The sequence below is a fragment of the Schistocerca americana genome, chromosome 5 (assembly GCF_021461395.2).
Source record: "Schistocerca americana isolate TAMUIC-IGC-003095 chromosome 5, iqSchAmer2.1, whole genome shotgun sequence".
Classification (NCBI taxonomy): Eukaryota; Metazoa; Arthropoda; class Insecta; order Orthoptera; family Acrididae; genus Schistocerca; species Schistocerca americana.
Window position 1 is genome coordinate 282,370,355 of NC_060123.1, and position 72,089 is coordinate 282,442,443.

Here is a 72,089-nt window from a genome sequence, read left to right on the forward strand (position 1 = left end):
TCGAATGTGGTTATGGCCGTATGACAAGAATTATCAGACTTCGAACACAAATTGGTAGTTGTAGATAGATGCATGGGACGTTCCATTTCAGAAATGGAATATTCTGAGATCTACAGTGTCAAGACTGTGCGGAGAATACCAAATTTCAGGCATTACTTCTCACCACAGAGAACATAGTGGCCAATGGCCTTCACTTATTGACTGAGAGCTTTGGCATTTGCGTAGAGCTGTCAGTGCTAACAGACAAGCAACATTCTGTGAAGTAACTGCAGGAATCAATGTGGGAGTGTGAAAAACATATGCATTAGGGGAGCGTGGCAGAATTTTGCGTTAATGGACTATAGCAGCAGACAACTGACACAAGTGCCTTTGCTAACAGCACAGCAACACTTGCAGTGCCTCTCCTGGGCCTGTTACCATATCAGCTGGACCCTAGTCAACTGGAAGATCATGACCTGGTCAGATGAGTCCTGATTTCAGTTGATAAGAACTGATGGTAGATTTCGATTATGGCACAGACCCCCTGAAGCCATGGACCCAAGTTGTCAGCAAGGCACTGTACGAACTGGTGGTGGCTCCACAACGGTGTGGGCTGTGTTTACATGGAATGGTCGAGTGCTTTGGTCCAACTGAACTGATCATTGACTAGGAAATGGTTATGTTTGGCTACTTCATTACCATTTGCTCACAACCTAAAATGGAATTTTTATGAATAACAGTGCATCATGTCACCAGCTCACACTTTTTCATGACTGGTTTGAAGAACATTGTGGACAATTCGAGCAAATGATTTGGCCACCCAGATTGCTCAGTATGCATTCCATCAAAATTTCAGTGAACTAACTGAGATGTCAGTTTGTGCACAAAATCCTGCACAGGCAACACATTTGCAATTATGGACTGTTATAGAGGCAACATGGTGCGATATTTTTGGAGGGGCTCCCAACGACTTTTTGAGCCCATGCCACATCAAGCTGCTGCACCACACCTGGCAAAAGGAGGTCTGATACAATATTACGATGCATCCCATGACTCTTATCACCTCAGTATACATTCTTCATTGTGCTAACAGAGGTAGAATCTACACATTCTTTTCCAAGGACTGTTATTACAAGTATTGCTGAAACTGAGTGAAAAGCTGTCACAAAATTTCTGTATACAAACCAGAGTGCTGATAGTGTTAATTACATTCTATAAAGCTATTCATGTCTTACAAATGGTGCATTTTACTTTAACGACTTTTAAGAATACCTTATTTTTTATCTCTTTAAAATCAAGCACTTTTCCCATGTGATTTGTAATGTATTTAGTGAAAATCTTTACAGTATGAAGAAAATGTTTTTGCTGTTTGCTTTCTTGTGAACAAGAACAATTATATCATTGATCCAGTTTTGAAGGACTGTTTTTTTTTCCTTTCTCCATACCTCAGGCACCTTCATACAAAACAGTTAGTATTACTTATGGAAAGTCATTATTTTAATTATTGACTGATCTGCATTTCAAGCTCTTGATCTATACAAACATTTATAGAAATGTTTCAAATTTTATATAATTTACTACCTGTTGTTCATTAGATTCATGTGATATCTTGCAATTTAATGTCAGCCCAACATCAGTTTCTGTTTTATTTTGTACATACTCTTATTGTTTGTAGTTATTTCTCTTAAGAAATTTTCATTGTACCTCCCCAAATTTTCTGAAATATATCCCCAAGTACAGTCATGTAATTTGACAAAAGCTCCAAGTACTTCTAGTGGTGAAATGAATGCCCTGGTCCTTATGTTATGTTCCACAGCACTTCATCATTATAATCAACAGTTTAATAATATTCCTATCTCAAGTGATGTCAGTAAGGATGGGATGTTAAACCCTAATAGTCTTTTCTTTAATAATATTCATCAGTGTAAATGCTGAACTAAACTTACACTTCAGTTAATATGTCATATGTGAGCTCTGACATGTCATTACACTATTGATTACGTATATTTTGTCAGTAAATGATACCAGAAGAGTTCATAGGACAGGTTTTACAATGAGGCAGTTCAGTGGGTTTGAGAGGTGTTTTATTGCCTAATAGGAGAAACAGAAGGGGAAAAAAGTGTAGGGGTTGACAAGAACTAAAATATCCAAAACAGATTATAGAGGATGTCGAATGTAGAGATGAAGAGATTACCACAAGACAGGAAAAGATGGAAGACTGTATAAAAACACTCAGGAAAGTAGTAGCTTTAAAAACTTTAATCACCCTTTTGTGCATGGGAGCTGCTATTTGAGGTGGGGAAGGATTTTTGGCAGCACTAATCTCAATGTCGCAGTTGACGAAATACATGGTTTTCTATAATAAATAAAATATTTTCCATGTTTGTGTGCAATTAGTTGCACTTGGTGAACCAAAGTGAGCTCAAAGATTTAGCTTTGGACTGCAGGACTGCTAGGATATGTACTGTGTCAGTCTAGACCAGAACATATTTATTTCACACCCAGCCCAAACCTTTACTGGGGTGGCAACTGTCTGTATGTTTTGCTATCTTTAGTCTGTTCCCTGTATTATCTTTCTTTGATGATGAACCTCCTAAGACCTAAAAAGCTAGAATATAATGGAATGTTTAAGTTTTGTGTCTTCATTTTTTCTCCACTTGCCTACTTATCAAAGACACATAAGCAGTTGTTCCTTTTGTGTTCCAATTATAGCATATGATACTAATTTACTAATTATTTTCTCCAAAGAAGGTGAAAACTAATGAAATAGTAATCTTTGCAGCTGTGTAGAAGTCATATAACATAGCATGAAACTATGTTTTATGTGCCCATGTGCTTTTTGTCACCCTGCAGTTGGTCCACAGAAGTTATTGATGGCTTGATCCAATTTTGCAGTACATCCATTCCTCCAGTGAAGCCTATGACAGTGACCAGCCATAGCAAGATATGTTTGCTGAGTTGTCTCTATTGAAGTCAAAGTTGAATGTGACAGTGGAGTTATCTGCAAAATTATTTAATAGGATAGATAAAAAATCTACTCACTAAGTGGCAGCAGAACACACATATAAAAGATGATTGTAACTGGTAAGCTTTTGGAGCCAGTGGCTCCTTCTTCAGGCCAATGGGTTGAAGGGAAAAGAAGATGTTTGAAGGAAAATAACTGGAGAGGTCTAGGAAAAGGGGTTGTTTTTAGGAAAGTCATCCAGAACCACAGATCAGGGGAGACTTACCATATGGGATGAGAAGGAAAGACTAATTGTTGGGGACTGCATCAGATGAGATTTGAAAACATGAAAGTGTAAAGGTGGAAGACAGGGTGATATGCAGACAGAGCTTACTGCATAAACATCATGTGTGAGTTAATAAGAGTGAAAAACTAAGTGCATTGTATGTAATGAGGCAGGAGGGGGATGGTGAAAAATAGATGGGAAAGACAATGAGATATGTAGAAAGCTAAAATGGAGTGAAGCAAAAAGTAGTTACAGTGAAGAAATGTCAAGATGGAAGATCACATATAATATGTCTATGTGAAACCAAGGTAATTGTTGGATGTTTTTAACGGCCACCTGATTCCACTGTGACAATTCTGGATTCATTAAAAGAAAGTCTGCAGTCAGTAGCATATAATCATGCAGATCATGCATTACTAACTGGAGGTGACTTTAACCTACGAAGTATAGACTAGGCTGTCTATGAATTCCTTGCAAAGTGTACAGACAGATGGTTGTGCAAAGTACTTTTGAAATTACTTTCTCAAAACAGCCTTGAGCGGCTAGTTTAGCAGCCCATACACAATTGAAATAGCTTAGACACTGTAGCTACAAATAGGCAGACCTTATTGACAGTGTCAGATTAGAGATGAGGATTAGTGATGATGATGCCATTGTAGCAACTATGGTTATGAAAGTTCATAAATCAGTCAAGAAGGCTAGGAGAGTGTTTCTGCTAGAAAGAGCAGATAAGCAGTTATTAGCATCTCACTTACACAGAGAGATGGACACAGAGAAATTATGGAAAAAGTTTAAGCTGAGCGAAATTGTGGTCAGGAGAATTAAGTGCCTAGAAAGTGTATTAAGGATGGAAAAGACCCATCGTGTTTTAACAGTGAAATTCAGAAAATTATGAGAAAGCAGAGAGTGTTTCACCCTGGGCTCAAAAGGGAATGTGCAAATGATGATTCCAGATGAAATCTCAGTTCAATTTTACAGAGACTTCTCAATGGAATTGGCCCCTTACCTAGCTTGAAATTATCGTGAATCTCTCACCCAGTGTACTGGCCCAAGTGACTAGGAAAAAGTACAGGAGACTCTGTACAAGAAGGGCAAAAGAATGGCCATGAAAAATTATAGACCAATATCCCTAACATGGATTGGCTGCAGAGTCCTTGAACACATTCTCAGTTCAAATATAAGAAATTTTCGTGAGACCGAGAAGCCTATGTCCACAGATCAGAAAGCACCAGTTGTACAAAACTTAGCTTGCCCTTTTCTCATATGATATACTGTGAATTGTGGATGAAGGTCAACAGACAGATTCTATATTTCTAGAAAGTATTTGACAGGGTGCTCCAATGCAGGATGCTAACAAAGGTACAACCATATGCAATAGGTTCCCAGATATGTGAGAGGCTCAAAGACTTCTTAAGTAATAGGAGACAGCATATTGCCCTTGACAATGAGTGTGCATTAGAGACAAGGTTATCATCAGGAGTGTTGCTTGGAAGTGTGATAGGACCACTTTAATTTACTATAAACATAAATGATCTGGCAGATAGGGTGGAAAGCAGTTGTTTGCTGATGATGCTGTTATGTATGGGAAGGTGTCAAAGTTGAGTGACTGCAGGAGGATATAAGATGACTTAGACAAAATTTCTAGCTAGTGTGATGAATGGCAGCTAGCTCTAAATTTAGAAGTAGGGAAGGCAAATGGTTAACTTCGGTTTATTGTGAGAATTTTGGGAAAATGTGGTTCATCTGCAAAGGAGACCACTTGTAGGATGCTAGTGCATCCTGTTCTTGAGTACTGCTCAGGTGTTTGGGATCTGTAGCAGGTCAGATTAAAGTAAGACATCAGAGCAATTCAAAGGCAGGCTGCTAGATTTATTACCAGCAGATTTGAACAACACGCAAGTGTTATGGAGATGCTTCAGTAACTCAAATGGAAATCCCTGGAGGGAAGGTGAAGTTCTGTTCAAGGAACACTGTTGAGAAAGTGTAGAGAACCGGCATTTGAAGCTGACAGCAGAGCTAATTTACTACCACCAACATAATTTTCACATAAGATCTACAAAGATAAGATACAAGAAAGTTGGACTTATATGGAGGTATATAGACAGTTGTTTTTCCCTCCCTCTATTAGCAAGTGGGACAGAAAAGGAAATGACCAGTAGTGGTACAGTGTACCCTCCACTATGCAGCATACAGTGGCTTGTGGAGTATGTGTGTAGATGTGGAACATATCTGGCATATTAAAAATATTTGTTGCTCTGGGGTCTGGATGTAGCCTCTAACTTTTGATGGGCAGTTGTCTGCAGCAAGGTCTGCAGAGATCTCCTGCAGAATCTGGAAAGCAGGAGAGATGTACTGGCAGATGGAAATGTGGGGACACAAGTTCTATGGACTTATGTCCCCAAGAATATGGCTGAAAAAACAATATCTCTGGACGTTGGGCAGTTTTTTCTGAGATGCCATGTGTTTAAGTTGTATGTATCCATATAATGTGTATAAATAAATATTTTGTTTGGAATTGGTAATGTTGACAGTCATTACACATAATGAATATTGTGTTTGTTACCCAAATCATACAGAATCATTGATCTCTGCAGTTGATAAGAGCATTATCCCCACACCCACAAAAAAAAAAAAAAAAAAAAAGAGGAAGAAGAAGAAGAAGTAGTAGTTTCATGGTAAATCGTAAAAATTTGTAATGAAGATTCAGTGAAATTATTCCTTTGCCTGTTGGGTAAAAGAGCTAGTGCATTTCAGAATAATTAACAGTTTTGAATGTTAAAGTAAACCTTATGTTGAAGTATAAATGAGATAATCTGTTATTGTCTATAACAGAACTGATAATGTTCATGGAATTGTGATATTGAGTTGCATAATTCAAGATAAGTGCTAACCTGCTACTCCAGTAAACAGTTTGGGGTGACTGAATTTGGCATTTTATGATAATATGATTATTCAAACTGCTAATAAATTTTTACTTTTAATGAAACAGTGCAGATGAACTTACTATCTAAACTAATCATCAACAACAAAATAATTACATATAAAGTCAAGTTTTTATTTGCATTTTAGGATCAGAAATTATCAGGTGACTATTTGTTTTGACATTTTAATACCAAATTATGAACATAGTTCACAATTCAAACCATAAAATACATATAGCTTTGCTGATACACTCTTGTTTTTTTAGGTGGTCGGAATTGGCTTCATGGTGAAAGTTTATATCCATACTTAGATTTTGTCATTTTTAAAACCAGAGGCAGAGGCGTTATAAAGAAAAGTAACTCTCTGTATATTGAAGTGTAATTAGTTATCCTCTATGGTATCTTTATTCTATGTTACTTCATTCTGTGCGGCAGTCAAGTACTTTTCACACTTAAGATTCCTCACCAGATTTGTTTGTGCCCTGGATGATGTCCTGCTTCCAGAGCATTGCTGTCCTTACATAAAGCAATGCACATGATGCAGGATTCCACCCACGGCAGTTTATGCCCATACTGATGAAGCTCATTCAGCATGTCGTGTATATTGTGTGTTGTATGTCACACTCATACTTTTCTACCTGGCACTAGTGTACAGTTAGATAGAGTTAGCAATGGAAGATTAAAATAAATTAATATGTTTCATAGAAGTTTTATTTAAAAATGTATGTATGGTACTATAAACTGAGCAGCACTAAAATTCTATCAGTCACAAAAATATTTACTAACTATTATCATAAATATATTTGGCAAATTATTGCAGTCTTCACATTGCTAAATATGTGATAGCTTCCTCATTTCAGTTCATTTGATTTGGATTTGAAACCAAAAGTCCTTTAAAAATTAATGATGATGGTTGTGGTGGTGATGGCTAGACCACTGTTCTTGGCCATAGTCGAGGCCAGTTTTCTGAAACAGTCCAAAAATCAAGATAACATCACTAAAATTTATGAAGGATAATTTTTTTCTTATTTTTTCCTGATGAGAAAGAGTGTGAGGAAATGAGAAACAATTTATAAAACAAACCAGTTAAATTCACTTTCCTCAAGAAAATGAATATCTATAAAGTATGAATACTGACAAACAAATGGCAGCTTTCTGTTCGTGGGTACCATTGTTGTAGGAGTTAACTTATAGTTATTTGTTAAAAATATATATTCTCTGAAAAGGGACATGGAAATGATTAATTTTCTTTACAGGCAAAATAAACAAATCTTTTGTAATGAATTTTCATTATATATGATTGTAGGATTATGCTACATAGATGTGTTTTATTTGCAATTCAACATTATTGTGAAATCTGTTATTATTTAATATTTTCTCCATAATTATAACGGAAGGATGCTTCCATTTAACATTAATGTATAAACTCTTTCTGCAACTGTTGAAGAGTTTGATTTCATCTTTCAACCATCTTTTGCTTTCAATGAGTTTTGCTTCTTATAAGTAGTTTATCTTAATGACAACTATCCCACAGGTGAAGAACTCCAGAATATCTATGCTGGCACTTTAATCTGTAAGAAAGAGTTGTCATATAATAATATTCATCAGTGTGCTTTAAGCAACAGAGAGTTATATTTCAGTTCAAATACAAATTTGCTCTAGTCACATAAAAAACAGTATCATTGACATCAATCCTTACTAAACTATGATAGGTTTTTATAAATTTCAAGTGTATCAGATGCACTGAAGAATCACCAAAATATTATCTTATAGAAACTACTAATATTTCTATTCTTCCAATTTAACACTTGCTGTTCTAAAACAAGAAAAATTTTAATATTTTCTAATTACTGTGGACAAAGTGCTGTGATTATATAAAGATGATGTTTCTGTGTTTGTATGTTATCTTTTATTTTGTGAACACTGATTCATAGGCAAATTGTAAATGTTGGTTACAAGTGTACAGACGACCAACAACAATACAATGATTTTAGAAAATGTTACATTAAGTTTTCATGCAAATATAACTCTACTTTTGGAGACTTCTGGTGGTAATTTTCATGTGTTTTAATTTTGTGATGAAGAGGAGTTGCACACATTATGGAAATTACATGTAAAAGGCTAATGCAAAAACTAAAAACAAGTACTGGTAAATATAATCAGAATTGGAATTACGTTTAAAAATATTCACAGGCTTTTTATTTTTTTAAATTGTACCATTCTGTTTGTGATTTTCTGCCTAGTTTTGCAATGAAGGAATGACACTGATTGTAGCTGGTAGTAGTTCCTCTTTGCTTTTACTGATTGTGACAGCTGTGTAGTTAATGTAGTGACAGTGGCAGCAGCATCCTGTACAAAATTGCTACTTACATTTATGAATGTAAGTGTAAAAAAAAGTTCTTTAAGTAGTTATATTGTTTTTGAATGTTGTTAAATGAATAATATTTAATCTAGAGGAAATTTATTACTTTTGTGCTGAAATGAGTTGAAGAAAGCTCAATGGCTCATACAGTTATTTAACTCATTTAACTAATCTGATTTATAGATCACTGAGATGGTGCATTGTATGTGTTGATGAGATAATGTGTAAATAACTCCTGTTAAGTTGGTGCTATATAAATTAGCAAATATAGTTATTCAATAATACTTGGGTAATTATATAACAGTTTGATTCTGTTGAGAGAAGAGGTTCTCAGCCCAATTACAAGTATTTTTATTAAGTTTTCTGTGAATCCTGTAGGTCACTCACATGAAGTTCCAGGATGCCAGCTTTTACTTTGAACCTTGCCTATCACTTCCTAGTCCTTTAAGAAGATGTCTGTTTTGAAAGGTAACAACTCACCAAAGAGTTGAGGTGCTGAGTCGTTGATAGGCGCATAAACTTTTATTTTTGTGCTAATCAGCAACTCAGCACCTCAAATATTCAGTAAGTTGTTGTCTTTACTCCTGAAATTACGTGTATTCTACCAAGAACTTTCCATTGCCATATTTGTAAAGTGTTAAGGCATTTATATTCTCTCTCTGGGAATAAATAACTCCTCCAATCATTTCATTTTTCAAAAATAGGAATCAGCAGCCAATAGACTCCCAAAACCAACTCTGGCCTAGAACTTGAGCCATCGTTATGGCTGATGCAACAAGTGGGAAGATTGGAACGGTAACAATTAATTATTACCATATCAACAAAAAATAAAAAAATTAAAAATACTCTAGTCAGTATTATTTTATAATTCTTTCTTTTAATTAAAAATGAACAGTCAGTGCTTGCGTCCCTCTCATAGTGAAAAATGAAATGTAAATTCTTTGATTTAAGTATTATAGCATAGGAGAAAATACCTGTCTTGTGTAATGAATTGGATGTACAAGAAATCCTAAAATAGTGTTCTGTCATAACAACATAGCCTTTTCATTATTACACTTTTAATTGCAATTGTCAGCATATTTTTATACTTTTATGTTATTGTAATTTATGGAGTTTTTAATTTATTGTACATACCTGCAGTAAAGAATTCAAAAATACTATTATGAGAGAAGTGATTCCCACCTGCAACTTCAGGCCACCTCCTTCCTGGTTCTGTGTCTCACCGCCTCCACCTCCTCCTGCTTGCAATAACTCCTCTGTTCCAGGGGGCAGACTCTGATAACCTTGATGAACTGCCATTTTGATGCTTCGTGCTACTGGCTCAGTAGATGGGACACCATTTCCTTTTTGTTTCCCTGCTCCTGCTTTTGCTAGCAAATGACAAAACAATTTCTTGCTTTTATTTAGAAGATTGTCACTTGTCAAAGTATCAGCAGTCGCAGGTTCATTTGTTAGAGAAGTTAATTCAGTTAGTGGAAGTTCACCATTTGCACCACAAAGTTGTAATGCTGCCAAGTCACTATTTGTGACACCACCACTTAAACCTCTCCTATTGTTTGATATTACTTCATTGTCAGTGCTCTTTTGAGCTCCTAAAGCAGCCTCCTGCTCAATTGCTGATGTCATATTCTTCTCAAGTTGTGTCAGTGTATCGAAAAGATGGCTGAGGTATGTCATTTTTGTTACAAATGGCTGTAAAGGATCAGCAGTTGGCATTCCTGCAGCAGCTTTTCCCCACATCTTGTATGGTGACCCATATGTGGTTCCAGGTTTCTTCCCTGAAGCTGGAGATGTGCTTACTAATTTCTGCTGTTGTACTACTTCACTGGCAGCTTGTAACATACTATTCTTGATGTTTGCTAGCTCACCAAGAATGTTATTCACAAACATGTCTTTTGCATTTTGGATATTGACAGGGTCAGCCATGGTAACACTTCTTTCACTGAAAAGATCCGTTGTTGAGCTTCCTTCACTATCAGAGTTGTCACTGATGATTCTCAGGAATTTCTCTAAATCACTCACTCTAATTTTCTCAGAGTCTGGAGAGTGACGTTTGGGAGATGAGTATGCACTGTCTTTACCAGTATTAGAATAATTGAGGTAATCGAAGAGCTGAGCCAAGAAGTATGGATATGCAGTTGTATCTACACCACTGCCAGAGTATCCTGTTGCACTAGGGTTTGTTGTATTAAGGGTCTGGAAAAGCTTTGCTAGAAACTCATTCTTTTTAGTGATGAAATAGGTTGGACTGAAAACTGGTGCACCATTGACAAGGGGTGCAAAGGGAAATGGCAAAACAGCATCGCTTTCTTTAATAACTGAACTTGTTGGATTGTTAACGGCAACATCATTTTCAGCAGTGGGACTACTTTTCTTATATGCTGGTAACCAAAAGCTTGGTGGTACTATTGTTGGTTTTATAGTAGGGTTTATTGTATCAAAAGCACTACCCATTTGTGGTGATGCCTCTGGTGAAGGTACTACATTGGCAAAAAGTTTGTTTAGAAAATCTGTTTTCTTATCTGAATAAGCTTTTGCCATTGGTGATATTAATGGATTCCATGACAGTGGTGGCTGAGGAGCGATACTTTGCTGTACTGAACCAGGCATTGCTCTTGTTTGCATTGTTCCAGGTTTCTTGTACTGTGGAATCCAGAAGTCAGGTGGCACTATCGTTGGTTTCACTGTTGTGCTGGTTTCGTCTAGGACATTTGCACTGTCTGTTTCTGGCTGTGGTGTAACACTAATACTTGTGAAAAGCTTATCCAGGAATTGTGTTTTCTTGTCTGTGAAGAGCTTTATCTTCTCTGTTGGACTAAGGATGGGCCCCCAAAATGGTGACGGGCCCGGAACTACACGGCGTTGTATAGAAGGAGTGTCATCATATGCTCTGATTAAATCTCTCTGTACTGTAGAGGGAAGTCCATCATTTGATGATAACTGATCAAAAAGATTACTTAGAAATTCAGTTTTTGAGTTAATGAAGTCTTTAGGATTAACTTCTGATGTCTGAGGCATTGGAGAATCATTTGCAGTCATATCTGCTGAATTAGAAACTCCAGCATTAGGAACAAAGTCGGTAATAGCAGAAGATGAAAATAAACTGTCAAGCATCTGAGCTTTCTTGTTGATAAAAATGTTTGGGTCTACCACTGGGGGAAAGAATGTGGGCTTCACTGGAAGAAAGGGTCTGAGACTTAGGAAAGGATTCATTGGGTTTGAAGAACTTGATGGTTTTGCAGCATAGCCTGAAGATCCACCTTCATTAGCAACTTTCATTAGCCCAGGGGGTCCATAGATGCCTCTTCTTTGCCCTGCAATTTAAAAAGAGAATGTATAATGATAATATGAATATTTATATCTTCAATATATGAAAAAAATTGAAATGCGAGTTTGAGAAGTGTCTGAACACAAAATTGTTTTCAAGCCAGTGTTTATCAGTTTATATAATAATGAGGTGGAATAATATAAAAACAGAACGAAATTATTATAATTAATGATGCAGAAGATATTATCTAAGTTGGAAATGAATCTTTTTTTTCACTGCTTCCATTTCTAAAATTATTTGATGTGGCAGTACAGGTTCATATAGACTTATCCATTCAGATTAATTAATTAGGTTAGTAGCCACACAAGTGTGTATGTGACACCTTAAATTATTTACATTCACAAAGGAAGTCATTCACCACACAGTTGAGGAACTGAGCAGTTGACAGGCACAGAAACAAGACTGAAATCATTGCTAAGCTTTCAGACAAAGTCGTTCCTCAGAAATAACTGATCTGTATAAACATATGCACACACATGGTTACATTGTCCTGTAAGGATACATAATTGTAGTGCTGCAGCCCAAAAAGTGTGGATAGGATTTCAGTCTTCTTTCTGTGCCCATTGACTGCTCACTGCATCATCTTTGTGTGAGTGAGTTATTTATATTCCACAGAAGATTTTCCAGTGTAAAATTATAACTTGTTTTCTCCATAATAAAGAGGAGCTACTATAAATATCTCATATATGCAAGAGCCATATCTGTCTGACAGAAATGGATAAATACAAAATCTTAACTAATCATGTCATATTTATTGTTCTTCTGTAGAATATTAAGTATAAAAAACAAAAGGACATTTCAAAAGACTTGTTTAGAATTGTTCCTGGGGTGCACCACTAGAAAGTGCTAAATTTTGTACACCTCACGGACCTAAGACAGCAACAATGGGTTCAGATTTGGCAAATTTGGGGTTCCAGATCTGCAGGCAGATCAGCATTGCTCAGCTCCATATCAATATATGGTCTGATGTGCAAACTTTCATCAGTAGTGGTGAAGAAACAATGCGTTCTTCAGAGAAAAAATACCATGACTGATGTGAACTGGGTAAAAATCAAGTGAAACAATGTTAAGTGTATCACATGTTAGCAGTTACCCTCTGGGGAATGTGGCACACACTTTTTGTAACAGACTTACTTGTTCATATGTGGATTTGTATGAGATGACTTGTTTCCATAGCTTCTATAGAATTCAATTGGAGTTTATAGAATCTTCAGAAAATTACTCCTGGGAGTTTCAGTAGGCTGGTAGGTAGTTAAAATGATCATTACATAAAGAAAGAACACATAGTCTGCCATAATACATCTGGTATCTGGATCTGTAGAAGTCGAATGCCCACTGGAAGGAATGGACCTAGATGACAATTAGAGGGCACAGTCCTGTCACAGCACTGGACTCGTACCACCTCTCAGTACATGAATACGCCAGCCAATACTGTTCCTTATGGCTGATACAAATACAGCCACCCAGTGAATGGTCAGTCAGTTCTGTATTCACATCTGATATTGTCAGTTACTATCATTACTGTATTATGGATTATTCAATAAAAACTTCACTTGACACTTAGTCTTTCTCTATGGTCACACTTTAGATTATGTCTTTTTTTTCTCTTAGCCTGCTGACACCATTATTGTGAAAGTGCCCACTTTGCACTCCATTGTTTAAACAGATTGCTGTGGTATTGTCCTTGTCTATGTCTAGTCCACTGTCATCTACCCTGGTTTAGCTCAGCTTCTGCTTAGTGTCGTGTTCTCTTCTCGAGATGGCCCTTCCACCTTACGGCTTCAGGTGTTTCTCTCCTGGATTCTGATGCATGCATTGATATTCAGCTACTTGTGGATATAGCAATATTCATCACAACATATCCAGTTTTAGCAGTAGTGCTTTTTCACCTGGGTAATGGGAACTAATACAGTATCTGAAGTAATAGAGCCCACCACAAATGATGAAAAAGTGTGGAATTTCATGAAGAAGATGAATGGTGAGCTAGATGAGACATCTGTATATATTAACATCCAACTCAATAATGTTTCCAGAACCCTGTAACTCCTAGTTTCATTGGACTTAAAATTGTACTCTATGTTCCCTATGGTGTGGCCTGTGCAGAGGTACATCAGATGTCAGTGTTAATAAGAATGCCATTAAGTTATGAGAACAAGGAAAAAATTCCACAGCTTGACAATAAGAGACTATATGATTTACATAAAAAAGTTATTATCAGTTATTTTGTATTGGGCTACTGTGTTTCACTCAATGATTTGATAACAGTTTCATTTTTGTGGTGAAGCCATGGGCCCATATATCAACTCCAAAACAGATGGATTATTTTTGAAATGATCCAAATATTTCTGTATAACCTGTTTCTGCATTTGTAATTGGTCAGCATTCAATTAATGCAGTTCCTATCCCATAGTTCCTCCTCATTCATCATGTAAAATGTACTGTACACTTTCCTCTGATATGCCTGTGGCATCAATTATTTCATAAAGTGTAATGAAGTATCTCAAACAGAATGATCTCCTCCATGCTACCCACCATGGATTCTCAAAACATCAGTCTTATGAAACCCACCTTGCAGTTTTCTCACATGACATCCTAAAAGCGATGGATTGAGACAATCAGATACATGCAGTGTGTCTTCATTTCCCAAAAAAAAAAAAACAAAAAAAAAAAAAACATTTGATTCAGTATAACATCTACACTTATTATCAAAAGTACAATGATTTGGGGTAGCAAGCCAAACTGTGACTGGAATGAGGATATTTTGGTAGGGAGGAAGCAGCAAGTTATTTTGGATGGAGAGTGACTGACAGATGTAGAAGTAACTCAGGTGTGCCTCAGGGAAGTGTGTTGTCATGTTGTATATTAATGACCTCACAGACAACATTAATAGTAACCTTAGACTTTTTTTTGCAAATGATGCAGTTATCTATAATGAAGTACTGTCTGAAAAATCTGCACAAATATCCTGTCAAATCTTGATAAGTGGTGCAAGGATTAGAAACTTTATTTAAATGTTCAAAATTGTGAAGCTGTGCACTTCACACACACACACACACACACACACACACACACACACACACACACAATTTACCAAGGGCACGCAGTGGATGAAAGTTTAGTTCTTTTCTGAAATAACAGGAATCCAATTTTCCTTTACAACTGGTCAAAGACAATTACAGTGGAAGCCAAGGGAATCAAAGTAGCTTGCACCTAGAAGAGAGAGTATTATCTAATGTAGCAGATTATCTCTAATCAAGACTTAAAGGTAAACCACAAAAATAATCAACTTGTCATCAAAAAGGCAAAATTTGTGCACTATGCACAAAACATCCAGAGAACAAAGCAAAGACAATTTAAAATATTATTTATGAAAGACAGTTGAATTTAGAATTACATTATCAATTGTTGTTGCTCAATGCCCTTCTGAAGTCTTGTATGAGAACATTATTGTGGGGAAAACGCCAAAGCTGAACATCATTAGCTCTCTGTGCCCTTTATCACTTGTATCTACGATAAAAATCAGTATTTAGATTTATCAAAGCAGTTCACTTAGGAAAGCTACAAAATTATGAGGAGACAGCATGTGTAGCCAGTACTTATAAGGGGTAGTCATATAAAAGTGATATGGAAGGGAAAAAGTAAATAAACTGTTTATTATTTCAAAATTAATTGCCATAACTGTTAATACATTTGCTCCACTGTGAGACTAGATGGTCAGTGCCTTCATGGAAAAATGTGTGCAGTTGCCTATGGAACCATGAATTAAAAGTTATATTAAAAGTTATGGTATATATGGCTGTAAACTGTATATTTAAAGTGTATTTTTGACTCCTACTTCTATTGAGGAATCCGTCCGTGCTACACAGAAGCGGTAATCAAAATTAAATGAATGGACATTTTCAGTCTCTTTTAACTAAATAAGTGTTCTGTGTCTGACAGTTTACAATCTTGGATAAATTACCAATGAATTTTGTGCCTGCACACTCCACTCTTTCCTCATTTGAAGCTAGTGTAAGCAAAGAACAGTGAAGTTAATTTTTTCTGCAAGTGTATTACACTTGTGAGTGACTTTGTTATTAACAAGCTGGGATAGCTTGTTTATAAGAGGTCAGAGAATAAATGTATCAAGTAATAAGTATTCCTAATTGTGTAAATATTAATTCTATATTGGAAAAGACTGAATGGTTCAGAATGGTTCAAATGGCTCTGAGCACTACGGGACTTAACATCTTAGGTCATCAGTCCCCTAGAACTTATAACTACTTAAACCTAACTAACCTAAGGACATCACACACAGCCATGCCCAAGGCAGGATTCGAACCTGCGACCGTAGCAGTCCTGCGGTTCTGGACTGCAGTGCCTAGAACCGCACGGCCACCGCGGCCGGCTGACTGAATGAAATACAAACAAAAATGAGTAGTATCCTAGTCCCACAGTATTTTTTCCAAATACTAAGTCATGTGTGTACCAAATTTTGTTGAAATTGGACCAAGTGTTCCAGATTTGTGTAGTGATGGCAGTAGTATTACACTTGCATATATGATATGTCACCCCTTCCTACTGTTACCCACAGCCATAAGTATGAAACATCACAAGAACTGTTATCAGTCTACCTAGTCACCTCAGAAACTATGGATTCAACACTAATATAGTTTGGTTTTAGTGACTTTTACTCATCATCCTCTTCATGTCCTCACTCCCATCCCTAAGGGTGCTAGGGATGTCTTACCCCCATTGCATATATGTTCCACAGTTATGCTTGCATGTAATCACTTTCCCAGTCCCAGCCTCAAAAACAGGGATGTTGGGGGTGTTGTATGATATTTTTTATTCAAATTCATGAGGACTATCTGAAGAAAAACAGTTGATGTCCATCTTAGAAATAGTAAAAGTAGAAATATATAGTGGAAGACACAGAATTTCACTCAAGCAGGTGGATGGGAAGTGAATTTGGAGAACATGGTATGGAAATAATATAATAATGTTGCAGAAAATGTATTTAACAAATGTAGTGCTTCATACAGTAACATAAAGAGGTTGAGCTTGAATCATTTTGGAATAACAGAGTAGATGGTGACAACTAGGAATTGTGTGTGTACATGAAAATGGTAACCTTTATCAAAGCAGGTTAAACAATTATATTTCCAATCAGACCACATTAAACAGCCAGCTCAAACTTATAGACAGATTCCAAGTGATCTTTTCTCCCATTAAAATAGTCCATATTTATTATGTGGAAATATTTATGGATGCTTTGTATATCTTCCACATTGACTGAAAACAGGACTGTGGTTTACTTTTGAATCACAATGTGAATCCATTAATTTCATCAATTGTGTTTCCTTGGCCATTATAAATTTTCTGAATGACAGCATCATTACACAACTGGCTGAATTTGTCACCTATATTTGTGTCACATCTTTGGGTACTAGCTCATTTTTGACACTTGAACAGTAGCAAGTTTTGTGAACATGTAGTTTTGTACGTACTACACACTACGTAGTGGTATGAGTCACAGCTAAGCATTGTGTTATGTTGCATCCACAACTGTCTATAAAGCCAAATAATAAATTTGGTTCTTGGTTATTCCTCTGAGTAGTCATACACAGTTTTTATTTTTGCCACTGTGTAATTTGCACCAACATACACTTTGATGGAACATGTTTAAAAACAGCCTGACAACCAAAACTGAAGTAACATTAATTGACAGTACAAATTAAATTGGCTGTGGAACCATGTCATCATTCATGTAATGAGAATCTCTTAGAAACAACAAAATTTTACACTAAAGATGGCTACTAGTTAGAAAAACAAATTATTTTTGATACTATATGCACCTGCACATAGGTCAGTTGAGAAAAATGTAGATGCCTGCACTTTTACTCACAGTGCTAACTGTGGGATATTTGCTACTTTCTATAAATTTTTTAAATTCATTTAAGATTTGATAAGGAATCTTTCTGCCCAGTTCTGTGTAAACTAAAGAATTTCCTCTTGTAATTAAGCAATTACTGCTGTCAAAAATTCTCAAAAGAACATGTGGCAGAAAATGTGGCTATACTGAAGAAAAAATCAATCAGAGGTCATTTCACAAGTATATGTCTTAAGACTAAAGCAAGCTCTGGTTCCATAATGTACTTTTAGTGAAATGAGACTGCTGCATTACTGCTTGTTTATGTTGTAAACTGTTTCCACGGCATTCACTGAAGCAAGGTATCATAACTATAAATATATTTATTTATAAGAAAAAAATGTGTACCACATTTAATTTGACATAAATTTCATGAAGCTTCCATTCTCAGACAACTTCTCCAATGAAGAGGCATGAAGTTTAATTGAAATAATGTTCAAAAAAATCAGTAAATATCAATTCTGTTTACCTTTATACTCATACATATAACTGTTTCCAAAAAACACAGAAGTATTAGAAAAGGTGCAGTACTGACAGTTATTCTAATAGGGTTTCATTATAACTACTGATAACAAAGACATAACAACTGTCACTCATAGGATCTATAATTTGTGAAATGATTGTTACTGAGAAGACAATCCAGAAATTGATGTATAGATTCTTAACTACAGTGTATGAACAATGATATTAATTGATGGTTTTTGTATTGTACTGTTCTGCTTTTGGAATGAAGAGGCAAGGATATCTTTGGTATTTCATTGCCCTTTTTTGTTTTGTTTTTTAATGTCTCCAATGAGAATAACACAATTACATCAATGCATACAATTTTTTTGCTACTGCCACTGTTTTTCATCTTTTTGGCATATGAATTGGCCTTCAGCTATTCAGTATGCCAATAGTAACCTAAAAAGTGTTGTTATCAACTTTTTCCAAAATGCATTACTTGAATCAGTTTATCTGAACCTCCAAAACTGTAAAGGCCATATAGCTATTCCTGTTGTCAATTGGTACTATTCTATCACAGAACTGAAATGACAGTCTTCTTTGGAATGCAGAACAGTAAATTATCCAGATACTTTTTCTTACACAAATCCAAATTCCTACAATGTTAATGCCTCTACTCAGTCTGATTATGTAGGAGCCACTTAAGTAAATACCAACAGTGTTCTAGATCAGTCAAATAATAAGAAAGCAGTGTGTCCGATTTATTGTCTACATACCTGTATTACTTGGTGCGAAACTTCTTTCTGCTGGGGAAACTGAGAAACAGGTTCCATCGTGTAAAAGAGATACCACTGTTAGAAACAGAACTGTTACAAACAGCACCATTGCTGCTTCTTGTCCAAATAACTTCTGAAATGAAATGCAGAGCGAAGGAGGCTTTTATATAACTCATTACAGTAGCCAGAAGTCACATGCTGCTACCAATGTGACAAGCATGGGGAAGTCTGTAAGAGGATTAGACATCTGCTTTTTAAGCTTCTTATGAGATCAAGCAGGCCAGTACACTCTGCAGCTGTTGATGTGTGCTGCCTCTGCTACACCTTACTTGAAAGTACCATAAAACTGAGGCAGCACTCTTTTTATCACAACCCCTTATTAGTAACCAGGAAGAGCTTTCCTGCTGGTTATTATTTTAAATTCAGTCATATGTTGCACAATACTTTAAAATTTGTTGTACATAAATGCAAACAAAAGATGAGACATCAAAAAAGATAGCATACAATACATATTTCTCTTTTGGAAATGCATGCTTCTCCAAACTTATAATTAAAAAAAAAAATCAGTTGACAAAAATTATCAAATCAATATAATGGAAGGAAACATTCCACGTGGGAAAAATTATATATAAAAACAAAGATGAGGTGACTTACCGAACAAAAGCGTTGGCAGGTCGATAGACACACAAACAAACACAAACATACACACAAAATTCAAGCTTTCGCAACAAACTGTTGCCTCATCAGGAAAGAGGGAAGGAGAGGGGAAGACGAAAGGAAGTGGGTTTTAAGGGAGAGGGTCAGGAGTCATTCCAATCCCGGGATTTTGTACGTACATCTATTACTTAATTTGGTGGCTATCCCTCATCCTTGACTATCTGCAAACAGATCAATTTTAGCTGTGCTTGTTAAGGGAAGTTTACATGTTTCAAAAATACTATTGTGGACTGCTACGCTTTCTGTTGAACTAATGCTCCTGGTCATTTTTCCTATGGGAGACAGCGATTCCCCAGTTTGTTTGCTTGAGTTTGCTGATTTTCTACTGTTCACAGTCACTTTTTGTTCATTTTTTTCCGTGGTGCAATACTTTCTTGTTTCAGGCCTATCTCTTTTGTACAGTCCTGTTTATCTCCACATGGTTCACTGTTAGCTTCACCATTACAGTCCTCATCTGACTAATTCGTATGAATTTTCATGCACTAAATTTAAACTGTTCACACAGTTTATTGCTTTCTGACAGTTGTTTTTCTTTGAAACTTTAATTCATTATTTGCTTCCTACTTCCTTTTTCTGCACATTCGAAAGAGCAAGCCAGTGTGACATAACTGTAATGCATAAACTTCCTTAAGCAACAGTGTTTTAACTAGACAATGGGAAGTCCAGGTAGGAATAGCAACAATATTATGAAAAGGATAGATTGCTAATCACCATAAAGATGACACATTGAGTTGCAGAAAGGCACCATGAGAAGACTGTTACATATTTAACCCTTCCAGAAAGCTAAATACGAGGGTTGGAACTTTAATAGTGGCAACTATTTATTTACAGCTCATACAAAGTAGATACATGTTTCAAAGTTTTACTGACCTTCGCCCGCATCTCGTGGTCGTGCGGTAGCGTTCTCGCTTCCCACGCCCGGGTTCCCGGGTTCGATTCCCGGCGGGGTCAGGGATTTTCTCTGCCTCGTGATGGCTGGGTGTTGTGTGCTGTCCTTAGGTTCGTTAGGTTTACGTAGTTCTAAGTTCTAGGGGACTGATGACCATAGATGTTAAGTCCCATAGTGCTCAGAGCCATTTGAACCATTACTGACCTTCAAAGTAGTCACCAGAATTGTGTATAACCCATTGCCAGCGATGTGGAAGTCATAGGATACTCTTAGTAGTGTCAATTGTGTTGGTAGTTCGAGCGACGTGAAGCAAATGCCATGAAGTGTTTCCTTCAGTTTAGAAATCGAGTTGAACTCATGAGGGCTTAAGTCAGGAGAGTGCAATAGGGGGTATAACACTTACCAACCCTATCAGTCAAACATATCAGTAACAGCTTGCACTGTACGTGCTTGAGTATTGTCCTGCACAGTGATGGTCAGGTCCTGCAGAAAGTATCATCACTTCTGTCTCTAAGCTGATCGTAGGTTGTGTTCCAAAAATGAACAGCACAGAGACAGAAGTGATGACACTTTCTGCAGGCCCTGACCATCATTTTGCAGAACAATACTCAAGCATGTACAGTGCAAGCTGTTACTGATTTGTTTGACTGATGGGGCTGCCAAGTGCTATACTACCTACTGCACTCCCCTGACTTAAGCCCTCTTGAGTACAACTCGATTTCTAAACTGAAAGAAACACGCCATGGCATTCACTTCAGAATTGCTACAAATTCGTCGGGCAATAGACTGTGCCGCTCGAACTGTCAAGACAAGTGCCACTGCTAAGAGTATCCTACGACTTCCACATCACTGGCAACAGGTTATACACAATGCTGGTGATTACTTTGAAACATGTATCTATTTTGTACAAGCTGTAAATAAATAGTTGCGACTACTAAAGTTCCAACCCTTGTACATAACAGTCTTTTCATTGTGCCTGTCTGCAACTCAGTGTATCAACTTCGTAGTGAGTAGCTTCTTCATCATCATCATCATCATCATCACCATCATCATCATCTTTGGCAGTTTCCAGCCTCTGGCCAGGTCTGTATGGAACATAGGACTCTCCATCATCTTCTTTCTTGCCATCATCTCTCCGTATTCACTTTGGTCCAGTCCTTTCCTTTCTTCTGGATGCATTCCTCTACTCCTTTCAGCCATCTGTCTCTTGGTCCTAATCTTGGTCTTTTTCCTTCCAGTTTCATCTCGTGTATCCTCCTGGGTGTCCTCTTCTCCTCAATTCTCTTAACGTGTCCATACCATCTCAGCCTTGATTTCTCTATCTCCTTCTGTAATGGTTCCAACTCTCTGTTCCCTCATTTCTTAACCTGTCTATTTTTGTCAATCCAACATTGTTTCTCAAGAACTTCATCTTACCAGCTTGTACTTTGCTTTTCTCTCTTCCTTTCATAACCAAGGTTTCTGTTCCAGATGTTAGGATCAGGACATAGTATGACTGCTATATAACCTTTTTACTGATTTGGGGTACATCCTTGCTCCATATCAGGCTTCTGACACTCTTCCGAAATGCTTCTGCTTTCGTCCCCCACTCATTTATTTCTCTGTCGTTTTCACCATCATCCTGTATCAGGCTTCCTAGATACCTGAAACTCTCCACTCTCCTCAATCATTACCCATCAATTGTTATTCCAGTTGTTCCTCTCTCCTTCTTTCTTGTTGTGATAATCAGCACACTGTTACTTATACTACATTTCAACCCATATTCTTGTACTGTTCATTCCCATACATCCAACTGTTCTTGTACTTCCTCCTCCTTATTCCCCCAAATCATGAGATCATCTGCAAACACCATAGGTTTCATCTTTCTTTCACCAATACTTGTGCTACTGTACTCATTATAGCATCCATCACTACAATGAAGAGTAATGGTGAAACTGCACTTCCATGCCTCAAGCTATTCTTCCGTTCAATCCAAGATAATCTCTCTCCTCCCAATTTCACACAGCTCACCCTTCCATGGTACATTTCCCTTATCCTCCAACTAATCTGTTTTGCTACTCCTCTGTTCTCCAGGGTTTTCCACACTTTGCTTCTAAGTACATTATCATATGCTTTTTCAATGTCTCTTCCTGCAGTTGTTTTACAGCAAAAATTAGATCCACCATGGACCTTCCTGTTCTGAAGCCATGTTGCTCTTCTCTCATTTTTCCTTCTAATTTTGCCCGAATTCTTGCTTTCAAAAATTTCTCAAAAATCTTTGCACAATGACTCATCAGTGTTATCCCCCAGTAGTTCTTGCACTCTTTTCTATTTCCCTTCTTAAAGATTGGGACAATTATCCCCTTCTTCCTGTCTTCTGGGATCATCTTCTGTCTCCACACAATTTTCATTACTTGATATAGCCATTGTATCCCCACCTCTCCTGCAGCTCTCACCATCTCTACACTTAGCTCATCCAGACCTGGTGACTTCTCCCCCTGGTGACTTCTTGCCCCATGCCTCTTCCACTCCCCCCTCCATGTAAGGTCTTTTTCCATTTGCTGTTCCTCCACATCCAGGTCTCCGTTCGGGTTCAGGAGTTCTTCAAAATATTCCTTCCACATATTCTTGAGTTCCTCATTATTCTCTACATCTTGTCCACTTTTGTTCACCATTCGAGAATAATCTTTTGTACTGTTTTTCCTCTTACTTTTAATCATCCCATATAACACCTTTTTGAACCTTCACTACCCTCCTCCATCATTCTGGTCCACTGTTCCATCCACTTTCTTCTTTCCTCTGCCACCACTCTTTTTGCTTCTTCATTTCTTGCCTGATACTTTTCTCTTGTCTCTACTGTCCTCTTCTGAAAGCATACCCTAAAGGCTCTATTCTTCTTCTGTACTATATCCTTTGGTTTCTCATTCTACCAGGGTGTTTCTTTCCAGCTCTTTTCATTGCTTGTCCTCCCACATATTGCTTCCGCCACACTTATTACTGTTCTCTTGAATTGACCCCATTCATCTTCTATTGTTTTTGGTTCAGCATTTGGGATGCATTCCTTTACTACTTATAGGTAATGTAGCCTGATTTCTTCCTCCTTCAACTTCCATACCCTTATACGTCTTTCCTTGTTTTCTGTCCCTTTATTTTATCCTTAGTCCCTCTCAAGTTCATTACCAGCAAACGGTGGTCACTACCCAAGGCCTATGATGGTATTACCTCAATGTCAATTATGTTCCTATTATTCTCACTGTCATATAGGAAGTAGTCAACTATTGACTTCCCCTTTAAGTCTTGACTGTACTAGGTAATCTCTCTCTTCCTGAGCCAAGTAGCTTCTTAATCTTATTAATTCCACCATTTTAGAAACAATTACCACTACCTACCCAATCACACACTTGAAATGCCTGGGCTAGCAGGACAGAGCAGATTAGGTTGTGGAAAGGCGTCAAAATAAGTTGCTGTCAGTTGCACTCAACATACAAACTTTATTTATTAACACACAATATTACAACAAGGATGCAAAACACTGAAATCTTTAATTGATGTCCTTTGATTAACTTTAGATCGGCTGAAGTTCAGACTCAAAATCCAAGACACAAGGCCTAAGCAATAAATTGAAATATGAGGTTCTTCTGGAGGTTTCAACCAAAACTATTTTCTAAATCTTCAATATGAACAGGCTGAATGCCTTAGCAATTTAATTTTAACGGAACTTATCTGGAGGCTGCATGTTAAGCAATAAGAGGAGTTTCAATCAAAAGGCACAAGGCCTTATCTTAAAACATTTCATGCAAAATTTGGCTGAAGGCCCCATACAAAAGCATAACAGTCTTGTGCCAGAATGGCAGAACAAGAACATTAATTTAAGAGATATTGAAACTCAGCTGAAGACCGCACATCAGCAAATAATTTAATGACTTAATCTTTAGAAAGAAGAGTTTCAATTTTAAAAGGCAGAAGGCCATATCTTAAAACATTTCATATCAAATTCATCTGAAGGCCCCTATAAAGAATGACAATCTCATGCCTTAAGGGAAGAACATTAATTTAAGAGATATGCGATCTGAAGTTTTCCCGGCGTATTTCCAATTTGAGCAGTTCTCAGGTATCCGAGCGGGTAGCGTCGTAATTTCTCCACAATATTTTGGCAGACGTATACGCTGCCATCTTCAGGTGCTTCCTGACGAATGCTGTGCTCTTTTATAAATAGAGATGGAGCCCCTCCATGCCTGCACCAACGTGGTGACCAAACCAAAAGTTCTACTGTCACCTCCGTCAACATGTTAGTTATCTAATAGGTGGATCACAGGATACTGGGTTGTGATGTTATCCATGTTTCTGGGTAAGACTATGCATTAATACGGTCCATCAGGTGATAGATAGTGGACAAAACACGAATGAGGGTAGCAATTTGAAGAGCAGAGGGAAAAAAGTTCCAAGGTTCATGCCGTGGGGGAAAAACCTCTGCTACAGTGGAATGGGTAGTAAGAGCAGTAGTGGCTTACTAGTTGCGATAGTTCATGCAAGGTTGGGTTTGATAGTATGGGTATCATGTATCATTACCGTGGCAGGTGATGGCGATGTATACGAGTTTGCTGCAGCCGCTACATTCCTGTAACAATCAGGATCATTATATATTAGTGGGAGATCGGCCATAGAAAATCTCACTGTGTGGGGGGGGGGGGGGGGGTGGAGCTTGTCTGCATGTAGTGTACATTACAGCTTGCCTGTGTGGTGCCAGTCATTTGGCAAGTGTGTTCCAACTGGATATCCAGTAATGGTGGCTGATTAACAGGGGCTCACCTGTACCATTGTGTGTGCGTGTACTTGGCCATCGATGTTATGTCCTTACAAGTATGTCGTTTGGTCTTTTATGTTTCCATCTATGGTTGTGGTTGTAGTTCCCCAGATTCAGAATAAGCGGGTTCTGCGAATGTCTGGAGTTACTGTATAGTCTTGTGGTGAGTTTGAGGGTTACCTCTGTGAGAGTCTCAAGTCGGTATTCCTGGTGAAGGTCTGCGATGCATGTGTATCGTGGAGCATTGCTTATGATTTTGAGTACTTTGTTTTGTATGATCTGCAGACGGTGCAGGCGTGTGGGCACAGGGTATCCCCATACAGGGCTGCGTACGTCATCAGGGGTCGAATAAGTGTCATGTACATGGACCTCAACACCCTTCTGTCCAGTGTGCTATGCCTGCTGAGCATAGGGTAGAGCTGTTTGAGCCTCATGCTTGCTTGGTTGGTCATATGTTGTATGTGGTCCCCCCAGAGTAATTTCCGGTTCAGCCAGACACCGAGCTTTTTGACTTTCTCGTGGAAATGTATTGGGCGTGCATGTAGAGTTATTGGTCTGCAGTATCGATGTTTGCGCAGTTGCTTCGGTCTTCTAGTGAACAGAGCGGCTTCACACTTGTCGGTTTACTCTAACACACCATTTATCTAACCAAGGCTCAGCCACTCTGAGTGCGGTTTGTAAGCGTGACATAATGTTTGATGGTTTCCAACCTTGCATGAGTGTCATCCACGTAGATTGCCATCGTTGTGTTGTGTGTGGTTGGGAGATCGTTCATATAGAGATTAAACAGTAGGGGCCCTAGGATGCTTTCCTGGGGTACTCCCGGGTGTATACCGTGTCGTGTTGATTGTTTTCCCTGCACATCAGTGTTGAAACTCATGTCTGTGAGGTATGAGTGTATGAGATGCACCAGCCCGTCGGGGAACCCCGTGTTGCTGAGTTTGCGAATGAGGCCATTGTGCTATAGATGGTGAAAAGCCTTTTCGATGTCCAGGAACACTGCCCGTGTGGCTTTGTTTGTGTTGAAGCCATGTGTTATATGTTCAACGACCCGTAAGAGTTGTTGTGTTGTGAAGTGGTGATCCTGAAGCCGAACTGCTCCAGTCTCACGATGTCATTTGCTATGCAGTGCCTAGTGAGGCGTTTGAGAATCACCTTCTCAACAATCTTGCTGAGCGAGCTCAGAAGACTGATGGGTCGGTAATTTTGTGGGAGGCTGTGGTCTTTCCCTGGCTTCCTGAATATCAGGACCTTGGCCATCTTCCAAAAGGCGGGGAAATGTTGGTGTTTTAGTATGGCATTCGTTATGTGTGTTAGGTATTCAGTGGCTTTATCCATGAACTTCTGGGGGACACGGTTTTGAATGCCATCATGACCAGGGGCTTTCCTAGCAGCGGAATGTAGTATAGCCCAGGAGACTTTGGCTATACTAGTATGTTGAATGTCGTCGCACAATGGTTGGGCTAAAATGCATGAAATCTACTGGTCAGTAGCAAGTGTGAACACTCGATCTGATGGTACCAGGTTTGGTGTGAATGACGCTGCGAGTGTGCGGGCCATTAGTTCTGCTTTCTCCTCCGCTGAGAATGCAGGTCCGTCAGGTCCTTGGAGCGTTGGGGTGTACATTTTCTCCCTGGTAAAGTGTTGGACTAGTTGCCACACGCCAGGTCGTGCAGTGTCCAGCCCTTCGAGTTTTTGGTTCCACTGTTATGTTCTATGTGTTTGTATTTTTTCGTGTATGATGCCCTGTAGCCTGTTAAAGTGCCGTTTGAAGTACTGATGCCTGGTACGCTGCCATTGACTCCTGAGGCGATTCCTCATTGAGATTAGGCGCAGAATTTCCTGGGACAGGGCCGCACTCTGTTGTGAGGTGCGATCAGGTATGGTGCCCGCCATTGAGCCGTTACCCCCTCCACCGTTCCTCTCCTGGTGTCTTTGGTGCGGCGGATACTGGAGGTGGTGGGGGAAGCGGCGCCTGGATCTGAACTGGGGTCTGCAGTCTCCCTACTGCCGCCGTTGGGGGCAGTCCTCGATCTCTGGGACTGCATCTTTCTCTCCAGGCACAGTCCAGGATTCCAAGCCTGACTAAGTTGAAGGCCACTGTCTTTATTAATTAGATCGTCCTGTAGTCAGAATTAGATGGCCTCTTTAGTAACGCAGTCCCAGAAGTAGGAGGATTGACAGAGTATTTTTGTTTTTTCATAGTCCATAGTATGGCCAGTCTTTATGCAATGGTCAGCCACGGCTGATCTAGTGGCCTGGCGTAATTCAGTACGGCACTTGTGTTCGCGGCACCTCTCTTCTACAGTGCGGATTGTCTCCCCAATGTATGATTTTCCGCACTGACAGAAAATTTGATAAACGCTTGGTTTTTGAAGGCCTAGGTCATCTTTCACTGAACCCAGTGGAGTCAAGGTTTTTGCAGGGGTCAGAATACACATTTCACATTGTGTTTCCCCAGGATTCTACCGATTTTTCTTGAGGTGTTTGCAACAAACGGAAAGAACGCCAATGACTTGTGCTCTTCTTTTTCTTCTTCTTGTTCTCTTGGCGCAGTCTGTCTGAGTGTGTGTCTTATTTGCTTCCGGTTGTACCCATTTTTCCGAAATGTTGTCTCGAGGTGGTGCAGTTCTGCTGGAAGGCTCTCCTGATCGCAGATCGATCGTGCCCTGTGAACAAGTGTGCGCAAAATGCCTTCACGTTGGGAGTTGTAGTGGCAACTGAAGGCATTTAGGTACAAATCGGTGTGTGTAGGTTTTCTGTATAAACTGTGTCCCAGCTTGCCGTCAGGTTTCCGTTTCACCAGGACGTCAAGAAACGGTAGGGCACCATCCTGCTCCACCTCCATCATCAACTGTATGTTGGGGTGCAGCGAGTTGAGGTCTTCGAGAAATTCATTTAAGCTTTTCCGTCCATGTGGCCAAACAACGAACGTGTCATCCATGTAGCGGAAGAAACAAGTTGGTTTTTGTTTGGCTTGTTCTAGTGCCTTCTCCTCGAAATTCTCCATAAAAAAGTTGGCTACAGCCGGTGAAAGTGGGCACCCCATGGCGACGCCATCTGTCTGTTCATAGTAATTTCCGTTGAACAGGAAGTATGTTGAGGTGAGCATGAACTCGAAGAGTTTTGTTAGGTTGTTGTCGAATTTCTTGCTTATCAGATCGATGGATTCTTTCAGTGGTACCCTAGTGAAGAGGGACACTACGTCGAAGCTAACTAACAAGCCGCTACCCTGGAGCCGAAGTTCTTGTATACGTTGCACAAAGTGGATGGAATTGCGGATGTGGTGTTCGCATTTTCCCACAAATGGACTAAGGATACCCGTCAGGTGTTCGGCCAATTCGTAGGTTGCTGCTCCCATGTTGCTGACTATTGGACACATAAGTGTCCCATCCTTGTGGACCTTTGGTAGCCCATACAGTCGTGGCGGTGCAGCCGCTCGTGGTCGAAGTTTCTTGACAGTTTTTCCATCAAAGGTACTGCGAAGAAGTTCAACGGTTCTTCTTTGAAGGCTTGTTGGGTCTCCTATCCTTCTGTACGCTGCGTCATTGAAAAGTTCGAACATTTTTCTGTTATATTCTGAGTGCATGAGCAGTACTGCAGCATTGCCTTTGTCAGCAGCCAAGACCACCAATTCAGGATCGCTGCGTAACTCGCGGATGGCCGCACCACTGAAACAGAACTTCGACGGAAATTATTTCAATTTAAAAGGCAGAAGGCCTTATCTTAAAACATCTCATATAAAATTCGGCTGAAGACCCATATAAAAGACTGGGTGTTGTGTGCTGTCCTTAGGTTAGTTAGGTTTAAGTAGTTCTAAGTTCTAGGGGACTGATGACCATAGATATTAAGTCCCATAGTCCTCAGAGCCATTTGAACCCATATAAAAGAATAACAATCTCATGCCTTAAGTTCAAGACAAGAACATTAATTTAAGAGATATTGATACTCGGCTGAAGTCCACACATCAACCAAATAACTAAAACCCAAACAGAGAAATTACTATGTAACACACAAGGAACAGCGCTCTGGAGTTTCCAAGGGTCAGACTGAGATTGTGATACTAACACTCGTTTAGGTGAGACAGGCAGCCTGTCCAACGACTTCTTAATATGAAGGCAACCCAAACGACAGACAGCCGATAGACCAATCAACAAAATCAGTTCTGCTCCATGCAACCAGTAAAACGACCACAAGATTTCAATTCAAGGACGCACAGAATATTGGTGCCCATAATGACCAACAACACCTCAGCTGTCGAACTAGAAGCCGCGCTGAGCAGCAACAACCCGATGACGAAAATACACTGCCGAAAATTACGTCAACGACCAGAACAGGTAACCGAAATGTCAACGGCCACAAGGCAGAAAATACCGCTGGTCAACTTCAGTAACAGGGAATATATTAAGTTAAACTTCACAGGAAGATGGCTGGAATCTTGGCCGACTTGAATACACACATGTTGTTGCTCACAGGAATGTCGCAAAAGCGACAACCAGGATCAAACGAAGAAATGTAAACAACTGAGGCTCGATAGTAGGTTAAGTGAGGACTCAACTTTCATGTCCAAGATCGGTGGGCGACGAACTTCGTTGCATGCACAAGCAGCACCTCACACTCCAACCACGCGTGCACACCGTGAGCGGCCCCAGCCAGAGTATGCCTGACGAAGACTTCCTTGCTTCTCCACACCAATGGACCAACCTGTCACTCACCGTGCAGCCAGAAACTATATCTGCCACACCATAGATAGACACCACAGGACCGCAACCAAGATTTAACCCAAGACAAGCATGAGTCGAGCCAGCCATGGCTCTAACTCCCCCTCCCCCCCCCCCCCCAACTCAATGCCGGGGGGGGGGGGGGGGGGGGGACACTCAACCCTCCGGGCTACCTGAATTTAACTCGGCTAAGGTGAACCCATTAACGCTTACCAGAGCAGTTATCTCTCACCAAGAGATTTACTGGGCCTAAAATACGCACAATGGTGCAAGGCCCCAGAAAACGAGGAGTAAATTTACTCAGATTCCCAACACGCACCTGCCTACTGGGGAAATCATGTACATAGACCTGATGTCCTGGCCTCCCACTAAACGTTCCCCAATTACAATTGTAACACTCATTTTGTTTATTATGGGCCCTGAGTATATTATGTCTGGCATGGTTCCAGTTTTCCTTGATGACTTGAGGACTAATATCCACCGGAATTAGATATTGAATTCCCCACAACTTCGAAAGAGGGGAATTACATGGATAGGAAAGGATCAAGGATGCGGGTGTAGCTCTCAAAGCTTCATGACTGGCAGTATTAAAGGCAAAATTAAGCCAAGGAAGACTAGAGTCCCATTTACTAGGCTTTTTCTGATGATCAATAATCAACGCAGATTTAAGATTTCGGTTAACTCTCTCCGCAAAGGATCCCTGCGGATAATACAGCATAGTCGTGATATGCTTGACACTGTTCTGAAAATAGAACTTGAAAGGAGCCGAAAGAAAGGCTGGAGCATTATCACTAACAAGTTGCTTCGGTGGGCCAAAGACATTCAACACATTAGTTAAATGAGACATAGTGGTGGTAGCGCTGAGATTACGGCTCGGAAGGAGCCAAGTAATCATGGAGAACCCATCGATAATAACTATCACATATCGATTGCCTTTCTTAGTACGAGGCAAAGGTCCTAGATAATCAATATAGTGTTTGTGCATAGGACAAGACTCACGCTCAGAACTCAACAAACCCTGTTGAAGAGCTTTCTTGGGTTTGGCTACATTTCACAAGCAACATTGGGATACCATCTCTCTCACATCCCGGTCCATGGAGAGCCAAGTTAGCTGCTCCTTGATTTTTTGGAGAGTCTTATAAGTTCCTAAGTGGCCACCCACCAACGAATCATGAAAGTAACGAAAGACCGGGTGCACCAAAGCTGCTGGCAAACAGACCTTGCACTCCTTAACATCCCCCACCCTCTTACATAGAATACCACTCTTAACAACATACTCATCCGACAGCTCTCCCGCCAACAGGCGTTGCTTAATCGGGCCCCAAATAGGGTCCTGAGCCTGATGCTGAGTGACATCATCAAACAAGTGAGGAATTTCACCCAACACAATACAATTAAGACTGTCTCCCTCTATCTCCCGGTTCCCTCACTTGGAGTAAATTTGGCGAAGATCCGGCTGAGGACATCCACAAGGATATCTGCTGAGCCTCTCATGTGTTTAACTTCAAATTGAAATGCCGATATGCGTACCACCCACCTGGCAATACGGCCAGTTTTACGCGGCCTAGCCAACACTCAACTCAAAGCCTGATTTTCGGTTTCTAGCTGAAAAACCTAATGTTCAAGGTAGAAGCGATACTTCTCTATGGCAAACAAAATGGTCAATGCCTCGCACTCGTAGACAGAGTACTTAAGTTCGACACCAGTTAACTGTCGAGACGCGTAAGCTAAAGGCTGCCTCTGTCCTTCGAACTCCTGGAGGAGAACAGCTGAAATACCAGCGTTAGATGTGTTAGTTTGGACAATAAACCTTCTATTAAAGTCTGGTACTCCGAGAACCGGAGGACTGGATATGGCTGCCTTAATGTTCTCGAACGCAGCCTCCTGGGCGGTTCCCCATTCAAAACACACGCCCTTCCGGCGCAATTCGTTCAAGGGTGCTGTCAGCTGAGCAAAATTTGGGATAAAAGACCTAAAATAGTTCGCCATGTGTATGAACCTAGCAATTCCGCGGTTTTCAGTAGGCAGAGGCAAAGCCCATAAAGCCTTAGTCTGCTCTTGCTCGATGCAAATACTCTGACCCAACACTATGTGACCTAAGAAAGACACCTACTGCCTGGCTAATGTCATCTTATTACGTTTAACAGTCAACCTGGCTCCCTGAAATCTCAAAAGAACTTGCTGGATATGATCCAAATGGTCCTGAAATGAACGGCTATAGATAACTGAGTCGTCCAAATAATTATACACGCAGACTAACTTCAAGTCACCAAGAATATTATCCAGAAAACAAGTGAGAACAGCCACACCGGTCGCTAGACCAAAGGGAGCTCTGTTAAACTCAAACAAATTCCAATCAGTACAAAATGCAGTGAAATGTTTACACTCTTCAGATAATGGAGTCTGATAATAGAACTGGTTCAAATCAAGAACATTAAACCAATTAGCGCTGGTAAACCAAGTGAAAGAATTGTGCAGATCAGGCAGGAGCACCGATTCGAGGACAACCTTAGCATTTAAACAGTGGTAGTCAACCACAGGTCTGAAATCGCGCCTCTGATCCTTAGGAACAAGGAATATGGGGGAAGCATAAGCAGATGTAGAAGGCCTTATCACACTTGTTGGAGCATTTGTGATATTTTAGCCTTGAGTATCTTCACCTTAGGGGGTGAAAGACGATATGGGGAGTGCATGACCAGAATATGGTCGGATAGATGGATATGATAATTAAAAACATTAGTAACCCCCAAGTTATCTCTAAGAAGCTGAGGAAAACTGTATAACAAATCCTGTAATTGAGAAGCCTGATGTGGCGAGAGATGGGCAAGATCAAACTCATTAGCCACCACCTCAACGGCCAATGCGCCAATATTTCGATGCAGAATACGTTTACAGAGCTCTTCCCAGGCTGAAGGCTGCTTATGGAAGACAAAATGCGACTTATCCACCGTGTGCATTCCCCTAAGAACAATAGACACCAATTCTTGTTCAGGAAAATCAATTAACAAGGCCAAGTAGGCCATCTGAATCTATCGACATACTTATGTAACTGCTGCTTATTACACTGCACTTCCCAAATGAATTGACACTCACGCTGTTTTTGAACTCTGGTGGTCAACCTCTGCCTACTCACAAGCTCCATCAATTGCTGTAAGGAGAACCCTTCTGTCATGGCTCGCAAGAGAAGGTACTGCAACTCACCTCTAGCCAGCAGGTACAACAGTGAAAAAATTACTTGGTGCGGAACGTGAAAGGCAGCCGCGAGTTGTTCAAGGCGAACCAACAACCATAATAATTTCTCGACCTGTTCAAGATGCTCCACAACTAATTCAGTAATATCTTGGAAGAAATATGCCAGAGGATAAGGCAACTTGGCAAATATTGTGTCTAACTTGACAGATTATGTAACAGTACCACTCCTCGACAGGCTCTCACCTTGTCCCTGACACAACGAGTCCCGCTCTTCAATCCTCTTCCGACCCAACTCTAAACACGTAAGCTTAAACTGTAATGCACTAACCAAAGCTTGCAATTCAACGGTTAGTTCTTTATGATGATCTTCCAAGGCTAGCATGCCCAAATCCGCTATCTGATTAGTTAAATGCATTAACTGTGCCCGCACCATATCCAGCTGACTGTCACTAGTTTGGGTTCCTTCAAAACACGAATAGTGTCCTCAAGGCCTCTAACAGCTTCAAACAAAAATTCAATGGCCGCTCCTGTCTCACCCACCACCGCTGGCGTGATGTCAAGAAAGGCAGCACGCAAACGGGCCACCAAATCTGGCACACTGCCCTCAATAGGTTGGTGCCTTATTGCCAACTCGTAAACAAAATGGTCCTTCCTGAGCAGGCCGATCCCTGGACACTGTATGACTGCCATTAGAATACACCTGAAACAATCAACAACCAAAACAATATGGTGTCACAGAACAGAAACAAGGGTGAAAATGACAATAATTGGAATGGCAAGCACAAACATAACCGCGCTCCGCTACCAGTGAAGTGCCTGGGCTAGCAGGACAGAGAGGATTAAGTTGTGGAAAGGGGCCAAAATAAGTTGCTGTCAGTTGCACTCAATATACAAACTTTATTTATCAACACATAATATTACAACAAGGATGCAAAACAGTCAAAACTTTAATCGACCTCCTTCGATTAACTTTAGATTAGCTGAAGGCCGCACTCAAAATCCAAGACACAAGGCCTAAGCAAGAAATTGAAATACAAGGTTCTTCTGGAGGTTTCACCCAGAAATATTTTCTGAATCTTCAATCTAAACAGGCTGAAGGCCTTAGCAATTTAATTTTAATAGAACTTGGCTGGAGGCCGCATATTAAGCAATAAGAGGAGTTTCACTCAAAGTGCAGAAGGCCTTATCTTAAAACATCTCATGCAAAATTCGGCTGAAGGCCCCATACAAAAGCATAACAGTCTTATGCCTTAAGGGAAAGACAATATCATTAATTTAAGGGATATTGATACTCGGATGAAGGCCACACATCAACCAAATAACTAAAACCCAAAAAAGGAAATTACTATGTAACACACAAGGAATGGCACTCAGACGTTTCCAGGGGTCAGCCTGAGATTGTAACACTAATGCCCATTTAGGTGAGACAGGCAGCCTGTCCAACGACTTCTTAATCTGAAGGCAACCCAACCAACAGATAGCCGACCAACCAATCAACAAAATCAGTTCTGCTCCATGCAACCAGTAAAACGATCACAAGGTTTCAATACGACACACAGAATATTGGCGTCCACAATGACCAACAACACCTCAGCTGTTGAACTACAAGCCACACTGAACAGAAACAACATGATGAGGAAAATACACTGCCAAAAATTACGTCAACGACCAGGGCAGGTAACCGGAACATCAATGGCCACAAGGCAGAAAATACCGCTGGTCAACTTCAATAACAGGGAATATATTAAGTTAAACTTCACAGGAAGATGGTTGGAATCTTGGCCAACTTGAATACACACACATTGTTCCTTGCGGGAATGTCCCAAAGCGACAAACAGGATCAAACGTCGAAATGTAAACAACTGAGGCTCGATAGTAGGATAAGTGAGGACGTCCAAGATCGGTGGGCGACGAACTTCATAGCACCTGCAAGCTGCACCTCACACTCCAACCACGCATGCACACCGTGCGCAGCCTCGGCCAGAGTACACATGACGGAGACTTCCTTGCTGCTCCATGCCAACCAACTGACTCGTCACACACTGCCCAGCCAGAAACTATATCCACCACACCAAAGATAGTACAGCAGTACTAGTGTCAATACACGATGCTGCTGCCACTCAGGGAGAGTACAGCAATAGCATCACAATAACCACAGGAGAAATAAAATCACAGGACTGCAACCAAGGTATAACCCAAGACAAGTGTGACTCGAGCCAGCCATGGCTCAATACTCTCACTCACATTTACGTACCATATCTATTAATTTTATGTTTGTTTCTTTCTACTTTATCTCTGTCATATTTACTCTCTTAATTTCCTCAGCTGAATTTAGAGACATTTATTTTCCTCTTTTATGAATTTATTTTTTTCTTCGTATCTCTATCTTGCTTACATTATGTATTTTATCTTTTTATATATAAATTTAGTTACATAAAATGTATCTTATCTAATGCAGGGTGAACATTAATAAAACTGACATACTGCAGGGACTTATTCCTGACTTGAAATGGAGGAAAAATGGTCCCGTGTATATGTGCCTGGTAATGTGTCTTCACCATGGTAGATGGTACATTTTGATGTAATCATTCAGACATCACTGGACTGTGTCAAACACTTCTGATTTTCTAAGAAAAGTGCAGACCACAGAACTGATCATTTCTTACATATCTATCTGGCATCACATATATCATTCAGTACATCTCCAACAATTTGACTAAAATATGCTTCCTCTCATTTTAAGGGGTTCATACTGGAAAAAAATCTGGAAGAGTGCTTTGAAAAGTCTTTGAGATGAAATCTGTAAGACACACTGAGAGAACCTAAGGTGTTTGAAATAGTGTCCTTTTATTCTTGCAGGAGGACTGGTTGGATCTAGAACAATAATTTGATAAAAAAATGTCGAGAGACATATACTTTTGAGGTATAGGCCATTTTACTAATGCTAAGAGTGGTCAGTACTCTGAAGCGAATGCTGTATTTCTGATGATTTTGATTGCTCATTTCTTTTTGGCTGTGTTTGTCTCTGTACTTATGTATCTGGCTGATGTTGTCAGACATTGCACTTTTAACTCTCTCCTACCTCATTCATTTCATTTGTAGATTTTGAGGCTGTGTTGGCATCAGAACAAGATCAGTGATACTGAATCCTATTATTCCATTCAGGAAATGGCAGCCATGTCATGCTGATATGGTTTAGCCAGTGATGTTAATTGACAGACACATATTATGTAGACAAAGGACTATTTCAAAACTGTATTCAACCTGCAATTATTGTTCCAGTAACTTGAAAATAGGTCATCTGCAACAAGAAAGAGGGATTGTTGTCGATCTCACACAGTTTGCATGGTGGATACATTGGAAAGGGTGATGTGATGAGTAGAAGATGATTCTGAAACAAAAACTGGAGATACTGAAGACATAAACCATGCTCTTGTGCAGTAAATTCTGCATGAGCAGTCATTTCCCCCTTATCACTTACTGCATACGCATGTTATTAGTCACAAAACCACCATTTCAGATGGATTCTAAAACAGAGCACTGAAGAGCCACAGTTCACAGCTTGGGTTTTACTTAGAATTGAGGCTAGCCCATATCTAGTGGGAAAATAAATCATCACAGGAACTGCTTGTGGGCAGTCATATGTGCAAATAAAAATGGGGTGAAAACTACGGGATCATACATTTTATCAGCCAAATTAATAGATACTGTTTTTCACTAATTTCTGCACACCAGATATTACCCATATTATTGGACACTGTCACAAGAAAGGCAATGAATGTAGTTTATGCAAGATAGGACACAACCCCATTTTCTGGGTCTCCTACAATGAAACCCAGTGCAAACATTTAAAGAGTGATGGATTTATCATCGAGATCTAGAAGTATATCTTTTGTGTTCATCTTGTTGAAATCCCTTAGATTTAAAGGTATTGAGATACTCCAAACCCAATGAAAACAACCAAATATGACAGGAACATGTGTTACAAATATGAGGGCAGCTGGATGTGCTCTCAAAGTTCATCAGTAATTGATGAAAAGGGCTAAAGGGTGTTTAAAAATGAGTCATAACCAAATCAAATACCTCCCTCAGTGTCAACAGACAAAGTGCTATCATAAGACAGAATGGTCCACATCTCACTGCGATATGAAATCTCATTACCTGGCTCCTCTTCTGATTTTGAGTTTCTAAGTATCATGATGAAGTTAATGCCTCAATTTCTATGTTCTTCTATGTACTAACCCATGTTCCACTAAAACCTTGTTTATCAAAGGCCGATAGTAAAAAATTCATTGAAGCTGAGTAAAATGTGATCTCAAAATCTATGGATTTTATTCAAGGTCAAAAATCAGATTCACTGCTCTATTCCGTAATTTTATTCGTGTCTTGCAAATGGTCTGTTGTGCTAGATACATTTCTAAAGCCAACTTGCTCTTTAGCCTGTCTAAAATCTAATGTTTCTTCTGTATCTTTGTATAAATATGCTGGCTGTTATGAACAAATGTAAATATGCTGTCTGTTATGAATAAATGTAAATATGCTGTCTGTTATGAATAAATGTAAATATGCTGTCTGTTAAAAATAAATGAAGGTATGAGAAGTAGTTCTCATTTATTTGTGATCTTACTTTTATGGGCCCAAAATGTCAGTTTAAATTGTTAAAAGTTCTGGAAGCAAATAGAGTTTAAAAAAATTAAAGAGCAATATTATGATCATCTTAATTTTGATCGTGTCAAAAATATTTGTTCACTGAATGACAATAATGGAGTCATACATTGCCAATACCAGTCATAGTGTGAAATAACAGTGTTTAAAGATGTGTAGAGACTGCAGGAGAAGTTCACACATGAAAAATGAATATCCAACAAAACCTAGATTGCTATAAGTTTGTTTAACCAGCCATTTGTAATGTAGTACTATCATGGAGTTTGCAACAGCTGTGTCATTGAACAAGATGAGCCATCATTCTATGCACCTTTTGTGACCGGCAGATGATACCTGATCAAGCCTACAACTAGTTTGTAGTGAACAGTTCTACATTAAATGAGACACTGCATGTAAAATTCCTCTGGAGTCCAACTGGATAAATGTTAAAATGCAGTCAACACAGATAAACTAATCAAGAAGCTCAGTTTGCATGTTTCACATTTATCAGTATCTCAATCTGTATCAACCACAACAAAACTATTCCACCTGGTGTGAAAGACATGTGTTGTTGTTGTATTCTTCAGGGAAAGGATTTTAAAGGTAAATCTTTGAAAAGTATGTTTGGCATCTCAATTAAAAATGGAAAAAATGTATGTTCCACTGTTTTTGAAAAGTCATCCCCTAAAATGGTGAAATAGGAGATTAAACTTTATAAAAAAATATTTCATTATATTAAAAAAAATTAAAGTTGAGTCTATGAAAACTGAAAAAACCTTGGTTCATCTGGCCTGGGTGATAGTACATCTACATCTACATCTACATGGATACTCTGCAAATCACATTCAAGTGCCTGGCAGAGGGTTCCTCGAACCACCTTCACAATTCTCTATTATTCCAATCTCGTATAGTGTGTGGAAAGAATGAACACCTATATCTTTCTGTACGAGCTCTGATTTCCCTTATTTTATTGTGGTTATCGTTCCTCCCTTTGTAGGTTGGTATCAACAAAATATTTTTGCATTCAGAGCAGAAGGTCGGTGATTGGAATTTTGTGAGAAGATTCCGTTGCAACGAAAAACGCCTTTCTTTTAATGATTTCCAGCCCAAATCCCTTATCATTTCTATGACACTATCTCCCATATTTCGCAATAATACAAATCGTGCTGCCTTTCTTTGAACTATTTTGATGTACTCCCTCAGTCCTACCTGGTAAGGATCCCACACCGCGCAGCAGTATTCTAAAAGAGGACAGACAAACGTAGTGTAGGCAGTCTCCTTAGTAGGTCTGTTACATTTTCTAAGTGTCGTGCCAATAAAACACAGTCTTTGGTTAGCCTTCCCCACAACATTTTCTATGTGTTCCTTCCAATTTAAGTTGTTCGTAATTGTAATACCTAGGTATTTAGTTGAATTTATGGCTTTTAGATTAGACTGATTTATTGTGTAACCGAAGTTTAATGAATTCCTTTTAGCACTCATGTGAATGACCTCACATGTTTTGTTATTTAGGGTTGATTGCCACTTTTTGCACACATTCAGATATCTTTTCTAAATCATTTTGCAGTTTGTTTTTGTGGTGTCACCGCCAGACACCACACTTGCTAGGTGGTAGTTTTAAATCGGCTGCGGTCCATTAGTACATGTCGGACCCACGTGTCGCCACTGTGTGATCGCAGACCGAGCGCCACCACAAGGCAGGTCTCGAGATACGGGATAGCACTCGCCCCAGTTGTACAGACGACTTTGCTAGCGACTACACTGATGAAGCCTCGCTCCTTTGCCGAGCAGATAGTTAGAATAGCCTTCAGCTAAGTCCATGGCTACGACCTAGCAAGGCGCCATTAGCCTTACATAGCAATTGATACTTATCGTGTAAAGCATGTCTCATCAAGAACGATGTATACAACAAGGATGGATTAAAGTTAAGTATTCCAAAAGCTATGTACTTTTCTTTATAGCATTCATTACGTATCCTGTTTCAGACCTCACGCCATCCTTCATGTGTTTATAGCATGCATTGCGGTCCCCTCAAATCACACTGTGTCGGCACTTCTGTCGACACATCAGTTTTGATCTTCTGATGATTTTATTAGTCGATAAACGACAGCGTCATCTGCAAAAAACCGAAGACAGCTGCTCAGATTGTCTCAAAAATCGTTATAATTTATACAGGCAAGGAACAGCAAAGAGCCTATAACACTACTTTGGGGAACGCCACAAATCACTTCTGTTTTACTCGATGACTTTCCATCAATTACTACGAACTGTGACCTCTCTGACAGGAAATCACAAATACAGTCACATAACGGACACAATATTCCATAAGCACGCAATTTCACTTCGAGCCGCTTGTGTGGTACAGTGTCAAAAGCCTTCCAGAAATCCAGAAATATGGAATCGAACCAAAATCCCTGATTAATAGCACTCAACATTTCATGTGAAAAAAGAGCTAGTTGTGTTTCACAGGAATGATGCTTTCTAAACCCATGTTGACTGTGTGTCAATAGACCGTTTCCTTCGAGGCAATTCATAATCTTAGGACACAATATATGTTCTAGAATCCTGGTATCGACGTTAACGATATGGGCCTGTAATTTAGTGGATTACTCCTACTACCTTTCTTGAATATTGGTGTGACATGTGCAACTTTCCAGTCTTTGGGCACGGATCATTCGGTGAGCGAACGGTTGTATGTTATTGTTAAGTATGGGGTTACTGCATCAGTATACTCCGAAAGGAACCTAATTGGTATACAGTCTGGACCAGAAGACTTGCTTTTATTAAGTCATTTAAGTTGCTTCACTACTCCGAGGATATTTACATCTACGTTACTCATGTTACTGTTCTCGATTCGAGTTCTGGAATATTTACTTCGTCTTATTTCGTGAAGGCATTTCGGAAGGCTGTGTTTAGTAACTCTGCTTTGGCAGCACTGTCTTCAATAGTATCTCCATTGCTATAGCGTTGAGAAGGCATTGATTGTTACTTGCCGCTAACATACTTCACATACGACCAGAATCTCTTTGGATTTTCTGCCAGGTTTTGAGACAAAGTTTCATTGTGGAAACTGTTATAGGCATCTCGCATTGAAGTCCATGCTAAATTTCGAGCTTCTGTAAAAGATCGTCAATCTTGGGGATTTTGCATCTGTTTAAATTTGGCATGTTTGTTTTGTTGTTTCTGCAACAGTGTTCTAACCCGTTTTGTGTACTAAGGAGGATCAGCTCCGTCATTAGTTAATTTATTTGGTATAAATCTCTCAATTGCTGCCGATACTATTTCTTTGAATTTAAGCCGCATCTAGTCTACACTTATATTATTAATTTGGAATGAGTGGAGATTGTCCCTTAGGAAGGCGTCAAGTGAATTTTTATCTGCTTTTTTGAATAGGTATGTTTTTCGCTTATTTTTCAAGGATTTGGGGATTGCAATGTTCAATCTCGCTACATCAACTCTGTCTTCACTAATCCCTACATCGGTTTAAATGCTCGTTATTAACTCAGGATTATTTGTTGCTAAGAGGTTAAGTGTGTTATCACAACTGTTTACTATTCGCGTGGGCTCATGAAATAACTGCTCGAAATAATTTTCAAAGAATGCGTTTAGCACAATTTCAGGTGATATTTTAAGCGTACCTCCGGAATTAAACATGTATTTTCGCCAGCATATTGAGGGTAAATTAAAGTCTCCACCAATTATTATCGTATGAGTTTCAGCAAACGTATTATCTGAACTGGGAGGCAGTGAAGATGGACATGAAGATCATCTGTACGGTGGAACTGGTGGAAGAGGCAACCTTGCTTTTTGGGATACTATAAAAACTATCGTGCAAGGTTATTTCAACAAAGGTCACAACGGTTCCACAGATTAGTGGCGGTACCCTTACAGTGTCTGTTCCACATGTTAGTGGTGGCTGATGTATAAAACTCAGAAGTGGAACTCTGAGCCTAACCAGACTGAAATCTCAGTTTCAGTCACAAACCCAGTCCAAATAAATCAACATGGATACAGCACCTTCAAAGACAAATTACCCCAGTGGGTCAAACCGCACAGTTGAAAAACTGCAAGTGATCTATTCGGATTCTGGGGAGATCACAGAAGTGTGCATGGAGATAAATCAGAATGCTGCAAAACCCAGTTATAACAAAATCAGAGCAAAATCGAGAATTTGGCTAATGACATTTAATGTAGTTTCTCCTTTAAAAATGATAAAACTAAAAAAACATCCTGGACAGATCCAGAGAACATAAAATCAAAAGTATTGCATTTCAGGAATCGTGATATACAGATGAAAATCCTTTTGATACAGAAAGATTAAAATCCATGGAGAGGAAATAAAAACTTTGAGGTTCACTGATGACATTGTAACTCTGTCAGAGACAGCAAAGGACTCGGAAGAGCAGTTGAACAGAATGGATAGTGTCTTGAAAGGAGGATATAAGATGAACACCAACAAAAGCAAAACGAGGATAATGGAATGTAGTCGAATTAAGTTGGGTGAATCTGAGGGAATTAGATTAGGAAACGAGACATTTAAAGTAGTAAAGGAGTTTTGCTGTTTGGGGAGCAAAATAACTGATGATGGTCAAAGTAGAGAGGATATAAAATGTAGACTTGCAATGGCAAGGAAAGCGTTTCTGAAGAAGAGAAATTTGTTAACATCAAGTATAGATTTAAGTGTCAGGAAGTCGTTTCTGAAAATATTTGTATGGAGTGTAGCCATGCATGGAAGTGAAACATGGACGATAAATAGTTTGGACAAGAAAGAATAGAAACTTTTGAAATGTGGTGCTACAGAAGAATGCTGAAGATTAGATGGGTAGATCACATAACTATTGAGGAGGTATTGAATAGGATTGGGAAGAAGAGAAGTTTGTGGCACAGCTTGACTAGAAGAAGGAATCAGTTGGTAGGACATGTTCTGAGGCATCAAGGGTAAAAATCGTAGTGGGAGACCAAGAGATGAATACACTAAGCAGATTCAGGAAGATGTAGGTGGCAGTAGTTAATGGGAGATGAAGAAGCTGGCACAGGATAGAGTAGCATGGAGAGCTGCATCAAACCAGTCTCAGGACTGAAGACCACAACAGCAACAACAACAGAAGGATAGAGGATATACAAAGGAAAACCTGGAAAATGAGCAATAGCAAATTGTCCACAACTTGGAACCGGATTTAGAGTAGAGACATCAATACTTGATACGGTCATGACTTTCAAATCTTACTCGGATCAGCTCTCCATGATGACAATAAAATCAGCTAATAAGATATACACTCTAATCAACAGACATGCACCAACTAACATCACTAACAAAAACAAAATAGAAGAAGTAGAATAATTCTGGAACCAATTAGATAATATTCTCGAAAAAAATCCAAATAACCATGTCAAAATCCTTATGGACGATTTCAATGTACAAATTGATATACAAAAGAAATATCGATATTGGGTAGGTAAATGGTTAGGGCATACACAGACCAACTGAAATGGCATGCAACTCACTGAAATTTGCAAAAACCATGACCTATTTTTCAAATCGACATTTTTCAAGAAAAGAGCCTCGAAAACCAAAACTTTGATCTCACCTAATCCATTACTATTGTATGTTCATCCTTTTAGCAGGAGGTCTCTGGGACGACGGCCGTTACTATCGTAAAAAAAATAAAAACGCCTACAGTCGTCCTTATGATTTTATTTTATTTTTTCGCTACCAGTTTCAAATCTTCATTGCATCACCTTCAGGCTGTTTTGATGCGGTACAGGCTGATACATCCCCATGCATAACGCATCAATTGTCAGCCTTTCTGGATTCACAGATAATCTGAAACTCACGTGTCAGCACTGTCAGTTGACAATTGATGGTTGGAGTGCTCACACGTAAGTCTCAGATAATCTGGGAATCCAGTAATGCTGGCAACTGATGAGTTATGCGTGGGGATGTATCGACCTGTACCGCATCAAAACAGCCTGAAGATGATGCAATGAAGCGTTGAAACTGGTAGCGACAAAATAAAATCATAAGGATGGCTGCAGGTGTTATTATTTTTTGTCATCATAAGCCATTACTAGGTGAATATCAGTTGGATCATGTAATGATCTCCTGCATAAATACAGTAGAAGTCATGAAACTTTAAGTCCTTAATGGAATAGACCTAGATTCTGACCATTACCCAACAAAATTCTCCTTAGGTGTCATTCCAGAAAAAAGAAAATTCACTAAGAAATGTCCACACTGTACATATGATGTACAAAAGATAAATGGTAATGAACAATTTATAAAAGAAACACAAAATTTAAAACCACAAAATTGGCAAGAACTGCAAGCAGGACTTTTAAAAGCAGCTGAAACTGTAGCATCACAAACAAGAACACGTAAACACTCATGTAGGACAGATGAGTGTGACCAACAGATAAATCTCAGGCAACAGGCATGGCAAAATTGGTTGTACAACAAAAATCAAAAGACCCTGGAAGATCTCAAAGATACCAGGAAAACAGTCACAAAAGTGATACGAACAGTCCGTAAACAATATGAAGACAAAAAATTGCAAGACATAGAAAATGATTTCAAGAAAAACAATTCCTCTATCACTCCAATTCAAAAATGAGCATGGGGAAATTGCCCATACCAACACCAAAAACTGTGAAATTCTTGCAAAATACTTTTCTGAATTACTGAATTGTGGAATTTGAGTTCCATCATACACAATGAAACCTAGACTCAAAGCCACCAAGGTTACAGGAGATTAAAGAGATAATTCAGTCACTGAAAAATAACAAAGCATCAGGAGAAGTCCAAATCATTGCAGAATTATGGAAAAATGCAGGAGAAAATCTTATTGCAAAACTCAAGAAATTATAGATGAAATCTGGAAGACTGAAAAAAATCCCCACAGATTTGAAGAAAGCAATCATACATTCTCTGTACAAAAAAGGAAATAAAATAGACCCTAACAACTACCATGGAATCTCTTTATTGTCAATAATATACAAAATTCTGTCTAAAGCCCTACTAAAGTGAGCAGAACCTTAGCTGGATTCAAAACTAGGCGAATACCAAGGTGGATTCAGGAAAGGTCGATCATGCATAGAACCAATCCTTAACTTGAAAAACTTGATGAAATATTTGCATAGCACTTCAAACAAAAGTTATGTCATCACATTTGTTGACTTTAAAAAAGTCAAGAATCCCTTTTGAAGTGTTAGCAGAATTTGGACTAGATCTACTTCCTTACATTCAAAACTGCGCAAAAGATCTCTTGAACACTTTGGTTGAATCAACACCTCTAGGAGACTGTAATTCACTGAGAATAGCTGCCACAAAATCCACTTGCATTTTATCAAGAATGAAACTTTTATTCTAGTAGAACTGACAATGTGAAGATGCTTCATGAATCTTGTTTGGCTTGCTCATTCTTTAAGAGCACTGCCTGCAAAAAGCATGGATCTGTGTTCAAGCTCCAGTGCAGTGCAAAGGACTTTAACAAAAGCATGTAACATGCTCTGGAGTAAATGATGATGACATTTGTGAGTAGCTGAATTAGAGGCACCTATTAGCATGGAACACTACCAGCCATCTCAGATATGGCAGTGACATGTAGAGGCAAGGATGCCACAAGGCATAGGGGAGTTATCCCGATCCATTACTGTTTAACCAAAGCTCACAACTCATTACAGTGTTCTGAGTTGAGTCCAAGATGTGTACATCCTACAGCATGATGTCCCAGATGTGATAAATAGGACTGAGGTCAGGCACACTAGCATCCTCAGGTATATGGAGAGTTCTTCAAACTATTCTAACACAATATGCAAGGGATGGGATGATGCAATACCTTCGGGCCATTGTAGGCGAATAAACAGAGGTACACATCATTGGACAGTAGACAGCTGTATCTGTTGGTCCTGAGAGATGATGGCAGATGTATCAGGGGTCTCATTACATGCTTTGTAAATGTCCATCACACAAGAATTCCTCCACAGCCTGCTTAAGCAGTGCTATGCAGGAAAGGGCTGTGCATTAACTTATGTTGTTTCTTGATAAAAGTGTACCCTTTTGTCAATGTCTACTAATGTGCACTATGACTCTTTAGTCCAGATGACCATTTTCCGCCTTCTGAGTGCCAGTGATGGCAGTCCTTTACTCCAGGTTAGTCTCTTTTTTTTTTCTGTGATGTGCGGTAAGCGAAGGCAGACATGTGCAGCAGTGGCTTCTGTATTCTGCAGCAAAAAGCTTGTTTTGAATGTATGACAGCTTAACAGATTTTGTGGTTCACCATTAAACTGGTGAATGATTTTTTGTGCTGTGGCCCATTCATCCTCTATTACATTCACAGGCAGTCCTACCATGGGGTGCACTTCACCTGACTGCTGGGTTTGGGTGGAGGGAGGTTGGGGGGAGGGGTGTATGCAGAGATAATTATTAAACTACTCCCAAAGCTACTGTATTACTAATTTTATTTTAGATATAATATGGGTAACAGATTGCTTTTATATATGTTATGGGATTCTAAATGCTTGTGAATAACAAATTTAATTTTATCCTCTTTTAAGTAGAATGGAAATTAACAATATTGTCAAGGATTGTGCAAATATGAAAGCCAAGGCAGTAGATTTTCTGCCCATATATTTGTTATTGTAAAAATTGACTGAATATATTTTATTATTTTGTAGGTCTGTGTGATAAAAAATTAAAATTCTGCAATACGCATTTTTTGTAACCCTCAAAGAAAAACTAATATCCCATAAATTTTTGAATGCTAGGGCTGGGTTAAATAATAAACATAACTTTAAGATCAATTGAGGGTATCAAGATAGTGCTTGCACCCACACGTTGCATAAGCTAGAGTCATCTCTGATTACAGTACACAATATATGATGGCACCTCCTGTCATTAGCATGGTGTTGCTAAACCCCAGCAGTAGCAGTTTTCCCAACTACAGATATTCATAGCATGTCTTTGTCACGTTAGCATATGAAAAGCCTAGTGCCTGCACTATGTTGGAGATGTAATATACCTTGTGTCAGGCATTATCAGGTTGCAACCAAATGCGGGTCCTGCACTCAGTTGTCATGCCAACAGCCAGTACAGACTCTGACGACACTCTGAGAAATGCTGAAATATTCCATTTGCTGTGGAGACAGGAGCACTTTGTTTCCAGCACAGCAGATGTCTCTAATTCAATTGCTTGTGTGTCTACAAAACTACAGTCATGTGGGTATCAATCAAAATTTGTGACTGGTTTGAGGATTTTTTGGTAGGGAGGATGCAGCATGTTACCTTGGATGGAGAGTCAATGACAGATGTCAAAATAACTTCAGATGTTTCTCACTGAAGTATGTTGTGACCCCCACCGAGTATGTTGTATTTGAAGGACATGACAGACAACATCAGTAGTAAGGTTAGCCTTTTTGGAGGAGATGTTATTTACATTCATGAGCCAAAACATTGTGACCACTGTTCACCGCGAGACTGAATCCCACCTGATGGCACTGTGGGGGATGTGACACAATGAGAAAAACACATAAGCTGAGCAGAAACAAATGGGGAATCTTTCTAGCAACAATACACGTACCAAATGGGAAATCTACTGTCATAAGTGACTTTGACAACGGGAGGGTTGTAATGACCTAGCATCTGGAATCAGGCATCTTGGAAATGGTGAAGCTGGTTTGCTCTTTGTGTCCCATTCTCATGAGCATCTATGAAAAGTAGCTGAAGGACAGTGAAACCATGAGCAGGAAACAAGGTGTTGAATGTCCACACCTCATCACAGAAATTGGAGGTCAAAGGCTTGCCTGCTCTATAAAGCAGGATATGCGATGATCTGTGACCCCTGATGCCAGAATAGAGTGCTCGTGCAGGCACAAGTGTTTCAGAGCACACCGTTCGCCCACTTTGTTGAACATGGGGCTTTATAGCAGACAATCCCTACATGTTCCCATGTTCCAATGACGTCCTCAATTATGATTCCACTGGGTGCAGCATAATCAAGATTGGACCATGGATCAATGGAAACGTGTTGCCTGGCTGGATAAATGATGTTTCTTGTTACACTAGGTCAATGGTCACATTTGGATAAACTGTCATACAAATGAATGGCTGCTCGAAACAAGCACTGTGCCAAGGACATGGGCTGGTGTGGGGATTATTATACTAGGAGTGACATTCACCTGAACTTCCACAGGATCTGTGATAGCAATCAAATGCATCAAGGTGGCTTTCAATTTCATGAGTGTTATTGCGGACCACCTGCAACTCTTTATGCTTGATGGCTTCCTCACAGTGAGGGCATCTCCCAGCAGAATAACTTTCTGTGTCACAAGTCCAGAATTGTGTTACAGTGGGTTGAGGAGCATGGTATTGAATTCTCATTGATGTCTTGGCCACCAAATTTGTCAATGCAACATGTGCCCCAGCTCCGAGCCCATAAACCATCAGCCCATAATTTACAGTAATTGCATGACCTGTGTGTAAACATCTGGTGCCACGTACCCCCGGTAACCTGCCGAGGACTTGTCGAATCCATGTCATGCAAAATCACTGCTATACCACGTTCCAAAGGGGGATCAACATGTTATTAAGCAGGTAATTATAATGAATTGCCTCATCGGTATGTAATGAGGTACCATCTGAAAAAGCTGCACAAATATTTAATCAAATCTTTATCAGATTTATGATGGTGCAGAGACTGGCAATTTGCTTTATATACACTCCTTGACAAAAAAGTGTAGCACACAAAAGGGATGGAGTAAATGAAATGAAACTTTTAGGGTTGAGAAGGTGAATGATGTTATTTCAAGGATTACAATATTGAGTCAAATTTGTAAAGAACTTGGCAGCAAAAGCCCACTTATCAGTATAAGGTTGCATCCCCTCTCATATGGATTCATGCGCTGATTCTGTTGAGTAGATAGTCATAACGCTGTTGAATCCTCTCCTGAGAAAAACTGATGCATAAAAGTGGCAACTGGTTCTTGATATTCTGCAATGGTAGAGAGTTGATGTCTGAGTTGGTTCCAAATGTGTTATATTGGGGGAGATGTGAGGCTCTTGCTGGCTACAGAAGTACAGAAACAGCCCACAGGTGTCCATGAGGACACATGCCATGTGAGGAAGAGCATTCTCTTGAAAAATGGCATTGCCTACTGTCACATGATGTAGCAAATGAGGTCGCAGAGTATCTGTGATGCAATGTTGTACTGTCAGAGTTCCCTCAATCACTAACACCCATGACCTGATGTCACACTCGATTGCTCCCCACACCATGATGCCAGGAGTTGCACTGCCTCTCCATAACACTTAAAGAATGGGACCCTTCCCCAGTGTTCCACCACACTCGTTGATGACGTTCTTCTGAGGTAGTGCCGAACCATGATTCATCACTGAACACAAAGTGATGCCATTCATCAGAAGTCCATGCTTCCCAGTCATGGCACTATTTCAAATGGAGCTTGTTGTGTTATGATTTTAAGGGGCTTTAATTCCCTAATCTGGCTGCTGCTGTTCTCTGACCAATGGTGCAGGACCACACAGAATGTTGCAGGAAGTCCACTACATGTTCTCAGATGGCAGACACATGTGAAGAGGTTATATTGTCCTTGGTGCACAATATGGCGATCCTCCCTTGTGGTGTTCGGGCTTGGTCATTAGGAACCTCTATGATGAGTGTGCCTGCCCTCACATTCCTACGTGGTTCAACATGAGACCACTATCTCATCTGAATGCCCCACTAACCTGTAGGTAGCTTTATTCGATGAACTGCCCAAATGGTAACCCACAACAAGACCCATTTTTAACATCTTTCAGGTGCTGATAATGCTGTCTCATGTATCTGGCACCTCCGTTCCTTCATAGTGGTCACTCAACATCTGACACTGTTAATGCCCCTTATAAAATGCAGTGGCCAATAGCCATCACCTAATGACTGAGAGCAGCGGCGTTTGCATAGACTTTCCGTGCTAACAGAAAGCAACACTGCGTGAAATAACCGCAGAAATCAGTGTGGGATGTTCAACGAACGTATCCACTACGGCAGACGGCGACATTTGGTGTTAATGGATTATGGCAGCAGACGACTGACGCGAGTGCCTTGGCTACCAGCTTGACATCAACTGCAGCGCATCTCCTGGCCTCATGACCCTATCAGTTGGACGGTAAACGCCTGAAGACCGTGGCCTCGTCAGATGAGTCCCGATTTCAGTTGACAAGAGCTGACAGTAGGGTTCGAGTGTGCTGCAGACCCTACGAAGCCACAGACCCAAGTTGTCAACAAGGCACTGCATAAGCTGTCGGTTGTTCCATAACGATGTGGTCTGTGTCTACATGGAATGGTCTGGGTCCTCTGATCCAACCGAACCAAATGAGACCATTTGCAGCTGTTCATGGACTTCATATTCCCAAACAACGATGGAATTTTTATAGATGACAATTCTCCATATCATTGGACCACAATTGTTGACGACTGTATAAGGAGGCTATTGAAATGTATAAACATGAAGACAATTTCAATAGAAAAGAAGAGGCCTTGAAATCAAACGAGATATGGACAGTGGCGTTACAGAATCGATAAGTGATTTTTATGTATGACGGACTATTATCGATAGTTACATTTTATCTTTGACTAGTTTTCTTACTGCTGCTATGTGCAAGCTAGACCACGCCCACTTTCCTCGGTATTTAGGCCGCTCTCCGACGCCCGACTCGTCAGTCGGTAGGACTCAGCAGGACCAGCCATACCTCTCAGGATGTCCAACGTAGTATTGGACGAAACGTTAGGAATAGAAGAATTCCATGGACCACAGCCATATAACTCGGAAGAATTATCAACAACAGTACCACCCGGTCGTGAAAGCCTTCATTGTATGATTAGAACACCATCTACCTTGGAAGATCCCATCCAGTGTGGATTCTGGTCACTGCAGTATCTATGGTTGTGACGGTTGACTTCACCACTGACAAAAAAGTTTGCCTTATCACTTAACAAGATACCTTGTGCAAAAAGGGGATATTGTTGAACTTGCTCTAGGGCCACGTGCAAAACTGCATATGTCTGTCTCGGTCATTCTCTGCATGGTGCTGGAGTAGCTGATTCTTGAATAAATGCCATTGATAAGAATGAAGGATTCGTATGATCGGTGACTAGCTGATTTCACGTTCTACTGATAAACACCGTGTGCTGCAGTGTGGGCTCTTCATGAAGGACGCCAAAACCACTGTCGAAGTTGTCTCGCCAGTAGCACTTTTTGGACGGCCACGCCGTGCCTTGTCAGCCACAGTCCCAGTTCCTCGGAATTTTGAAATTAAACACCCCGATAGTGTTGTGTGAAATTGGGGGTCTTTCTGGATGCCGGTTGTTAAAAGCTGCGTTCTCCAGACATCAAAATGACCTCATCTCTCTCCTCGTTGATGAAAACCACCTTCAGTTACACGCAACAAAAAAAGTGTTGTAACTTTTGAACCATAGCTTCCACTATGAATCTATTTCGAGGCATCAACTTCTTAGAAAACGCTGATGCACTAACCCAAAAGTAAAATCTCAAGGGAGAGTGCAGCGTGGGACCTGCAGCTACCAGCACAGGTGACACGTTAAGTACTGCGTTGCAGACGGTGTAACTGGTACTTCTACTGTACGAAGTAGGAAGTAATCGGATAGCGACTGAGACAAATAAATACTTTATTCGGTGAAAAAGTGTATACATCTCCACTACCTAATCAGTGTGTCCATAGTACATAAAGGGAAACAATTATGGTCGGATATCGACTATCCACGACCTCAATTTATGGATCAAAACAAGCAGTTTTAAGAGTATTTTCATTTATTGTAGAGGAAACTAACAGCTAAATCCTTAAAAAAGCTGTTGGAACGCAAATAGTGTGAAATACGACTGAAATGGATAAAAGGTTCGTGCAGTGCGGTGTAGTATCTTCAGCTCCAAAAGAAGGTTTGATAGGTTTTTTCTCGTAGGATCTTTATCTTAATATCTACTGATTATAATTTAACACCGAGAAAAAAAGACAATGAGGGAAAACTTAAAAGAAGTTGCAGACAAAACAGAAAAAGTGTGGCAAGAAGAAGAGCAATGTAAGTGGTATATTAATGACAGATCCGAAGGAAGGATTCCACGCATATTTCCACGTGTAAACGCAGCTTAATCACAATATCTGTATTCAAACGATTGTGATAGTGCATAGTTTACTCGTTCTTTATTTATTTATTACAAAGTGTTTTTCTGAGCGATACTGCCATAGGAGAGTTTAATGTTGCTGTATAGGAACTGTTAGACCATCGTATGGTGACATTTATCTTTATTTAGTTATTATAAGGGATTTAGCTTCTGCAGGGCCTTTCAGACTGATGTGGGTACATTTCATTGTTCTGTAGGCACTTGGCAGAAACTGAATACGCAACACTGCCACTAGCATGCTCTGCTATTTTGAAAGACGTGTCTTAGGTGACCAACCCCAGCGCTTCACTTGTCATTTGTTTCACAAAACCGTATATAACTTTTAGGAAAGGTAAATCCACCAGAGAGGCAGTTCTGACTAAGCGGCTGATAGTGGCAGCAAGGTTAAAGAAAAATCAAGACACGTTCACAGTATTTGTCGACCTGGAAAAGCGTTTGACAATGTCAAACGGCGCAATATGTTCGAAATTCTGAGGAAAACAGGGGAAAGGTATAGGGAGAAACGGGTAATATACAACATGTGCAACAACCAAGAGGGAATAATATGAGTGGAAGTCTAAGAACGAAGTGCTCGGATTAAAAAGGGCGTGATACAGTCATGTAGTCTTTCGCCCTACTGTTCAGTCTAACATCGAAGGAGTAATGATGGAAGTAAAGAAAGGTTCAGGAGTGGAATTAAAATTCAAGGTGAAAGGATATCAATGGAAGATTCGCCGTTGATATTGCTGTCTTCAATGCAAGTGAAGAAGAATTACAGGATCTGTGGAATGGAATGAACAGTCTAATGAGTACAGAATATGGACTGAGTGTAAATTAAAGGTGAAAGTAATGAAAATTAGCAGAAATGAGAACAGCTAGAGACTTAATTTCGGGATTGATGGTCACAAAGTAGATGAATTTAAGGAATTCCGCTACCTAGACAGCAAAATAATCCATGACGGACGGACCAAGAAGGACATAAAAAGCGGACTAGTAATGGTAAAAGGGACATTCTTTGCTAGGAGGAGGCCGTAATCTGAGAAAGAAATTTCTGAGAATGTACGTTTGGAGCACGGCATTGTATGGTACTGAAACATGGACTTTGCGAAATTCGGGAAAGAAGAGGGTCGAACATTTGAGACGTGCTACAGACGAATGTTGACAGTTATATGGACTGATAGGGAAGGAATGAAGAGGAAAGGAATGTATGGAAAACAGTGACAACAAGACGGGACAGGACGATAGGACATCTGTTAAGACATCGAGGAATAACTTCCATAGTAATAGAGGAAGCTGCAGAATGCAAAAACTGTAGAGGAAGACAGAGATCGGAATACATCCAAAAAATAATTGAGGATGTAGGTTGCAAGTGCTACTCCGAGATGAAGGCTTTGGCACGGAAGAGGAAATCGTGGCGGCCAGGGAATAACTTCCATAGTAATAGAGGAAGCTGCAGAATGTAAAAACTGTGGAGGAAGACAGAGATCGGAATACATCCGAAAAATAATTGAGGATGTAGGTTGCAAGTGCTACTCTGAGATGAAGGCTTTGGCACGGAAGAGGAAATCGTGGCGGCCGCATCAAATCAGTCGGAAGACTGATGGCTAAAAAAATAAAAATAAATTAATTAATAAAAAAGAGCTATTTGTACTCCGAACTAATTCTTACAATTCTTCATTATGCAGACTTTCATTGACTTGTTTAACTCATCCTTTTAGACCAAATTAAAATATTAGCATTTTGCCACTCCCAAAATCTGGCCGCATTGAGCGGTGGCATGATTCGCTCCCACCTAGAGCCGGCACTGGTTACGCAACAAACAGCGTGAAGTGCCCGTGACCTGTGGAAGCCTTCTATCAGGTGTTCATTAATAAACAGTGTCATTGCCCTCCTTACGCAACGATTTGGGACAGTCAGTCTGTAACGTCGCACTATCAACTCTACTGCACAGTTTCATTGAAAATAATGCATATTTGATTTCAACAAAAAATTTCTCAACTTATCCAGTACTGAATTAATGAACTGATGAAGAACATAGGATACAAAACGCAACTATTAAGGGTACGAGCAGGTAGAACGCTTAAAAGTATCGGGTAAGACCTGCGAGACACACACTGCTAGAAAACGTACGTGGTCCATCCCTCGCTACATGGCTTCACAGCAAGTAAATTGTCACTATGAAACACTGTCTGCTATATCGCTTTCCCACGGTTCTCGCCACATTTAAATTCCATCTTAAGTAGCCTCAAATGAATAGCCTATGTTTTGATGTAAGTAACATCTTGAAGCGTTGTAACATCCAGAAGCGTATGTTTGAGCCAGGCAATATTGTGTCTTCGTATGTGCTAGTATTGCGATCCAATAATTTTGATTTCTACTTGGCACCTATCCTCCATTCTCTTAATTTCCCTGAGAGTGCTGCTACTGTTCCACTACCAACTACGAACATCGCATGAGCTGTTCAAGCAGCCACAGACACAACTATATTTCATTTGTGTCAACCAACCACAACTGCCTCATCAGTTCTAGTTTCAACGTCGCTGCCTTCACAGTATCAACAGACTGATCACACTTTGGGTTAGCAAATATTGCCGCAACAAGCTCCAGAAACCAAGCACGACCATCAGGGTTTAAGTTTTCAGTGAATTTTCTAAATCATTTAAGGCGAATGCTGGGACGATTTCTTTAAAGGGGCACGGCCGATTTTCTTTTTCTTTCCCCTCCTCCTTCAACGCGGGCTTGTGCTCCATCCCTACCGCACCAACCAACCACCATTTTCAGAAACCTCATCTCAACACAGTTCCCCATAAAATGCTATACATAAATAACCAATCAGTACCTGAAGCCGAACAGTTCCCACATAAACATGTCATCAACAAGCTAATTGATTCCAACTAGATTACCAAAAAACTCCTTCTCACACATTTTCCTTTATGTTGTGCCATTTTGTTCCAAAATTCATCAACATAAAAACCCCATACTTTAAATAGAAAAGGACCCCTCCAACTTCAATAACATCTCATACCGTGACAAATTCCATAAAGTCCTCATGTTCTTACATTCTGTAGAACTGTTGGCCGCCATACTTTATTGATCCCCCTCATTGTTCCACATTTCAGCAATCCTAATCCTACCGTTGACATGAACCCTAACAGGCACATGTCAAAGGGGCTGACTCTGAGATCATACCAGACGGAGGCCTTTGAATTGGAGGTAAACTAAAACCCTGGACCTGAAATCTCTTTGCATCTGCAACTGTTCTGGTCTCACATTCCTAATCCATATTTTCACCGCATTCCCGTCACCCTCAATCGTCTCATCGCCAATGGCACCTTAATTTATCACTGCGAATGTTATGTTGAATACTTCCAATTTCAAGCCAGGGACAACTTTACTAGAAATGACTTGCGTATCCATCACCCAACTAAATATTGTAAAGACTAACCTACAGATACCCATTATGATTTCAATAATCTCCCGAAACAACACCTTGCAACGTGATGAGTGGCGTATCCACTGTATAACATATTTCAATAACGTCGCGTTTGGTTGAGCATAATGTATCTGGCAAGTTTCCGTGAGGCGGATGGACCTGAGAAGAGTGCGAACGCTGGGAAATGCTCGACTCGATGCTGACAACCACGAAAGGAGATGGAGGCTACTACCAGCGCACCGATGAGCAAATTCCCTTGGCGATTGCGTAAACTGTACAGCACATAAATTACCGGAAAAAATCAGTTCACCTAGAAAAGCAACGTCCGATGACGTCATATGCCACACGGGGGATAGTAGATGTGCTGATAATGGCGTCAACGTCGTCCGCCAACAGATAGCGAAGTGGCATAGCTACCAGAGCACCATCTGTGTCTACCCTCCAACAGGGAATGCTCACAGCCAGAAGGCTTCGTGTAAGGCACACGTGCGAAGCAAGCAGGCAACCATGCCACGGAGACGCACTCGTGCTTCCTACAGCTAAGTGATCAATTTTGAAAGGGGTCAAATTTGCCTCCCAAGTGCCGGGATTGTCCTTACGGAGAACTGCCACACAATTTGGATGCGCTGTCGGTGGTACAACGATGCTGGTATCAGTTGTCACACCCATAGACGAGTTTCTGGACATCCACACAGTACAGTCGGCCGACGGGATCGTCGTACTGTAAGGGCAGCAGTGCCAGATCGTACAGCTACCACAGCACAGATAAGAAGGCTTGGGAGCCCACATGCGTCAGCACGAACTGTTGCGGACTGGTTGTTAGCAGTGGGATTATGGTCACTTCACGCCAACACATCACTGACAAGGGGAAGCCACGACATTCAGATAACAGGTTTACTTTAAACTTTGTACCCTTTTAATACTCAATTAGGACAACTTATGTGCAAGTTGTAAGGCGTACTACTTAGGCCATTTCAAGAAAATCGCAAGCTATAAGTTTTACGCCTCTGTGCTGTGTCGGTGCGCTGCGCACCTGAGCACAAGTTGGCGGCGGTCGTATGTTAGTGTCCAAGCTCCGTAATCGCTGCATCGAGACCCTCACATTTTCTTTTTAAATTTAAATTTTTCCAACAACAGTCATATTATTTCGTACATATTACATATGAAAGGTAACATGATGAGGAGACACGTATATTCGCACGAACTTTTATTGCGGTTTCAGGGTTATTTCGCTGTTTACCAAGTTTTCTTATTGCAACAATTGTTATGCGACTTTCATTTCTATATCAAGCGTCTTCAGACTTGTTCATATTTGATTGACAGCAAACGAGAAACTGCTTCTCGTGAAGATGCTTTTAAAATACATTCATTTAAAATACATTTAATGGTACGTAGCCAATTATCGGCGCCAACATTTACGAAAATGCTGCGTTACGCATGGTTTGCGTACAAATTGTTGGAAAAAGAGCAATTTTTCAAAATGTAATTGAGCTTTGTTTTTTCCTTTTGAAACTCTGAAGATTCCTTGTGCACGCAGAAAACTACATTCATTCGATGTAGTAGATGCCATCTTAGATTATGTTTTCTATGACTGTATGAAAAGTATCATCCTGTAATTTGTTATGTAGGAAACACATCCGATTAATCGTACATTACCCTCATATTATGACATACTGTAAATCACTGTAAGTTATTTACATCTCTATCAATGTTTGACCTGGTTCTTCCAGGCCTATCCCTCGTCCTTAAAACATGTGTCTGCATATCAAAGCGTCCGGGCAGAAAGCAGTTCTCGGTACTTTACCTGACTGCAGGTACAAGGGATTTCGGAAATTACGAGAGGCATACATTTTCAGGAAAACTTTATGGTTTTGGTCGTTTACTTGTCAATAATTATAAATATAATCTACGTCTCCGTTATTACAAATAAGGCTGCCGAGATACGGAAATCGTTCAACATCTCATAATCCCTTCTGAAGCACTATCGTTTTAGTAGATACTTTCCCACTTTTTATGCACCGTGTTTTTCGTTATATATTTTTAGCCGTACAGAAATGGCTATTGCATTCAACTTGGTAGTCATTAGTTGTAAACTTTATGGTGTTTCTTCTAGAATAACGATGTCATCAACAAAATCCAGCTCCGTAAACCTATAATGCTCACTCAAAAGAACGCTCGTGTTGGAGTTGCCAATTGTGTTTCCCGTTATGAAATCTACTGATGATAAAATGCATCCTTGTCTGACGCCTGTCAGAGTACTAAAGAATGAGATGTTTCCATTTTCTGTTCTTATACATCAATTCCAATGTAGATAAAAGTTTCTGAGAACATCAGTGAAATGGTCAGGAACTTCATACAAGCTCACTTTATTACGTCCACTTCCGTTGTTGAGGGGACAGCGTAGGTGGCTACAATGCTGAGGATAGAGTTTGATTCCCGGCATTGCCAAGGATTTTTTCTAGGTGGATGGACTGGTACGGGTTGTACTCTGCCTCATGATGTCAACCGAGGAGCTTCTTGAATGACAAGTAGCGGCTCCATGGCTTGGAAAGTCGGTAAAACGGCCGGGAGAGCGGTGTGCTGACCACGTGCCCCTCCACACCACATCCACGTGACGTCACAAGGCAGAGGATGACACAGCGGCCTGTAGACATCCCCTCGGCGAGAAATTCATTCCACAATGATTCTCGGTGTGTATAATCAAACGTCATTGCTAATCAACGAAGGTTAAGCGCTGTGGACAGTTCAGTTCTGTGATTAGTTGTACTACGTTTCGCAGAACAAATATTTGTTGGGAACAGCATCTCTCATTTCGAAAGCCAGCCCGTTCTTCTCGTCGCTGACGGAATTTAATGTTCAGAAGAACGAGGTAGAAGACTTTTCCTGGTCCCGAGATAAGCGTGACACCTCTCCAATTTGTACACTCGTTTAGAGTTCGTTTCTTCGACAGTTTAGCAATCATGCCACGCCTTCAGTCTTCTGGAACTTGCCTTGTTTGCCAACTTGTATTGAACAGTTTAGTAGGGTGGTGAATTAAGTCCGGACCTTCACATTTCAGAATTTCGGCAGAGATTTAATCCAGACTAGCCGTTTTATTGAGTTTAATTGTTGTAATTGCTAAACACTACTGAGCTTCTGTGATATCTATTTCTACTATCAGCTTCTGCAGTTCTGACTCATTTTCGAAGTTTCAAGCATTAAGTGGGCTCGGTTGGATTAAGGTTCCTTTGCAGTACTCAACCCATCAGGCAGTTTGTCCATCTTTTGTGATCGGTTGTTTGCCATTTTTATCCTTTATGGGGCCATTTCAAAAACTATGGGCTCTAGTAAGTTCTCGAACGATACGGTATAATGTCCTGGCGCCATTTCTAAAGGCAGAATTTTACACCTCTATGTCTTTTCGTACAAATGACTCTATTTTTTTTCCCTACAATTGCTTTTGCCTCAGCGGTCTAACTCGGCATATTTCCGTCTAGCTGTGTGAAGCTCCTTTTTTTTTTTTTTTTTTTTTTTTTAACATTTCCTCTCTTCTACCACAGCCAAGTTCGGTCTTGAATCCATCGCTCTTACTGTGCTCCTCACCGTCGTCAAATGTCTTTTCGGCACATGTATTCACAGAATCATTGAATTTAAACCTTTCGGCGTTACCGGGTGGATCTTGGAGTGTCTAGAACAGGTTTTGCAGGCTGATTGCGAATGAATTTTCTACTTCCTTGTCTTTCAACTCTGTCACATCAGACAGTCGTTGGCCTGTCGGCGTTGCTGCGATTTGAGCTTCTCTCTTAAGTCCTCGCCCACCAAGATATGGTTCGACCACACATCCGCAGCACGATACGCTCGCGAATCTCTGAAATATGACTTCCATCGACATTTTTATACAAACTTAATGTATTTCATTCAGTGTGTATCCATCAGGCGAACGCCAGTTATTCTTACGTATCACTTTGTGTTGAAAGAAACTACTGCCTACACAAAGCCGGTGAAGGCTACAGATAATCTGAAACGATCACCACTCATTCATGTGTCGTGCTGCCGCAGAGGGTCCAGCAATATGGTGAATTGGTCATTGCTAAGTAGTGTTCTCATGTCATCCATAAGTAGGGTAACATCATGGATATTTCATCAAATACATCGTCAAATGCTCATAAAAGGCATCCTTGTCTTCATCGTATGAATCTTCCGTTGGCGCATAGACCTGCACAATAGCTGTCCTGGTGAGTGTGGTATGAGCTGGGAGTGAGCGAGTGAGTGTCATTTTTTAGGTTTACTCCTCACTGAGTGACAACTTTTTTAGCCATTTTATCTGCATTCGTTTCTTTTAATATGTGCAAGGCCGCTGATGACCTCGCCGTTGGGCGCACGTCAACTGCAAATAACACACACACACACCCTCCCTGGTCTGAGTAGAATGAAAGCATTCAGTGACTATTCAATCATTAACTGGTTTCCATCAAATCAGAGCCGTCTGCTCTTTGACTAAGTACTAGTCCAACACCATGCACATGCTGATCATTATGTTCTGTATAAAGAACTATTTTAACCATTACTGACTATTTGATCGCTGCTCGTGCAAAGAACTTATACTTTATGCATAAAGGTTCCACAGAGGTGCAAGCTGTCTATTTGATTTAAAGATCGCACATTCGAAGTTCCAGTCACGGTGACACCATTTGCAGTAACCAATGAATTCCGTTTTATCGGCGACTGGATAACCAGTCGCGTCATTCTGGAGTTTCCAAATCACTGTCAGGTCGATGCCGAGATTTAGATTAACATTCATGTCCAGAACTGCCAAGTTCGAATAGTTGAGTTCTTCTTGTTGTTTTACGGGGTCGGGTTGATAACCTGACGCCCAACCCACCTCCTTTCTGATCCTGGCTGAGGCCGGGCCGTTGTTATTGTTAACATGGCACCAGTTGGAACATCAGAGGGCAAAAACCGTAATCCCAGATAAGTATTTCAATAATAATTATCATTATATTCCAAAGGATAAGCCTTATTTTGACAACTCACTTTCTTCGGACTCGCGCATCATTGTTGATTGCTTGATTCTCAAGTGTACACAGTCTTCGTATGCTTTCCGCATTAGTACCAGTAAAAGCTTACGATTAGAACCAGATTTCCTCAGGGAATCGTTGAAGGGCAATGGCCTTCAAATGAAGCGGTGATATTATTCCCGCAAACAAAATGATCGAGGAATCTCCTGCACATTCTGTAAGATTTGTGACTGGAAAACCGAACGCATAGGCAGAATCCTTCGGATAAGGGAATAAAGAATTCATATTTCAGTCAACACAAATCTTCCGATCTACAACTGACGTGCCCGACCGTCCTGCTGGAGTATATGAAGTGTTGTTTGGCAACATAGATGTCGGCGAACCTGGAAGGACAATAAAAGAACGCCTTAAAGAGCACGAAAGGCATACACGTTTAAGACAAAATGTTAAATCAGCTGTAGCGGACCACCAAGAAGAATGAGACGAGGCTGTGGATTTTAAGAATATACAAATTCTGTCCCGTGGGTCAAACAGAACTGTTACCATTCGTGCTTCTTACTTTTGTATCCCTCCAATATCCCCTGTTAGGCCTATTTGGTATGAATCCCACACACTTCAGCATTAGTCTAGGATTAGTGTCACGAATGTTTTGTACGGAGCCTCCTTAACAGACTGATTGCACTTCCCCAGTATTCTACCAATGAGCCGCAGTGTTCGATATGCTTTACCTACGAATGAGACGATGTGATCGTTCCGTTTCATGTCTCAGTACATTTTTACACCCAGGTATTTGTCAGAGTTGACCGATTACAGCTGTGATTCGATGATATTGTACTCACAGGTCACTAGGTTCTTTCGTTTTGTGATGGACCAGTTTTATATTTCTGAAGATTCAATACAAGTTACCAATCTTTGCACAAGTTTGAAATCTTATCAAGATCTGACAATATTTGTGTACCTTTTTTCTGGCACTACTTAATTATAGATAACTGCATTGTCTGTAAAAAGCCCGAGGTTACTATTAATATTGTCCACAAGGTCTTATATACACTGAGGAGACAAAAGGCATGGGATAGCGATATGCATATAAACAGATGGTGGCAGTATCGCGTATACAGGGTATAAAAGTGCAGTGCATTGTCAGAGATGCCATTTGTACTCATGTGGTTTATGTGAAAAGGTTTCAGACGCGATTATGGACGCATGACGGGATTTAACAGAATTGAACGCGAAATGGTAGTTGGAGATAGACGCATGGACATTCCATTTCGGACATCGTTACGAAATTCAATATTCCAAGATCTACAGTGTCAAGATTGCACCGAGAATACCAATTTTCACACAGTATCTCTCTCCAGGGACAACGCAGTGGCCGACGGCCTTCACTTAACGACTGAGAGCAGCGGCGTTTGCATAGAATTGTCAGTGCCAACAGACACGAAACACTTCTTGAAATAACCGCAGAAATAAATGTGGGACAGCGAGGCGAAATTTGGCGTTAATGGATTATGGCACCGGACGACCGACGCGACTACCTTTGCTAACGGCATCGCGCAGCGCCTCTTCTGGCATTGAGCCGATACCGGTTGGACCCAAGACGACTCGAGAACCGTGGCCTCACCAAACGATTCCCCGTTTCATTTCGTAAGTGATGGCACATGCCCACAATGCTCTGGACCGAAGTTGTCAGCAAGGCACTGTGCAAATGGTGGTGGCTCCATAATAGTGTGGGCTGTGTTTATATACAATGGGCTTGGTGCTGTGTTCCGACTGAACCGATCATTGACTGGAAGTGGTTATGTTTGCCTTCTTGGAGACCATTTGCAGCCATTCATGAACTTCATGATCCCAAACAACGTTGGAATTTTTAAGGATGACAATGTCCATGTCACCCGGCCACAACTGTTAGAACATTCTGGAAAATTCCACCAAATGATTTGAACATCCAAATGGTCCGACATGATCCGAAGGAACACTTATGGGACACAATGCTGCACCAGCAACAGTTCCACAATTATGGACTGTTATAGAGGCATGGACTGTTACAGAAGCATCATGGCTCATTATTTCTGCGAGGGACTTTCAACGACTTGTTCAGTCCATGAAACGTCGAGTTACTGCACTATGCCGGGCAAAAGGATATCCAAACGATGTTAGGAGGTATCCCATGACTTTGGTCATCTCAGTGTACAACATGGACAGCAAGGGTGCCAATACACTTACCTGGGGCACAGTGAAGATACAGTACTTCTATGTCTGTCGATGACTCTTCATCCAACATAACATGCTGCGTCCTCCCTGCCAAGAAATTCTCAACGAAGTCACAAATTTCACTTGATTCCACATACGATCGTGCTTTTGATAATATGCACAGCTATGGTGCAGATCAAATGATTATTGGAAATCGAGAAATACTGCATCTACCTGACTGCCATCCGTGGCTTTCAGTATATCATGTTAGAAAAGTGCGATTTGTGTTTCACGTGATCGATGTTTTCAGTATTTATGCTCGTATTTTGGGAGAAGGTCATTCTGTTCAAGATCCCTCATTGCGTTTGAGCGTAGAATATGTTCTAAGATTCTACAACAAATGGACCTCAAAGATATTGGAAGGTAGTTCTGTGGATCACTTCTGCTACTCTTCTCATAGGCGGTTGTGGTTTGTGTTTTCTTCCAACTACTGGCTACAGTTTTTTGTCTGAGGGATCTACGGTAGATTATAATCAAAAGAGGAACTAACTCAGTGGCAAGTTCAATATAGACTCTGATAGGGGTTCCATCGCGCTCTGGAGCTTCTTTCAGTTCTAACTATATCAGCCGTTTCTCAACGCCATAGGCACTAATAGCAATTTCACTTATCTTTTGGGGCAATACTCCTGGGTTTTCCTTAGTAAAGGAACATTTGAAAATGTAATTAAGCATTTCTGCTTTTTCTTTGCGACACTCAGTTTTAGTTGCTGTGTCATACGTGAGTGACTGGACACTAACTTTGGTGTCACTAACAGCCTTTACGTACAATAAGAATTTCTTTGGGTTTTGTGAAAGATCGTTCTACACTATTGAAGACTTCACTCGTTGTCCTCTTGACAGCCAAACGCGTTTCATTCAGCGCTTCTGTATCTATAGCCCTATGCTATTTTTACATCTAATATGCAGTAGTCTGTTTCTTTAGAAGTTTCTATACAGTAACTGTGTACCGTGAAGGTCTCTCTCATCATCAACTGTTCTGCTAGACACATATGTAGCCAGTAAATGGTCAGCTGTTCTACTAGACACATATTTATCCAGTACGTGGTCAGCTGTTTGAGCTAAAGATCCTCTATATGCTCCTGCCCTATGCGAAAAGTTCCAATTTCCCATTTGATATATGGCATATGACACTAATGCTTCTTCATCTAGTTTAGTGATCATACAATCTTTCTACTTGTTTTAGATGCCATTCGTGTTTTGGTAATCATCGTTGCTACAACTGTCTCACGGTGACAAACGTAAGTTTCCAGGTCGACATCCTCTAAGAGGTTTGGGATATTTTTTGTCATTACACCAGTTCTAGGTAATTTTCGGAGAAGCCATTTAGTAATGATTCACAGGATGTCTTGTCATGCCCACCAGCAACAAAATGTAATTATTCTAGTTTAGTGTTGGATGATTAAAGTCTCCTCTAGTGATTACAATACGTTCGGGAAAATTATGTACTAACGATCTGAAGTTTTTTCTAGAGTTTTTGGTTGCATATGGAGGAGAGCTTGATGATCGATAGAAGTTCTAGTTTTAAGCCCACCACTTCTCCTGAGTCTTGTCCAAACAATCTCGCATCAGCTTCAATTTCCGCGCCTGTGCATTCTTCGCGCGCGTGTTCCTGAAACAGGGCGCCGACGTGTGGATACCGTCAGTCGTACCTAGCCACCAGCAAGGTTGAACCACCTGAAGATGTCGGACAGTTTCTCCTGGGAAATACAGTGGAATTTGCACAACGTGATCCGGTGGCAAACCCGTGAAGACTCTTTATAACATATCCGCCGGGGAAGCTTGAAGAGTCACATCATGTACCTATTTTCACGTACATAAAATATGAAATTAGGAAACAGTAGTCACTCGCAAATGTTCGAAAAAACACAGTATATCACAATACATGTGTATTGACATAATCAATCAAAGAGGATGTGAAAACGACAAAAACAGAAATGTTAGAATCTAGAATTTCTAATCAGACCTATCTGGCACACGCAATCTTACGAAATGGAAAATTCGGAAGTTGGATTGGCTGATCAACAAAGATTAAGACTGATTTTTTTCACAGATGTTTATTACTCCATTTCAGTGTTTATATGATCTTTTTCAAACTGCTTCAGAGTTCTCAATTCGAATGCCACGTAGCTTTGCCTTTAGTGTTGAGAATAAAAAACTCACAGGGTGCAAGATTGGGGCTATAAGGCGGATCTGGTAACAGCTTATGTTGAATTGAGCAAGAAACTGCCGCGCATTGTCACGACAGTTAAGAAATTTATTCAGCATCATTTCCCCTGCAAATGGAACAACTCTCGCCTATTTTCTGTGTTGGAGAACCTGGCGATTTCGGCACTGCGCTGGCTTGTTTTCTTACAGTATCATAATGATGCAGCCATGACTCATCATCCGTGATAATCGATCCCAGAAACGCATCCCCTTCTTCACAGCTTGTCTCAATTCGTACAGAGTTTTGCTCGGGAATCAACAGACGTGGCGCCCAACCGGCACAAACACGGATCATATGGAGATGATCAAGCATGACCGTAAGGAAGCTGGCATATGAAATTCTCAGCACTTCACTGAGGTTACGTAATGTTACCTGCCATTCTTCAAGGACAATTATAGTGGCTGTGTTAATGTGAACACAGTTCCAGCAGAAAACGAAACACCAGGCCCTCTTTGCTTAACATAGACAAGTCGACCTTCATTGAAATCCTTGAACCGTATAAGAGCTGTTGGAAGAAGTAGCATCTTCATTGAACGATTGCTGGAGCTTTTCTTAAGTTCCATTGGCTGCACGGTTTCAAAGCACACAGACTTTTTTTGCGCTGTACTGCTCCTGTCGCATCAACTCCATTGTTTGGTAAGCGAAATGCAAAGAGTGTCTACAAAATAGAGAATTACTACCAATCTACCGATACGAGAGTGCTGCCGCCTACGAACATTATACATAAAACTCGCTCTTTCAGATATTCGTAGAACAGTTAGGAAACTATCACGGAAGCAACAGGAAAAAAATCTGTCTCTGTCTTTATAGATCAAACCTCGTATACACAATTAAATGTGCAAATAGCACGGATTTTTTGTGTAGCTGAATTTGTGACACCGTCTAAATGGTCTGCCAAAGTATCAGTGTCAGTTTATCGCAGCCAAAATTGCGAAGCTTTTGGAACAACAACAAAGCACATATTCCGCTTGCAGTGGTTAACAAATATCCCAGGAGAGAGATCGAAACGTCGAATGCTGAAGAGAAACATGACGCGGCAGAGTGACTTAGAAGATTTTATTGTCGAAGAAACTGTTCTGTAAAGATGATCTGATAATATGGGGAAACAGTAAGACTCAGGTCCAAGAACAGCTAAACACATGGCAAGAAACAGTTAAGCATCACGGAATGAGTTTTTCGATAAAGAAGAGCTATGTGGTAACAGTGACAGACAAGAACAGGCTCAGTCTTAGACTGCAAAAAGTAACGAGCTTTAAGCTTGTGTGATTCAGGAAACTGAGTGTGACAATAGAGAAAAATGAAATGGTAGAAAATCCAAAGCATTTCTTCGAAAACACGAGAAACCTACATAGGAAGGAATAAGCGCACCAAGTGTCCAAAAGAATCATATAATCGCACAAGACCTACGATGTTCTCGTTTCAACTCATGCTACAGGAATATGAACAATGAAGGAAAAAGATGAAAGCAAAATGTGGGTTTGTCAAATAAAGTTCCTGAGGAGAAGAACTGGAGTGACATGACTAGTTAAGAGAAGAAACGAAAGAGAGAGAGAGAGACCCTATCAAAAGAGGAGCCTCCACAAAACAAACGGAAAGATCTAGATTGGAGTGTTGTGGAAACATGAGACGAATGGAAGCAGAAAAGAATACTAAAGAATATACCCAGTATGTGACTTCAAGGAAAGAGACAGAGAGGAGGACTGATGGATGCGTGAAATGAGTACAGAAGAAACAAATGCAATGTGGAAGAGAACGACAAAAAATGGGAAGTTAGAAGATGGTGGAGAGGTCTGAGTTTCCAGCAGACCAGGCCTATAGTGGGAAAGTATTCAACATGAGATCAACTTATTATGCTTTAGTTCATAAGCTACATGTCATATTTTTTTCTCTCAGGGTTTATAATGTAGCTTTTATTATTTATTTCTTTTAGTTCTGCACGATTTTTTTTCTTTTTCTGGGTTCCGGTGGTTCTTGTAGTTTTCCTCCGTATTCATATTTCCATCGCCTCTATCTGCTGTTAATGATGATGGAAGAAGACGAATTATGTGGAGTTATGAGCACGTAGAGATAAAAAGGTTCCTGCAAAACAAGAATGTATGGGCTACGTACTCAGATTAATCGTAAAACAGCTGATTTAAAAAAAAAGGTGTGTGAAATTGATAGTTTAATAACACTAGCCAAAAGCGAGACTGTAACTAGGAAGAAATAACTGTTAGTATATAGATCACGCTGATAGCGAAAACGAAAATGAAAAACTCGATTTAGCTATCGTTTCCAAGTTAAAGGGGCTGCATTTAACTACAATCGCAATTTATTAACACTCATTATCAAGCCCTGCCCATATAGGCTTTGAAATCCCGCTGATGGTAGACAGAGTGAAGTTTCAGGCAACAATAGCTACGTGTATTTTGTCACTATTTTTAGCCCGAGCTCGTAGTAACTAGGGGAAGGGGAAGAGGAAGGGAGGATCGGAGCGTGTTTCATTTAAGTACATTTTCAGCCTACTACAAACTATGTTCTGTTCGTATGCTGGAAGAACGTGTTACTGAAGTGTAGCAAGTGTGTGTGGCCATTGTAATTCCTGTTATTCAATATGCATCGCAAATGTGTGAACAGTGCTGACAATTTTTCCTGCATTTACCGACAGGCAACACTGAAATTGCAAAGGAGACCAATAAAGTCATATATTAGAAAGACGTACCAACAGTACTTTGGCTACGATATCCGGGATCGGAACAAGCCCTGGTTCCTCATGTATGTTGCATCTCTTGTGTCTCGAGACTTCATTCGTGGATGAACAGTAAAAACGTCTTCCATGGGCTTTGCGGTACCTGTGGTATAGTGAGAACTATGAAATCACGTGAGTAATTGTCACTTCTGTGTGGCAACTACATTAATACATGGTATTTCCAAGAAGGAAAAGTCCTCCTTGACATATCCTAACCACCCTCGGCTACGCGAGCAGTGCCTCACGGAGACGGACTGCCTATTCCTGTGCCACCCGCCTGTGATAGTGACGAGGCCGGCAGTGAAATTAGTGCTCCACCATCAGCTCCGGAACCCAATTCTTCGAAATATCCTGATATTGTGTCTAGCGACAGGTGTATACAGATTCACAAAATAACATAGTGTGAACCTAGTGAGCTCGTGAGAGATCCGGAACTGCCGAAAGATAAAGCGGAACTGGTGGCATCAAAACTACAACAGTGGACTCGTCTTGGTAAGATGGTAAATGCGACTGCATTCCGTAACCGCCATATGCCGTACCTTCCATTTTTTGAAAGTGAAAAGAACTCGAAGAACTTGGTATTTTGTAGTGATACACAGGAAGTAATGGCAGCTATGGGCATTGACTATAAGAGAGATCAGTAGAGGTCCATCACCGATTCCTCCAAATTAAGTCTCAAGTGAGTTCTACTGCACAGTGTGAACGTGTTACCATTGATACCGATTGGTATGCACCTTAGACGAAAGAAACATATGATAACATGAAACAATTGTTATTGCGATTGAACTATGACAAGTTTGCAACTTTAAATGACTTATTTCTGGGGATCTGAAAGTCATAGCCATTTTACTTGGGCTACAACACGGCTACACCAAATTCTGTTGTTTCCTGTGCCTCCAGGACAGCCGCGCCAAAGCACTTCATTATATAAATAAAGACTGGCTAAGCGTCAATCACTTGAACCAGGATCTCACAATCTTATGCAGAAAGTGCTTGTCGAATCCAAAAACACAATTCTCTCTACTCTTCATGTAAAACTGGGCAATATGAAAAGCTTAGTTAAGGCCATGGACAAAACTGGGGAAGTATTTCTCTATTTGCACGAGAAATTTCCATGTCTTAATAAGGCAAAGATAAAACAGATGCATTTCGTGGGGCCCCAGATACCTTAACTGTACAAAGATGAGCATTTAAATTCGATGAAAAGTTAGTTTCGGATATCTTGTTCAAGTGTCAAGAAATTTTCTAGGAAATAAGAGAGCAGAAAACTGTAAGGATCTTGTGGCAAATCTTCTACGCTACTACAGTAGCCTGGGATGCAGCCTATCCTTAAAGCTACATTTCCTAGATTCTCACTTGGACTTCTTTCCTGACAACTGTTGCGCTGTAACCGACGAGCACGGAGAACGCTTCCCCCAGCAAATTTTGGACGTGAAAATGAGTGACCAGGGTAAGTGGTGTGCATCATTGTTAGCCGATTGCTGTTGGACTGTAATCAGCAGAAAACTGCAAACGCTAAGCAAAGCGATTGCGCTTTCAGTGGTCTTCCTCCGAGTGATAATACAAGATAAATACGTACTTAAGATTATATAGGCAATAACGTAAATTTATCATATCTTCAAAATGAGAGTTAATCTTTCATTTCCAATAACATTTACGTTATCAGTACACCCGAAAACGTAGAGATCAGCGTTTTCATGCCAGTTACAGAAAAAAAGCAGAATTTTGTTGGTTAGTGTAAATGTTGTAAGAATGTCTGAAACAACTACTACAAAAATATCACGCCCGATTTCAGAAGTTGAATGTAGAGGACACAGCTGAGATTACTTGTGATCACACACTCCTAGAGCGGGTACAATGACTACCTTGGCTCTGAGACGTAATTCCTTCTGCATATCGTTATACATATTTGATACGACCTTTCTACGTATTGAGACAGGTGTAGATTTACAGTTTTACGAGTTGTCGTCGATGAAGAGCCTTTGCCATTTACGAAAAACATGCTTAGTGTGGCCAATGCTCCTCTTGTGCGCGGAGGCAGATACTGCATCGTGACCTGAATGCACTGCGTTATAAGGTGGTTTGAAGTCATCACATAAAGAACTCGTACAAACGCGTAATTGCTCCAACTATATCGTAGAAGGCGTTTTCTGAGAAAAAAAAGTAATAAAAAAAGAGTCTTCATAGTTTTCACGTAACGTTGCAAACAAACTTCTCTTACACGTGCTTGAATGGGATGTAAATAGTCTGAAAAATCAGGGTGTAAACTTTAAGTTGACAAACCAGAATAACTTGAAAAATAAGCTTCACACGAAAAAATGTGTGGAATCCAAAGTTGATTATTTTTGGGGGGGTTGGGGGGGGGGACATCTGCTAGTGCTAAAATTAGCCCGCCACTCCAGCCCCCCAGGGGGGTGAGTCAACTTTAAAATTTCAAATGGGAACCCCCATTTTTTATCACAGGATCAGATTCTACATTAAAAACTACGTATATTTTGTCTTAAGGATTTGTTTTGATTCTTGGTAGTTGGCGCTGTAATCCAAGAAAATCAGTGTTCTCGTTTTTGTGTGGAAAATGGTTACGGATAAATAAAAAATACTTATTTACTTCAAAAATTTTGATTCGCTAAAACTAAAACTCTCACTCTCTCCCCATAGGGTGAGGTTTGAGAGAGAGGAATTAGAGTTTTGCAAATTATTTGACACAAGCAAATAAAACTTATGCGAATCTGCGGAAAAAATAATATTTGGGTCAACATTTGTAAAACTCTGATTCCTCTCTCTCAAACTCCACCCTATCGGGAGAGAGGGAGAGTTTTAGTTTTAACGAATCAAAATTTACGAAGTAAATAAGTATTCTTTATTTATCCGTAACCATTTTCCACACAAAAATGAGAACATGGATTTCCTTGAATTACAGCGCCAACTACCTAGAATCAAAACAAATCTTTAAGATAAAATGTACATAGTTTTTTTATGTAGAATCTGATTCGTCACTAAAAAATGGGGGTTCCCATTTGAAATTTTAAAGTTGCCTCCCGCCCCACTCCCAGGGGGCTGGAGTGGCGGGCTAATTTTAGCACCAGCATATGTCCCCCTCGAAAATAAGCAACTTTGGAGTCCACACATCTTTTCGTGTGAAGCTTATTTTTCGAGTTATTCTGGTGTGTCAACTTAAAATTTACACCCTGTATTTTGAAATTATAGATTTATTTTTTAATTACCAACTTTTCTTGTGTATAAATGCTAATGTTATATCGGTTAAAAAAACTGTCCCCAGTTGCTTTAGAAAAGCACAGATCACATACGTCTACAAGAAGACCAGTAAAAGTGATACACAAAACTACCGTCCAATGTCTGTCACATTCATAACTCGTAGACTCTTAGAACATATTCTCAGCTCAAACTTAATGAGGCATTTGGAACAGAATAATTACCTCCATGTCAACTAGCATAGCTTCCGGAACCCAATTCTCGCCTTTCGCTCAATGACATTCTGAAAGCCATGGATCAAGGCAATGAGGTAGATGCCCGACTTCCGAAAAGAATTTCAATCGGCGCCACACAGACACTTATTAACAAAATTATCATCATATCAAAGAAAATATGTGACTGGCGAAGACGTTTAGTAGGGAGGACGCAGCGTGCTATCGCGAATGGAGAGCCATAGACAGACGCAGAAATGACTTCAGGAGCATCCCAGAGAAGTGAGTTGGGATCCTTGATGTTTCTGTCGCACCTCGATGAATGCATGCGGTATTAATAGTAACCCCAGACTTTTTTAAGTGATGTAGTTATTTATAAGAAGTACTCTCTGAAAGAGATCTTCACAAAATTTCAGTCTAGTGCATAGATTGGTAACTCGATTTAAATTTCCAGCTAAGGAAATTGTGTGCTTCACAAAAATAAAAAGCAACGTAGCATCCTATAACTACATTAAAAACAAGTCACGATTGGAATTAGAGAACACATGCAAATACCTGGATGTAACAATTTTTAGAGATATTAGATGGAATCATTAGATACGCCAAACCTTAAGTAAAGCTGATGGCAAACTTTGCTTCATTGGCAGGATACTTGGAAAGTCTAATCAGTGTACAAAGGACACAGCTCACAAAACACTAGTGCACACCTTTGTAGAATATTGTTCAAGTGTGTGGGACGCACAATAAATAGGTCGAGCAGGGCATGTTGAACATGTGGTTCAAATGGCTCTGAGCACTATGGGACTTAACATCTGAGGTCATCAGTCCCCTAGAACTTAGAACTACTTAAACCTAACTAACCTAAGGACATCACACACAACCATGCCCGAGGCAGGATTCGAACCTGCGACCGTAGCAGTCGCGCGGTTCCGGACTGAAGCGCCTAAAACCGCTCGGCCACCGAGGCGGCCAGCACGAATCATCAAA

The 72,089-nt window shown here is 40.1% G+C and overlaps 1 protein-coding gene across 2 annotated transcripts; it reads right to left on the reverse strand.

Annotated features, from left to right (window-relative positions):
- Positions 1 to 6,823: 6,823 nt before the first annotated feature.
- LOC124615799 lies at positions 6,824 to 19,107 on the reverse strand. Of its 2 annotated transcripts, none has more exons than XM_047143931.1 (3): positions 18,952 to 19,107; positions 9,675 to 11,806; positions 6,824 to 7,096 (listed from the first exon to the last, which is right to left on the reverse strand). In XM_047143931.1, the coding sequence occupies exons 1-3, from the start codon at positions 19,058 to 19,060 to the stop codon at positions 7,031 to 7,033; spliced, it is 2,307 nt and encodes a 768-aa protein (XP_046999887.1). In that variant the 5' UTR covers positions 19,061 to 19,107; the 3' UTR covers positions 6,824 to 7,030. The 2 variants fall into 2 exon arrangements, with proteins under 2 accessions (XP_046999887.1, XP_046999888.1); XM_047143932.1 differs by having other exon boundaries at positions 6,824 to 7,701.
- Positions 19,108 to 72,089: the final 52,982 nt, after the last annotated feature.

What these genes read in the sequence shown, in the direction of transcription:
- LOC124615799 (XM_047143931.1), bottom strand. Translation starts at nt 19,060, where the DNA reads ATGGTGCTGTTTGTAACAGTTCTGTTTCTAACAGTGGTATCTCTTTTA. An exon ending in TTTCGCACCAAGTAATACAG is followed by an intron (nt 11,807 to 18,951) that starts GTATGTAGACAA and finishes TTTAAATTGCAG; the next exon opens with GGCAAAGAAGAGGCATCTAT. An exon ending in GAGGTGGCCTGAAGTTGCAG is followed by an intron (nt 7,097 to 9,674) that starts GTGGGAATCACT and finishes GGACTGTTTCAG; the next exon opens with AAAACTGGCCTCGACTATGG.